The sequence below is a fragment of the Danio rerio genome, chromosome 5, assembly GCF_052040795.2.
Source record: "Danio rerio strain M-AB ecotype USA chromosome 5, GRCz13ab, whole genome shotgun sequence".
In the NCBI taxonomy this organism is placed as follows: domain Eukaryota; kingdom Metazoa; phylum Chordata; class Actinopteri; order Cypriniformes; family Danionidae; genus Danio; species Danio rerio.
The window spans coordinates 21,809,397-21,881,485 of record NC_141025.1 but is presented as its reverse complement, the minus strand read 5'-3'; the positions used below and the strand labels follow the sequence as shown (position 1 = coordinate 21,881,485).

Here is a 72,089-nt window from a genome sequence, read left to right as displayed (position 1 = left end):
TTACAGATTCCAAAACAACTGTCTGCATATATACAGTACAAATAAACAATAGGCATTTATAAACCTTTCACATTACGTTACTGTTGTAGTATACAGTGCTCAGCATATGAGTACACCCCTTACAAATTTCTCATTTAAATTAATATTTTCTTTAAGATGCTTTAAATTATATTTGTGCATATCCATTACACTCTCAGAAATAAAGGTATGCGAGCTGTCACTGGGGTGGTACCTTTTCAATAGGAACAAATTAGGGGTGTAACGATACACTTAGCTCACGATACAATGTGTATCACGATATAATGTTCATGATTCGATATGTATCACAATATTTGGAATAAAAATTGAAAATTAAACTGAAATACAAATTATATTTAAAAAAAAATTAATTACCAAGTAAACTATTTTTTATGTATTTCTTTTGTTTTAACTTGTTAAACTGAACCTTCTTTAAGAAAATAAATTAAACAGGACTGTCTCTGGAAAATAAAACAATTAAAAAACTTCTTATAAAATATTATTGAAATTATTCAATTCAATTGAATTGAACAGAGCTTAAGGCTTTGCTTGGTCACTTGCGGTTTTTGTGTGTGCAATCTACATTTCCAGGTAATCAGCAGTTCTATAAAATAATCCTGAACTTATGTGTATCTGTCTAAGAGGATTTTATGAATGGCTGTCTTCATGTTGGGCATGATGAGTGACAGGGTGGCCGTCTTTTCATTACACAGGACAGTCGTGGCTCTTTTCAGCAGTTTAGGCAGGTTTACTATTTCTTCGGCGTTGCTGATGTCAGCGCTATTAAGTGTATCATGTTGACGTGCATTTTTGTGTACCTCTGTACTCAAAAGAGTTCATACTCGTTGTAACCATAACTCTAAAATGCGATATGATTATTTAAATAATGTGCACGCTTTCGGTTTCATTTCCACTGCTGTTCATACTTCCCACGCGGTTCCTGAACGCTCCACTCTGTTCCACAAACTGAATGTTGTTTACTACTTTATTACCTGTTAGTCACAACCTGCAGGTTCTGTTCACTAAAGCAGACGCGCGCGCGTCTATCATATTCCGCCCTCTGTAGTAACAGCTCACGGTCAGCTCACGTCATGTGTGATTTTGCGGCCGCCAATACATCATTATATGAAGACAGAATGATATTTTAGGGTGAATTGTACCTTATAAATACAGTATGTGACTCTTTCAACACCATTAGGAGGTATCCATGTCGCTGTGCAAAGTATGTGAATCACTGTGAAGACTTTAAAACTTCAGCTATGTTTGACCCAGTATGCGTGTCAAAAAGCGGACGAGTCTAAAGCAATGACTGTACAACCGAAATGTTGCCAGACGTCTGATGTAGAGAGGATGGGCCATCCTCTATTTCTACTCCACTCATCTTAGTCTGCTAACATTACTGCTGCTGTAATCTGAACTCACGTGCGACAGCAGGTAGAACGTAGCTCACGTGCAAAAAGCTCAACTAATAAGAGAAAACGGACGTCATATCGTAATCAAATCGTTATAACGCCACGATGCATATTGTGACATTTTTTAATCGCAATAAATCGTACAACTATAAATCGTTACACCCCTAGTACAAATACATGATTTTAGATATTACAAAAGCCAAGAATTAAAAGTAAAATGTCTTTGCCATTTGTTGCTGGGGCAAAACTGTGAAATTAAACACTCAGACAATGATAAAACCAGTCAAGCTGTTTGGAAAACAGTTACCTAATTTTTATAAGACTCTGGTCAGGAAAGGAGGTAGACAGCCACCAAGTCTGAACCAAAGCAAAATCCAAGCATCCAAGCAGGAAATCATCTCCAGGCCATGTTCCAGCAGTACAATGAGCTTCATACCCACAATGAGGAAAACACGAATGCTCTCCAGTGCTGAACGGATTAACAATTAATCTTCTCAAATGCCCTATTAAAATTGATTTGGCACACGACATGAATGGCTTGGCCTCCGGAATGCGTGGATGGTTTACTAACTTCTAGTAACTTTTTTTCTACGACTTTAGAACTCTTTAAGAGCTAAGAACTTACAGAGATTTAACAGTTAAATCAAGGCTTGCATGCTGAAGGCCAACCATCACTTGAAACCAACTCGACAAAGTGCCAAAGGGAAGCGTCTGGCATGCAATGTTCTGTTGAAGGCCTCTCTCTTTGGTACACCGTGTGCCAGAAAAAGGGAAATAGAGGGAAAAATGGGGAAAAATAAAAAATAAAAAAAACACTCAATGGAATGAACGTGGGGAGGATGTGGAAAAGCAACATAGTGCTGAGACGTTCTGATAATGATCACATTAGTGTGAGAAGGCCACCAAAGCCTCAAGCCTGTCGACAGAACGGCTGGATTTTGGCCATGTGCCCGGCTGTTGCCTTTGTTTGGAGGAATGTTGACAAGCTCTGTTTCTAGATAGAGACACAGTAAGCAGAGTGGGCAGAACCGCGACATCCAATCTAGGGACACCATTATGTTTGCCCGTTGGGTGAAACCTGCTCACTAGTTGGGCAACCTGTGTTTCGACAATGACATCATAGCAGATGAAAAGGCATGTGAATCACCCTCTAGTAAACATGGTGAACTGGAACATCTGTGAGGACATGAGCAGGTGTGCACGCATGACATAACTTTCACCTGTGCGCCAGATGCAAACTAGGCATGGGCCAGTATAAGACTCTGATGGTATGATAACCTTGGATAAAAATGACACGGTTTCACAGTATTGTGATTACTGCTTTATAATGTTGTTTTTTTAAATGTCTGGGTAAAAAACTAAATTTTTCTCCATTGAACACAATAGATTTTATTTTAAGAAACATTTAAAATATTTTCGACTAGTAGCTTTTAATGTGGAGGGTCCTTTTCAGCTGGAGACACAGATGCCCTAAAAACTAAATAAAACAATTGTAAATTACAAAAAAAAAAATCATACATATAACGTAGTAATGGTATAACGATAGGAAGGTTTCACCAATCTTAGCCCTGGAGGGGGCTGTATTGAAAGAGTAAACAGTCATAAAAATTTGATCACATGGCTTGATGAACGGTTAAGTTTTAAAATTCATGTTTAAAATCTCCTAAAGAAGCTCAGGCCTAAATTGGCTTTTCTTTTGAAAGGAGTGCCTTTCTTTTGAAGCAAGAAACAGAATTATCCAAAGCCGTTTTCATTCAGTTATAGATTGAGATGTAGTCCTTATGCATACAAACCTGTCGCCATTTAAAAAACTACACAGTATATATAATGCAGCATTACGATTTGTGATGAATGCATCTTCACTCACCCATTATTGTATTTTGTTCAAAATGGTTGGTTGGTTTTCCCTGCACCAAAGGAGAAAAATGCATATGCTTCTATTCACCGCTAGGGCATTGGTTAAATTGCCATTTTATATTTGTAACCTTTTATCATATTATGAATTACATGTAATTGCTCCTCCGTATGTACGGAGTTTGGTAAAACAGCGTTTTCCTCCATAGGCCATACATTATTGTGAATGTTTTGTGTAAATTTTAATTAGTGATGTGTATTTTTGTATCTGAAACATTTTGTGCTGCCATTTTGGCCAGGACCCCTGGTAGAAGAGAATGTATTTTTTATTTAATGCCATGTCAGCAACCAAGACTATTTTTAATGGCAGGAACATTTCAATAATAAATATACAAAACAAAAATCAACAAACAAATAAACACATGAATTAAATGAGATTTTTAGTGTTATAAAAATTCTAAAATCTTTTGTGGTGTCACTCTGCTAAAAATGTCCTTAAGAGAGTTCATTTCATAAAGTCTTCTGGAATCATTAAAAGCAGGACAGTCCAGTAAATTGTGTTTTTTGGTAAGTAGAATTGTGCAGTACAAACACTGAGTAGGGTTTTCACTATGGAGCAAAAACAAACCTGGGTTATTCTTGTATGTATTATTCATCAAAGGCAGCAACACCAAAGCTCCAAAAATACAAATTGTAATAAATTAAAAGGCTGATGCAAAGTGTGTAACGTTTTGGCTACACAACTCTTTATCAGACTTAATCAGCCTTTAATGAATAATATTTAATTTGCACCTTTTGTGGTTTTTTGGCTGAGCACCCAGTTAAGAGGGATGTGCGTGCTTTTGTACATTTTTTTATTCTTGTATGTCCAATACGACATCTAGTAAAAAACACTTGATCAAATCTAGTCTTAAAATTCTGTGTGAGATTTCAGGTTAAATTTCTTGTAATTTATTATTTTATTATTATTATTACATTCCTCTTGCCGAAGAATTCCTGGTAAAATAAAGTAAAAAAAGTTGACAGTTTTCAAACCTTGACTTTTTCTTAACTGCGGCAAACCTAATTTTAAAATACGTATGACCATTTGAATTGTTCAAATAGCTAATCAGGGATGGGCAAAAATCTTTATGCATTTTTATGATGTCATCATGTAGACTTAATACAAAGTATTTTACAGTATTTTGAAACTACAAAAATACAAGACACTAAATCCCTGCTAATACCTATGGATCTAAATGTTCTAAAAGAATTTAGACACTGCAATACTGTAATGTGAATAAATAAACAGCTTTAAAACATAATAATCTTGATGTGTGCTTAACATACATTTAATGATTTTTTTAAATGTTCGTAAAGATTAACTTTAAACAAACGTTGGGTGTGGCAAAGATTCAGCATTGCTATAAGAGTAATAAATGATTTTATTTTCAAAATACTTTTTAAATCATAAATTCTAATATTTCACAATCATTACTTTTCTTCTTTATTTTCATTTGATTTAACAAATGCAGCTTTAGTAAGCATAAAATACATCTTTCAAAAGCAGAATCAAATCTTACTGAATCCAAAGGTAGGCATGAGTATGTGACTGGGGTATTTAAATAACAACCACAATGACCTAAAATACTAGCATTATAAACTATCTTTACATCTCCATTGACTCAGAGGACACAACAGCTATTCTATTTCCTGTTCCAGTTCACACCAAGGCAGAAAAACCGGCATCAGGTGAAATAAAAGAAATTAGCCAAACCTTGACATGCACTCCAAGAAAAACAAGACAGATAAAGAACAAACACTCCTCACTTCCTTCATTCCACTAGCATTCACATTAACAAAAACACATTCAGCAACCTGCTCTTGTCCCTGTCACGTCTATTAGCTCAGATCTACCTCATTCACAACTACCTGTTAAAATAAAGAAAGAAAGGAGCAAACGTAGAAACTCAAATAGCCATGTTCAAAAGTCTTAAATATAAAAGAACTCATGCCAACAAAATGCAAAATGATTAAAGTCCTTGTGTCTAAAGAGGTTACCTTAATCTTAAATCTGTATTTTACTTTTGGATACCCAAGTTCATTTAATACTTAAAAGCAATACAATACAAATAAATACAATTTTATTTAGTTGAGAAATGTCAACAAATAATTATGCAACAGTTAAGATGGGTTTCACATTTTGGGGTTAGATACTAAAGGCAAAAAGTAAAAGTAAAGAGGGAAATTCAGAACCAGGATGCATTTGGAAGACATTCCAGCCCCTCCCATAATTATAGTCAGACCAGTCATTAAAGCATAAAAAGTTCAGGCTGTCCCTCTAATCACAAAAGGGGCATTAGTTGGACATTTGACAGAAACAGCTCTACAGAAAAGGAAAAAATATAGTATTGTATGTCTAGAGGAGCTATGAGCCGATGTCTGGGAATGTGATGGCTAACCAGCGGAGACCCTACCTGCACCACTTACAGGAAAACAGGGAATGACTGCCATGACATAAAAAGGATTCCAGAGGTACAAAGAGTCATAACCAATTAAACTAATAATAAATAAACACCTAAAAGAAGTAAATCACTAAATGTATTACTTGTGTGTAATCAATCACTAAGACCGTGGCAATGGACCTTGTGATGGTTTTAAGCCAGAGACAACAAGCTAATATATACGATTCAGCTGGGAAAACTCCTAATTTATCCAACTAAGTTAGAACCGATGAAAAAGGTCTAGCCTGTACACTTGTTCCAGATATGCTCAAACTATTATTTTCCCTGGAGCATTTTCTGCCCTCATTAGGGAACACAGCATCTGAGAACCCCCAGAGCCTCATTTTAGTCCAAAGTCTCCCAGCACATGACTGACTCAATCACAATGTCAAAACGGTTCCATAAACTTTGACTATACACTGTAAACGATTTCTGTTGTTTTCACGGTATTATACTGCATTTCTCAACAGTTGTTTACTGTATAAGCTGTGCACAGTATGTTACTGTAGATATTGCTGTTTTCACAGCATGATAATGTATTCTCAACATTTCCATACTGTGAACATGATTAACAGTATGCTACTGCAGATTTTACAATGAATTTTGGGAAAAAATCAGTTACTGTGCATCTAAATACAGTACTGCAAATGACCATGAAAAACTCTACACACACTTTATATTATTATTATTATGTTTATTTTATTTTTTAACAAAGTATTTTGTGAAGAAAAATAAAATAACCAGTTTCTTCAGACTGTTCAGTGCATAAAGCTGTCCCCTGGTTTTCCATATTTGGGTGTACTGCACCTTAATTTTATAAGGTTAACATGAAAATATAAAATCATTTTTAATCAACATAACTTTGTGCTTAACCAAAACGTAAACTGGAACAAAAGTAATTGATTCATGAAACCAAAGTCAGCTTAAATGTCATAATGACCAGCCTGCTTTAGAGGATTCATGAGGTTAGGGCACCCGTCATCATCATGGAGGTCACATTATCTCCGCATTTTCAAAACAATATTTTAAAATACCCACCATCTCAATAAATAAACCACAGACTTGAGTTTAAAACAACTACATTCCCGCATGAAAAACGGTTAAAACTAAATTTCATAACACATTCATTATAGAGCCATCTAAGACCGGGGCAAGTCTCACATGTCTAGCCGATTATAACCTCGTTTCGCCGGATACATGAGTGATGATGGACACCCTGGAGGTCAGAATCTCCGCTATCGGCAAAGCACGCTTAAAATTTACACATGATATCTATAAATAAACATCAGATTTGAGTTTGTAAGAACTACATTCTCGCATAAAACACTGTTAAAATTTCATTTCGTGACATATTAAACGCAATATTTATAATATTAGCTGGGCTTTCTCATCCGCCATTACCATTTGCTTGTTGATGTGAAATGAATTCTGGGAGAAAAAAATATATATATTTATATATAATTCTCAAAACACTTCAAACGAACTTTATTCTTATTGTCAAGGTCAGATATATGTAATAATTTCGCTGGTAAAGTGAATAAAAAACAAAGTTACTATATTGTAATCAATATCACGTTTGCACTGGTTCGGTTCAGCACTCGAGCAACTCTGAATCGTATTGAACCGAATTGAATTGCTCGGGAATTATTTGATCACACGTGTTCACAAGCACATTCAGCAATATGCAATTAGTGTATAATTAGTGTATAAATGCGTGTGGCCAAGCAGTATAACGAAATAGTAAAGAATCATATACAAAAAGGAATCGGTTTTAGGCGGATTCGATTCTTTACTGTTCACTAAGGAGCCGATTCATAGAACCGAACGGACACGACTCGACATGCAGGCAACGGCTCTCCTAATTTGAAATTCACCTGTCGTCTTTCATCCAGCGAATTCATCCTCGGTAAGTGTTTTAAAGTCAAATTCTGTCCGTTAAAGGATTGTTTTATAAGTATTTCTGTGTATTGTGTGTGTATTTTAAAAGAATTAACCAAGTGACATTAGTTGTAGGTTCTTATGTTATGTCACGCTATCCGTTAACAAACGGTAACGTTATTTTAAACAAGAAATAACAAACGCCAGGCGGTCATTGTAGTGTTTGCGAGGTATTAGATACAGTGAGTTTATCTTGAGTGAGTTTTTGACCATACGTTAAGTTACCTGAAAAAAACATAACTTTAACTTATTGTAAGTTAACTGCATTAATGAATTCTCTATTTCAGCACAACACTGAGATGAAGGCGAAGTCACCATGAAAAGTTACGTTAAACGTTTACCGTTAAGGTAAGCTCTGGTCTTCACATAGTCATTATGACTAAGCTATCATTATGGTAATATTTTTCAACTGTAAGTTATTTATTTAAACTAAACTCATAATGAAATGAGTCTTAACTGTTTTATTAAATGGAGCTGAAAATTAAATGCAGTTGAATTATTTTAAGCTAACGTTAATATTAACAAAATACATATTAATTGTCTATTTCTCAATAATGTTAATGAGCTTGATGTATAGTGTGTCATTAATTGTACATTTAATTTTTGGTGTTCAGGTGTACCTGAGGTGAGTGTACGTTCTGAGTACACAGATATAACCCATCATTATCATTACCAAGTCATTATCACTATATATATATATATCCATCCTAATCTTAGAGAAATTGATGGGGTCAGGGAATGATTTGTGTACAAATGTATTTGAACCCCATACAGATTGGTATGGTTGTACCATAGATTTAGATTAATTAATGTTAAGTCTTATTTTACTCTTATTATATTTATCTGTTTTTCAGCTACAGTAATTGATGTTGAAAAACTGATGCAACAAATCACTCCTCACTTGATTATTCAAGGTAATGTTGATGTCTTCCTCATTTTGATTAGATTTTTAAATGTCAAGTTGTTCACAGATTTGTTGTGAGGAGTTTCATGTACAACCTCTTTTTCTTCTTCCAGCAGTTCCTAAAATAAAATATCTGGTGTTAAAACAGCCACGGCTATGCTATTCGCCTACCAAGTGCTGAGTAAATATTAGACAAACATTTTTTTCTATAACTGTTGTCTTTGTGTTTATTAGCAATTTTACTGGGCGTATGTGTTTTTTTTTTTTCCAAACAGCCTGGAAACTGTAAGTTTAGTTCAATATGTTATTTTATGCTATTCATTTTTTTGTTAACATGGATTGCATGTTGAAGCTATCGTTTTATAGTGGGAAAATGTAAAAGAGAATCACTGAATACAATGGCATAATGATTCTGCTTGTTCAAAGAAGGTACTTGATTTAGTTTTCCTCAAGCGACACATCAGTTTTTATGACTATTGCTTGACACTTGAATTGAAGGGACAGTTCACCCAAAAATGAAAATAATAGCATCTTTGGCATCCTCCACTTGTTTCAAAATAGTTATATATTTAATTTGTTCCGTTGAACACAAACTCGTATTTTTTTAAAGAAATTTGGTTCAAATATGGATGTCAATAGATACTGGTTACTAACATTCTTCAAAATATCTGCTTTAGTGTTTAACAGAAATTTAAATGGATTTAAAACACGTGGAGTAAATAGTGGCAAAATAGTAAACTATTCCTTTAAATATTTTAATCTGAGACTTATTTATATGTGTCTTGTCTTTTTTATTCATATTGTCCTTCTAGCCCAGATTGTGATGTACCTGGAATGCGACACCAGTTACTCTTAAGACAAGAACCGAATAAAGCACAGATGTGGAGGGATTTGCAGCCAAACTAACTGGAGGGAAGGAACCTTTAGGTAAAAGCACCTGCTTTATTTAGATCTGAAGTATTTTATTTGACATAGAGATTTATTGTTTTAATTCTAATTTAAAGCAAACAAGGTTGAGCACCCCTGGTCTAAAAGCTCAAAAATGCTGTTTCCGTGATGAGGTTAAATGTAGTTGAGAAATAGATTCATTAGGATCAATGCCTAAAGTAAACATTTTCTTCTCTCTGTAGACCAAACATGTTTACTATCCCTCACATTTTAATAAATTGTTTTTGTTTCTTACAGTGTGGGTGAACATACTACCTGGATGTCCAACAAAGGCTGCACAAGAGCTCATTTGATAGCACATATTCTGTCCTGTCTACATCTCTGATGACCTGGAAGTGCTTCGACATCAGTGAGTAATACATCTTTATATTGTCATGCATACAGGATTTCTGTAAGCTTAGCTTTAATGTTAGTTTCTAATCAGCAGTGCCTGTTTTAAAAAATTAAGTATTTAAATTATTCTCAACGTTTTACTGATGCTGTGCACAGTAACGTCATGATGATTTAGTTTGAGGAAATGTCACTAGAGGGTTTGTATAAAAAAAAATAAATAAATAAATTGTATGAAATGACTCAATAAAATGTTTATTTGTCTCGCTGACATGCCATCATTGCTGCATATTGAAATACAGTAATCATATTGACCGCAGAATATTACCACAAACATTTCATGAAGTAGGCTAGACTGCTCTTTAGTTCTCTACTCAACTTTACCACATTTCCTCGTGTCGCTGAGCCTCTCTGCAGATTTTGCCAAAAATGAATGCTTAGTAATTACTTTGTTTTATGCAAACCAAATATCAGTAACTCATCATTAGTATTATTTTAAAAAATCACCCACGGCTTTCATGTTCTCTAACGCAATCTTATCTGTAAGTTAGAAGTGGATTTATACGTGTTAAAAGCCTAAAAGTATTTAATTAACATTAGTCACGTTAAATTAGAATATTTTTGTTTATTTAATTTTAAATATGTAGCCTCTTAAAGTGAGAATGAACTGTGTTCACCCCTCTTAAATCCGTGGAAGCACTAGTAGTGTGATCATGGAATCAGATATTCGAGCTATACAGAGTCGGACATTAAGTTAAGACGAGACTTTATTTTTTACACACCTGTGTGGACACCTGACTAGCTATCTTCAAGAACAATGCCCGCTGATCTTTTCCCCATTAACGTTAGTGTAATTTCGAATTGACAACAAACTGTATTTCACCAACAAAAACAATTAAAAAAACTGTTATATATATTAGAACTGTTATATATATTTATATATATATATATATATAAACAACAGTGCAGTGTTTCGTTTCTGAATGAATTAAATGGTTTGAGGGATGATTCGTTTTTACTCCAGTGATTGATTTTGCGTGTCATTTTTGCAGGATCATCAGAAGTGCTGCTGCCCTTTTTCACTGTCCCTTTCCACATCATTTGGCCTTCATCATTTCCTGTCTTGTAGCAGTATTTTCACCTGTTTTTAAAATTGTAATAATTTTTGATGCATTAATTGTTGACTGGTTTTAATGATCAATTGTTTATTAGTGTTCTGTTGCTTTGTTATATTGAATTATTGCTACTGTTTTAGCATGGTTTACACAATAAACCTTTATTGTGAAGTTAAAGTTTCAGTTTCTTTATTTTTCTTGTATTTCTTGAACAGTTAAAATAACACTTGTGCAATTTTTGAACATTTTTACCCATTATAAAGTAGCACTATTAAATAAAATAAAATAACATTTAATAACTGTAAAATACTATACAGTAATAATGAAAGTAACGTTAAAATACCGTAGTTCTTCATGGTAAAAATGTACAATAAAATACTGTTTTCAGTTTTGCAGTACGTGTATCACTACTGTAATTGGTGTTACAGTAAAAATCAACAACAGTAAAATGATGTATTACATTTTACAGTAAATGTAACACTAATGTAATTAGTATTACAGTAATGTTACTGTTTTATGAAATACAGCAGCTACTGGATAATTGTTGCCAGTAACTTACTGTTAATTTAACAAGAAATCGTTTACAGTGTAGACTTTTGGATTTTTATTTATTTATTTTTTACCTCTAAGGGAGCATTAAGGCTATTGGGTTTACATCTACAGACATCATTCTCAAAAAATATATATAAACCGGGACCTCAAATACACTTTAATTCCCTGACATGCTTTATAAGGAACAACGCTTAAAAATAATTGACGACAAACCACAACTAAGAATAGTGCTCATACAAAATGAGTTTCCTGAGGTCAGTTGTTAACTGATGTCCTTTAAGCAACAATGGTCAATGGTACAAGAAAAATAAATTATTTGCTGCCCTTAGAAATATAGACAACACGGCAGATTTTTAACTCGAGATGCAAGCGTTTAGATAACATATTAATCTAGCTAAGAATTGCCAACAAAGACCTTCAAAGATCATTAGCTTTTTCCTAAAAAGCGACCTTTAGACTGGCTGGCACATGGCTTTTAGTAGTTAACCACTAATCAGCAGCCTTAAAAGAACAGTTCTTCTAAAATTAAAGCGATAGTTCAGCCAAAAATGTCATCAAATTATCATTTTGATTTGACTTGACATTGACTTGTTCCAAAGTCCAAACCAGATAGTTTTTCTTGTTTGTTCTGTTCACAAAAACAAAATCAGAATGCTTAAAAGCTGTAACCAGCGTGCAAACATAACGTCAAAACATATGTATGGGGGTCTGCCCTTTAATAGTTAACAAATAGTTTGCTCTAACAGGGTCTCTGCCGGTTTTAAGACTTTTAAGACCTCTTTTAGACCACAAAGAATTAAACTTCAGACTTATTTAGGGCTAAATGCTAAAGATCTTTTAATGGCCCAGCAAAAAAAGAAATGTACTTGCCCTATCAAAAAACTAATTTTAATTTCTAAGCCACAAATTTTAAATAATGTGTCAAAACAAGCAGACCCTAGTTGTATACATAAATATTTTTCAACATAACTTTAAAAAAACTCTTTAAACTCCTTTAACTTAAAAAAAAAACACTCTTTAAAATATAAATGCAAGGACAACAGCCTGTTATAAACAAAACTGCCTATTATAACTATATACAGTTGAAGTCAGAATTATTAGCCCCCTTTTTTTATTTTAATTTTATATATATATATATATATATATATATATATATATATATATATATATATATATATATATATATATATATATATATATATATCCCAAATTGTTTAACAGAGCAAGGAAATTTTCACAGTATCTGATCATATTTTTTTTTTTCTTCAAGAGAAAGTGTTTTGTTTTGTTTCAGCTAGATTAAAAGCAGTTTTTAATTTTTTAAAACCCATTTTAAGGTCTTAATTATTAGCTCCTTTAAGCTATTTTTTATTTCAATAGTCTACAGAACAAACCATCGTTATACAATAACTTGCCTAATTACCCTAACCTACCTAGTTAACCTAATTAACCTAGTTAAGCCTTTAAATGTCACTTTAAGCTGTATAGAAGTGCCTTGAAATATACAGTATATAGTAAAATATTATTTACTGTCATCATGGCAAAGATAAAATAAATCAGTTATAAGAAATGAGTTATTAAAACTATTATGTTCTGAAATGTGTTTAAAAAATCTTCTCTCCGTTAAACAGAAATTAGGAGGGAAAAATAAACAGGGGGGCTAATAATTCAGGGGGCTAATAATTCTGACTTCAACTGTAAATAGTTTTGCTAAAACTTATTGATGTATTGTTGGCATTTTGATGCCTGTTGGAACGATTGGGTAGCTTTATAAACAAGGGAAAATGAAGACCCGTTTAAAATTATTTAAGACATACAAGATAATTTTTCAGTGAATTTAATACTACTTAAGGCCTAACATTTTGTTTTTGAAATTTAAGACATTTAAGACCCTGCAGATACCCTGTCTGATCTGTATCTTAAATAAATTCTACTAATTAAAAATAGATAATGTAAATATACATTTGAACACCCCTATAATGGGGCTAAAAATATGAATTTAGCGGTTTGAAACCGGCAACTCTAGAGCACCAACAGACAGTGTAAGTGTTCACTAAACATGTTTCTTGTAAAATAGACGTTTGTACAGTAGGTGTTCATAAAACTTGATGCATGGTGTGTATTTTATTAACGCTTGCTTGCATGGAAATTAAATAGTAAAATAAAAAATATGTGCAGTCTTTCATGGTCATCCATTAATAGGAGCAGGAAAGCAAACCAGTCACTGTTTATTTAATATCACAAATGTCATTGAGAACCACTCAATATGCCTTAAACACTGAAAACAGAAGTTTGATTAATAAGTTAGATGAAATTGAAATAATAGATAACTTTGGTTCACTCAAGCATATTACTGAACATTATGAAAACTTCACCTACCCACCGATCGTTTATGTATAATTCGCACCTTTGCCTATAACCACTGACTTCCAATGTATTTGTTTTTCCTATGTTTGTCAATGGTTTACAACATTCTTTAAATGATCTTCTTTTGTGTTCAACAGAACAAAAAAACTGCTGGTTTGGGCCATAAAGTCAAGTGTATAAGTAAATAATTTTCATTCAGACTTTTTCATTTTTGGATGAACTATCCCACTTGTTTGTTTACTCACTCTCAGGTTATCCAATTTTGCGTTCGGTTTGTTGTGCAGACCAATGGTTTTACTTTAAAATAACTTATGGGCAACAATTATTAATTCTGTTTGGCTAGATGTGTTTTTTGTTTTGTGTTTTACTCAGTCTCAAAGTGTCAGTGGTCAGTGACCTGCACTGTATGAATCACCAAATACCACCTTTCAGCTATGAATATTTTTACTTTTATTGTGTAGAAAATAAAAACATCACCAACGCTTTGTATGGCTAAAGTACATTTTAAGCAATTCTTCATTTGTTGGTGAACTATTACTTTTAGGAGAGCTAGGAAACAAGAGATAACAAATCCTTTCATTGCCCCATTTACACATTATGATTTCAATGTTTATATTTACACAAACATTTCTCTTGTGTATTTACATAATCAGGACATCTAAGCATAGAGATGAAGTTGGTTTTATATTCACACATTCGTTCATTAAAAACGAATATATTTACCATGTTATTTTGAATATTCGATCGGACTTAGCATGCAAGTAGGACTTGAAAACAACATCAACACTGTTTATTTGACTGTGAACAATGTTGTACTTTGATAATCATTGGCTGCTAATATGATTTCACTGTTTGGAGTTTGCAAATAATACTTTTAAGAAATGATATTACTAAGGGGAAAGTTTGAATGTGTGAATATAAAACCAACTTTACCTCTATCATCTAAGCTGAGGGTTTTAGAATTGAACACCTGCTTTGTGTAGAAGTCAAAGACAAAATGCAGATTGCTGTCATCTCAATGCAATAGTCTGCGTATTTTCTCAGAAAGAAAAGCTAAAAATAATTCATCTTTGTCTCACTTGCTTATCTGAAATCATTTCACATGGTTGAGCTTCGAGTAACTGAAACAGTTCAGTGGCTGAAAACATAAAATGTAAAGACTAGCTGGTTTAGGCAGCCTCAGACAGCTAGAACATCCAGCTTCAAAATCTAACCTACAGACAAGACTAGAAGACAAACCACCTGAAGACTTTGTTTTTTATGCTTTTTCTAACTTGGTAAGTATTTAAGAATAGTTGGCAACACCAGTAACATCACTTGAACACATTTTATCTTGGCTAATTCCAACCAGTCTGGTTCAGTTTAAATAGAGTAGATGTTAAGACCCACTGAAAGCATGAGTTGTGCCAGGCGTCTTGAAGAACCTTCACATGAAAAGCGTCCTGAATCCTCCCGCCACAGCCCGTGCACGCGCGCTCCGTCACATCTGTCAATCAAACATCAGAGCAACATTCAGAGTTGATGCCTCATACACAGAACATGCTTTATTTATAGAAAAACCGCACATATTACTTTCAATTCCAGGTAGTACATTCGGTGTTTTAAAACACTAACTTAAGTTTTGCATTATGTAATTTCGCATTGTTGATCCATTTAAGTGACTGCTGTATCTTGTTTTATTTTTTCAACATTTTACCATTATTAATACATATAAATACACCAGATCGATTACTATCATCATCATTACTTCTACTACGACAAAACAGGTTAAAACTGGAACCCATATTAGCTAACGTTATCAGTTTACAATCGAGAACAAAAACAACATACAAAATGGTTCTACACGATTACTAAGACAAATCTTTAATGCTTAGAAACGACGCGATGTATATTTTTATTAATTCTTCTGACATCTATTCTAACATTGTTTATCAACAAACGTCAACAACACACGAAAAACACGCGATCGCACCACCAAATTCCTACACGTTGCGTCGGATCTGTGACAAACCCAACAGAAAGAGTCAAAGAGCAAGCTATAAAAGAAGGTCAAGCGAGTATTTTCTGTGCACAAAAACAAAGCTTGTTCACGGAATCCTCACCTTCTCGTTCATCCATGTCCTCCCCGATCTGATTTAATTATATTTGTTCAAGCTCACATGCTGGTCCTGAAAAGCCTGACGTTCACACGGTGCACATCAACGATGCTCCGTTTCTGATCCATGTGTAAGAACCGCAGCCTAAATCCAGCTCTGATTTAACGGAGAAACAGGGTTTCGTCAATTTTCCAGGCAAGTTCAAAGTTTCTGGCTCTCTCTCTCTCTCTTGTCCGACCAAATGACGTCATGAGATAGAAATGTACGGAGACCGGAAGGGATCAAACAGAATCACCTGAAACAGGAGCGTTTACAACCAGACTGCGCGACAAAACCGGTTCCCGTCCAGTGATACCGCAGCGACACCTATCGCCGATAGAGCGAAACTTGTGCAGCGATTTTCTTTGTTTCATCATGTGGTCAAGCTTATTGTTAGTGCATTGTTCATAGCACAAACACAAAAGCACTGATCTCTCTCTCTCTCTCTCTCTCTCTCTCTCTCTCTCTCTCTCTCTCTCTCTCTCTCTCTCTCTCTCTCTCTCTCTCAATTGAATGCAATACTTGCTTTATTGGCATGACAAATGTTACAAATGTATTGCCAAAGCATTTATAAACTTTACATAAAAAGGTAACATACACTAAAAATCACAGTAAACAGAGTAGGGTAGAGCAGGGCACAAAGTCACACTTTTTGGTTTTGGTCAAATAATGAACAAAGTAAAAGGGTTAGACAAACCATTTTTTTTAACCCGCAACACATAAGCCTCTTCTACAAATGAGCACTGGTTGTATGGTCGCCGGACCTGTGGTTTCTGTGCAATATTGCCAAAAGTGCCAGGAGTAAAAATGTTACTATTTAGTTAGTTGTTGTTGTAGCACATGCATTTAAAGGCAAATTTCACACAATTAATTTTAATTCAGTTTACTTTAAATAGTAGCTATATTTCCTCAGTAAATTGCTCATTTCTTTTTCATCCTGAATAGCACATTTATTTATTTATTTATTTGTTTATCCGATAAATAAATTTGAATCTATTTGCAATATTATCCATTTATCCATTATGATGCTGTGAATTTATTTGCATTATTAACAATAACATATTTTTTCTTAAATATTTTCTATTAAAAGCATTTTTATTTAAAAAGTTCTCAATATTTCACTCAAAATTCAAAAAAAAAATATTTAGTTTAATTGGTGTCCAACAGTGTGTGGCTTAATTGTAACACCCTGTTACAACAAACCCCACTGTGTCATGTTTTCCTCAAAACTGGCTAGCAGTCACTGTGTGTTTTTTACATCTTTCAAAACAATAATATAAGATTTTACACATATACTTTCACAGATTTTTTTAAAATAAAAAAATAACTTTATAAATAACTTAAATAAAAATTACTTTGTGCCCATGCAGCGCTCCCCTGAATAGTAGCAGTAGCGAAAAATAAATAAATAAAAAAACAATATTATATTTATTTATAATAATTAAAAATATATAAATAATATACCATATTATTCAATAAATCATATTATTATTCAACAAATAATATTATTTATACAAATCAATAAAAAGAAATAATAGATCAGAAAAAAAACTGTACATTTAACAATCAAAATTTTTGGATAAAACAGTAACAAAAAATAAAAATAATTTGTACAATGATTCTATTATAATAATCTAGATGTGTATGTGTGTGTGTGAGTGGTGTATGCATGCGTGTGTGTGTGTGTGTGTGTGTGTGTGTGTGTGTGTGTGCGTGTGCGTGTGCGTGTGTTTGCAAGTGCATTACTGATGTTTTTATTAGTCTCCTCTCTCTTTTTGTGACAGACATTAACGTATTATGCCATTAGAAGGAAAGAATCGGCTCCCTACCATCCCCATATATAAATAAATAAACATATGCTGAATTACTTGGCGGTTCATTCTGCTGTGGTGACCCCTGATGAATAAAGGGACCAACCTAAAGGGAAATGAATGAATATACATCCTTTTCCATTCCAATATGACAAAGTTCCTTGTTCAAAAAGACTTTAAGCGAAATTTTAGTGCTGGGCAAAATATAATCCTGTTTAATCACATTTAAAATAAAAGTTTATACATATATACACAGAATATAAATACACTGTGGCCCAGTGGTTAGCACTGTCGCCTCACAGCAAGAAGGTTGCTGGTTTGACTGTTTGAGTCCCGGCTGGGACAGTTGGTATTTCTGTGTAAAATATTTGCATGTTTTCGTGGGTTTCCTCTGGTTTCCCCCACAGTGCAAAGACAAGCGGTATTGAATAAGTGGTATTGAATGAGTGTATATGGGTTTTTCCCAGTAAGGGCATCTGCTGCAGAAAACATATGCCAGAGGCGGTTTATTCTGCTGTGACCCCTGATCAGGGACTGAGCCAAAGGAAAATGAATGAATATTTAGACATAAAATATATTTAACAAATTCTATAATATTTTCCTGTATTTTGTTTTAAACAAAGCACTTCTTACATTCTTTAAGATGAATCGCATGTTGTATTTCTCATTTATATGTTGCAATGGATTAAACTGTGGGAACTGGTGGGACCTAAAACTATTAGTTTTGTGTGTGGGCACTGGTTCGAGCCCCGGCTAGGTCAGTTGGCGTTTCTGTGTGGAGTTTGCATGTTCTCCCCGTGTTTGCGTGGGTTTCCTCCGAGTGCTCCGGTTTCCCCCACAGTCCAAAGACATGCGGTACAGGTGAATTGAGTAAGCTAAATTGGCCGTAGTGTATGTGTGTGTGTGAATGAGTGTGTATGTATGGGTGTTTCCCAGTGATGGGTTGCAGCTGGAAGGGCATCCGCTGCATAAAACATATGATGGTCAAGTTGGTGGTTCATTCCGCTGTGGCGACCACAGATTAATAAAGGGTCGAAGAGAATATAAATGAATAATATCACGTTTAAACACATTAAATGAAAGAAAAAAACAACTAAAAGTATTATAATAAATTTGTAAATCTGTAAGATTCGAATAAATGATGCAAAATTTGATATAAATAAATAAATAAATAAATTCAAATTAGATTAAAATGAAAAATATTTTTTTTAGCTGTAATTTAAAAAATAAACAAAATATGACACAAATTCTATATGTTTACTATCTATGTAATAAAATTGTTTTGTATAGTTTTGTTTATATACTGTGTGTGTGTGTGTTTGTGTATGTTTGTGTGTACGTAATAATATACATAATAAATATATATATAATACACACACATATGTCAAAACAAAGTTAAATTTGAATGCAATTAATCACGATTACTCTTTGCCCAGCACTACTAAATAAATAGTTCTAAATGGCTGGTGTGGACTTGTGCTGGCAAGTCATGTTCTTTCACAACATGTTATGTAGTTTTAAGGTATGTGTAGTGTTAAAACCTATTTAATGGATTTACAGTAATACCTGATCCTGCTGGTTAGAAAAGGCTGTCCACATATTTTTTCCCACATGCATATTTTGCAGATTGTAGCAGTGAGGGTAATCTTTTCACCTAATGCAAACTAGTTGTGGGAACATGCAAACACACTCATACACAACAGCCAATTGAGTTAATCCAATTCACTTATACTGCATGTCTTTGGACTGTGGGAGAAACCGGAGCACCCAGAGGAAACCCAAGCGAATGTAACCCTGCCGGTCCTACACCACCCAACCCGCTCCGAGCTGGGATCGAACTGGCAACCCTCTCCAAGGGAGTCTGTTGCTCTTAAATGGAGGCTAAAGGCCATGGCCTCTAGCGTCTGTCGCTAGAGCACCTTTAGAGGTCAGAGGAGTGAGGTTTACCTACACAGCACTTACTAGCTGGCCTCCGTTACACTCACCCCCCTAAACCTTACTCCCATCCGGGTCACAGCACCAATGTAACCCCGCCGGTCCGACACCACCCAACCCGCTCCGAGTTGTGATTGAACCGGCAACCTTCCTCATAGGAGTCGGTTGCTCTAACAAGGAGGCTAAAGACCATGGCCTCTAGCATCTGTCGCTAGAGCAGGTTTTTATAGGTCAGAGGAGTGAGGTTTACCTGCACAGCACTACTAGCTGGCCTCCGTTACACAAACACAGGAAGAATATGGCTCAACTGGCCAAACCGGGACTCAAAGTTGTGCAAATACATTTGATCACACCTTTGACATTACTTGCCTTTCATCCTAAATAAATAGCTTCTCAAATCCACCCAACAATCTTCAAACCAAATTGATTTTTTTTTGCATCTGCCATCGCAATATCACATAGCTACTCAGTCACTTTATTTGAAATTAAAGTTTTGGTTATGGAATCTAGTTAAATATGTGGAAAGTCTGCTGATTTTATGCATTTAAAATGAAAGTTAATAGTGAAGTTTTTTACTTTTATTGATTTGTTGGTATCCTATATTCTAGTCAGAGCTCAGAGAAGCATCCAGCTGAGCAGTATAGGGCGCTCATGTGTTAATAAATCCACGGCGGAAATTTAGATAAATAATTTTTTCAAGTGATTGGATGGATCACATTAATGATGGAGGTCTCTACCACACCTTTTTACATTGTTCAACTTAGGATCTGAGAAGCATAATTCTAGTCGTCTCATATTACACACCGAACCCTTTCCAGCGTATTTGACTAGATGTAAAAAATGTAAATCTAAACAATGTGTCTGAAAGGTCAGGACATGAGGCTTTTCTAGTTTGCCTCCTTCTGCTCTCAGACGGAATGTCAGAATGAGACTGGTGAAATGGTGACTGTGATTTTTCATATGTTCACACATGAAAGAGTTTGGAAACAGGACAAAGGATGCTTTCTCAGGGCTTTGGTGCTGTAGGATCATAGCAGGAAAGAATACAGATCATTTTTCCCTCTGCACTTTAAAACCAAGACAAAGGAGTTGACATGACTGTTTGAGTAATGAAAGACAAATGTCCATATACATTAAAAGGGGATGGAGTCCTTCAGATGTGCTACATGTTGTGGCCAGTTGAACACGTGGATACTAACATACACGTGTGTACGGTGGGTACATTAATTTAGGATGCTTTCAGTTAGGTCCCATAGGTTCAAAATAAAATCACAATCTGCACATAAGTAGGGGAACTGCATAGGTCCTTTTCAGAATTTTGTGTATGTTTTAACTCTTAACAGCTAGATACATTTCAAATGAGCAATAATTGCTGTTCTAAAAGGAAACAATGCAGTAACTTAGAAATCATTATGCTTTCTAGGAATCAGAAAACTGACAGAAATCTAACTTGTCTAACTTTGTCCCAAATTATATCACAAGCACTTTCTTACATTCTTAATAGGATGAATCCCTTGTTTTCTTCATTTTTGTGTTGGATAAAATTGTTAAATAAATACATTTCTGTGTAAATTTAATTTGCACTTAAGTCAGATACAGTTCAGTCAGCAGAACTGCAGTCCTAAAGTGAACATGCGATTTCATGGTTTTTTATTTTTGTTATTTGTCTAAAAACTTTCTGTATCAGCATGAAAAAGGTCCTACAGCTATATAGAGCTACTGAAAGTAAAATAAAATGAAAAAATTGCACAGATAGCGTTTTTTTAGCCAATGATAAACTTCCGGTGAAAGGTTTATGTGACTACTTTCGATTTCTTAAGGTTTCTTTTACAGCCTTGATGTTGTAATTTAATTCAAATATAATCAGTTAAATAGACTTAAGCATCCATTTGGCTGTTCAAGCATAAAAAAAGGCTAAAAACTCAATTAAAAATACAGGGTAAAATTAATTTTGTTGGAGAAATAGATTTTATTTTTTAATACTTATATTATAGTAATATTTAGACCAACAACAGATTAATCAATCTTTCTCTTTTGTATTACATTACATATTGACCAGACAAACTTCCTCTTTTTTTACTGTGCTGCATACTTTTCAGACGAGTGGAAAAGCAGAATAAGAATAAATTGAGGGTGGGGCCTTTGTTCAACTATAGTCTAGACATGTCACAAGTTGTCATGATGCTTGTAGAAGTTGTGAAATATATTAAAGATGCACGTAATTGTTCAGTTCTGGTATGCAGAGAAAGGTTGCAGAAAGAGGAAGTAATGTCCAGGGGTTACAAAGAGCCAAGGGACTGCAGAATGACTGATCAATGACGTTAAACCAAAACTCCACCTGTTAATATCAGTTGTGTATATATGCTGGAGTCAGGAAATGTATGTTAGTTGCAAACCTCCTGAATGTAATTCTTGTATTGCATTGGGGTAATGTAACCCAGAGCTCTGTCATCGAATTATTCATTTGTATCTAATAAATTACTATTTTGGCATTGAAAACACTCTCCAGACCTTTTCTTATTAAACATGCATGGAATTGGCTTGATATTCCAACAACTCATTGCTCGGAAAAATTGTATTTAATGCAGTGCTTCTTGTTTGGTCTGAGACCCACTTTATATCATATCTCAGCCAGGCAATGAAGATGTTTTTTTTGTTGTTGTTTTTTTTTTTAAGAAATCAGATCTTAAAAGCAGTGATTAAATATAGGATGACAATTCACGGGAAGCCCTTGGGCTGGCTGACTGAAATAAAAAAACTTAATGTGCATATACCCCATTCTCCTTACAGTTTAAATATACTGATAAAATCCCTAAAAATAAAGGTTCCAAATGGGTGTTTTTGAAAACCATTTTATGCCCCAGAGAATAAAATTGTTACTAAATCATTTCTAGACTCGTGTTTAAAGGTTCTGGTGGTTCATAGGTTCTTTGTCGAGTCTTAGATTCTAATAAATAAGGCTTTTTTTTTTTTTAATTGTGTGTCGTGATGTAGTATGCATTTACTGTGCACTCTCAGAGAGGTATGTGAGCTGTCACTGGGGTGGTACCTTTTCGAAAGGTACAGATTTGTCCCTAAAAGGTCTATATCAATACCCCAAGGGACCCTTTTAGTGCAAATGTGTACATTTTGAAATGGTACCACCCCAGTGACAGCTCCTGTACCTTTATTTCTGAGAGTGTGTGCATATAATAAAATTTAAAACTCTCTCCTTCAAACACAGTGTAAGGTGACCCAACTGATCTAAACAAAAAGCACAATGAGCCTGCCTGACAACTTCCCTGAACTATTGGAGTAACTGGCATCATTTTATGTTTTAGCTTGTGGTGTGTATTTAAATGGACAGAATCATACAGTTTATTTATAAGCATTGAGCCTGTTTAGTAATAAATAAAATAGAAATAAGATTAAATTATGAAATCAATAATTATTGTTGAATTAAAAATCAATAATATCAAGATGAAACACATTTACAGACAAGAAACAAAACAAATGAACAAAAGTATTCTAATAATTCTAAAAATATATAATAAATAATAATAAATTATGCAACATTTTATATAAATTATACATTAATAGAAAACCTTTTCATTATAATAGGCAAATATATGTATAAATAAATACATACAGTATTATAATGAGTAGAAAGTAATATTGTAGGCCTGTAGACCCACCCCTTATAGAGATAGGTCCAGTATTTATCCCATACATGAGCTCATTTATCCTATTTTGACTGCTATGCCATCATAAATAGTGAAAATAACCCATCAGATCAGTATATATTCATTCATTCATTCATTTTTTTTTTAGCTTAGTCTCTTTATTAGGTCGCCACAGCGGAATGAAGACAAGTTTTTATGAAGCAGATGCCCTTCCAGCCGCAACCATCTCTGGGAAACATCCACACAAACATTCACACACACACTAGGACAATTTAGCCTACCCAGTTCACCTGTACCGCATGTCTTTGGACTTTGGTGGAAACCGTAGCACCCGGAGGAAACCCACGCGAAGGCAGGGAGAACATGCAAACTCCACACAGAAACGCCAGCTGAGCCAAGGTTCGAACCAGCGATCCAGCGACCTTCTTGCTGTGAGGCGACAGCACTACCTACTGCACCACTGAAAAAAATGTGATGCTCTATATTATTGTTATATATATATATATATATATATATATATATATATATATATATATATATATATATATATATATATATATATATATATAATTATTTTTATTATTGTTATTATTATTCAAATGGCCACATTATTACTGATGAAAGTTGAATGTGCTGGCCAGTTTCTTATTTTTAAGTTGTCTAATAAATGACAATGGCCTTGTTTTTAACTCAAAACGGATTCTTGTTTTTCTAATTGTATACGATGTAATAAACTTGCATTTCAAAAATATATATTTTTTAAATATATATATTTTTAGTCTAAATCTAGAAAATATTTTTGGTACATTAAAAAGACCATCCGACAAGCACCAGGCTGGCTACGGGTCTGCAGTGTACTTTTGTAATTTATTCTCCCATTTTTAATACAACCTACAAACCCATTTGCAACGTATAAAAAAATAACACTTATGCTTTCACATTTTAGGATGGAGATACTTTGCACTAGGATATCTTGAAAGAAAATTCAGTTATGGGCAGGTTTCCTTTTTAGAATCCGCCTTTCCCCTATCATTTGCTTAAAGCACCGCCTCTCCCAACTCGATTTCTGCAAACTCATCATGAATGGGCTGTGCATTCACTCCATGCATTTACCAACTGCCTTTAATACATGCGAGAAAAAGGCAAATATATTACATGTAAACTTAAACTATTAGATAGCTAAATTTAAATTGAATTACTGAGACGCTGGTTTACAACATGGCCAATATTTTATTCAATGTTATGCAATATATTCAGTTATAGTCAAACATCAACATCTAACAAACTCTATCACGTTTAAACCACTTTATCGTTTGTAGTATAAAGTGTTTGTTTTCGTTTATTCTGTAATATGGGATGCATTAGTTTTTTACAAGCAGCAAACAAACCACTACATGTGCATTGAATTATATGACTCGGTTTTTTAATTCGCACGTGAGGAATGAATACAGATGGCGCTGGCCGACTGACGTCACTCAGTGGGCGGAACCGACGAACGCCAGAATGGTGACAGCTATGTAACGAAGGAAACTATAGTTTGGGGGGCTGGTCTTAAAAATTGTGTAACTGAGCTATATAAGCAGATAACAACTTAGACAACTTACGCGTAGTATGCACTCGGAACTGTTAGAAAACGACGCGGTAACGTGTTGTTTAATAGATTCAAGTGGCCGAAGATATTCGGCTTTAATACAGTGCCGTGTCGTTTGGCAACATTATACCGGCAAATTGCAACAGTATCGAGCTAATTCGCTTTGAGAAGTACCGCAGCCTTCTTTGTCCATTAAACAGCTGTCTTTAAAATTGTGCTGTTCGGTTATAACGGTATAATTATCTAGGCACCGTACGCTTATTCCGCTGTAAAAAGCTGGTAATGATGGGTTTGGGATCCGAGAACAAGACAGTAAGCACATCTAGCAAATTTGCATTGCAGCAGCTTGGAGAGGGAAAAGAAGAGGAAGAGCTCGCCAGGACGACAACAGACAGAGCTGAAGCCACGAGGCTGGCAAATGTCGAGCAGCAGGCAGCGGAGCCCAGAGAGACGTGGGGTCGCCGGCTGGAGTTCGTGCTCGCCACCATCGGTTATGCGGTTGGTTTGGGAAACGTGTGGCGCTTCCCCTACCTGTGTTACAGAAGCGGAGGAGGTGAGTGACCAACCCATACACCTCTCATCCTCCTGCTGCTCTCTCAGTGGGGTAAAGTTGGTTTTATATTCGAACATTCTACTTAACAATATAATTTCAGAAAGTATTCTTTGCAAATTGTAAACAGGGAAATCACATTACCAGCCAATGGTCATCAAAGTAGCCTGCCTACTGCATTATTCACAGTCAATTAAATAGAGCTAATTAATGTGATAGGATTTCAGACCGAATATTCAAAATAATAATGGTAAATAATATAGGGACCGTGTCACTGCTCAGAAAAGAACGAATGTGCAACAAAACCAACTTTACCTCAGTTGCTCTTTCATAGAGAATCAATAAAGGCTGATGCCATGCTTTTGTAACCATAACAATAGCTTAACTAAAATATTCATTTTAATTTAGGGAACAGTAACAAAGTGTCCAGGATAGTGTCTATTGATTGTCAATATTGGCAATAAATTGAAATTATATTGCTGATTTAAAAATGGGAACAAAGTTTTCAAATATTTTTAAAAGTTTAATGAGTGTGTTCAACCTGTAGGAAGCCATTTTGTGGTCACGTGACTATAAAACCGAAAGGAGTCCTTTATGCATAACTGTACTTCAAAGTCATAAATTAAAAGTTATATACCACATAACACAGATTTTTTTTATTTATGAAAAAGCACTTTTGTCTTCATTGCAAATAGAGTGATGCTTATGAAATTTTAAAACAGAAAAGGCATTTTTAAAACACCATTCACTTTTAAATTGTGTATACTAAATTTGCAGGGAAAGTTATGTATCTGAGAGTTCACTAAAATGTAAAACTCTGTCATAATTTTTCCTCATACACTTGTTCCAAAACTTTGACTTTAATCTTTTAAGGGAAGATATAGTAAAGAATATTTGAAAGCAAGGTCGCTGGTTTGAGTCCTGGCTGGACCAGTTGGCATTTCTGTGTGGAGTTTGCAAGTTCTCTCCGTGTTGGCGTAGGTCTCCGCTCCAGTTTCCCCCCACAGTTCAAAGACATATAGGTAAATTGAATAAACTAAATTGGCCGTAGTCTGTGTGTAAATGTATGAGTGTGTGGGTGTTTCCTATAGTACTGGGTTGCGGCTGGAAGGGCATCCGTTGTGTAAAATGTATGCTAGATAAATTGGCAGTTTATTCCGCTGTAGCAACCCCAGATTAATAAAGGCACTAAGCCAAAGGAAAATGAATGAGTGTTTGAAAGCAGCAGAATTTATTAATTTTTTTTATTTTTTGTCCCTACTATGGATATCAATGACTTCTGATTTTTGACATTCCTCAGAATATCTTGTTTTGTTTTTAACAAAAGGAAGAAATTCATGAAAGTTGAACATTTTCGTGTGAGTAAATGTTGAGAATTTTTAAATGTTGTAATGAAATGTCCTTTTTAATAAAAATAGTAATAAAAAAATGGTTAAAAAGATTTTTTTTGTCAGTTGCAATGCTTTTTTTATCTGAGGCTAATTTTGTAGCAGTTGTGTAACTACAAGATGTAACAGTAAATCCAGGAGTTTCTACCATTGGATATTTCTTTAGTTTTCTCAAACCAGCCTTTGTTTCATGTTTGCAGTGCATTGGTTCTGCCTTTTTTTCTTTTGAACATATTTCCATTGTTAATCATTTACTTAAACTATATTCATTATCTTGGAATTAGTTGCTGTTTCCATGAATATTTATAAATCATAAAATTTCCTCATTGGTTTGGCAAAATGTTATATGTAAGATTTCATCATGTTTCAGCAAAAAACCTGCAAAGATTATTTAAATTGTTAAAAAACAATTCTTGTAAATCCTCTATTTTGCACCGTACCAAGCGTTACATTATAACAAATAAAGCACTCAGTGACCTGTGATAATTAGGTAAACACATTTTATAGGTTACTTGTCACAAAGGTCACAGCAGATAAATTTGCCTCCCTTTGCTCTGTGCTCTATATAGCACCGTAGTGTTTTGTCCATCTTATATCCGTATTGTCCATGTGAATGTTTGCTTTCCTCAACTGTGTTAACACAGACCATAAAAACATTTGAATTTTAGTTTTATATCTATCTTTTTTAAATCAGTAAGAGCTGATTTGTGGCAAAATTGAATATGTAATAGGGATGCACAATATTGCTTTTTTCCAATTTACAAAACATATGAGCAATTCCAGCGTTACGGATGTGACATTTGTAGTAAAAACTCAAAACATAAATCCACATAGAAAGTATACGTTAACATTATATTGACAACTAACCACAAATTTATGGGATTAGAAAGATATCAATCTGTTAACATTTTTATACTTTAATGAGGAAAATAAACATGCGTTATGGATGTGACAAAGTTTGCGAGTTTACAGTCTACAACATACTTTGTTGAAATTCTGTCAATTAAACAGCACAACCTAAAAGTAAAACAATGTTAATCAAACAGATATGAGTTGGCTCACTATAGAACAACAATGATTGATTTTATTTTATTTGACATTTTTGAATTTATGAGGAAAAAGTGCCGTTATGGATGTGACACTTTTCCGTTATGGATGTGCAATTTCCACTTGTGTGATTTTGGCAAATTAAATATAACACTTTAAAACACTGAAAGATACATTTATGAGTATTTTTAAAGTACTGTAAAATACTTGCTTACTCAAAAAATGTAGAAACAGTTTCTCTATTTTGGTGAAAACGTAATTTTTGTTTTTTTATGGCAAGGTTGACATTTGCATGGAATTGCTCACATAATAAACAAATTTGCAAACATACTGTGAATAAATACAGTTGTGCAAAGATACAAATGAAATAAAAAATGCTTTTATGGTGTTCTTAGGAGTCATACAGTATTCAGACTAGGGCTGCATGAAAATTTTGACATAGCTTAAAGGGGCTTATAATTTTGATCTTAAAATGGTTAAAAAAAGAAAAGAAAAACTGTGTTTATTCTAGCCGAAATAAAACAAATCAATCTTTCTCCAGAAGAAAAAATATTATTGGACATACTGTGAAAATTTCCTTGCTCTGTTAAACATTGTTTGAAAAATATTTAAAAAAGAAAACAAAATTCAAAGGGGGGCTAATAATTCTGAATTTAACTATATATATATATATATATATATATATATATATATATATATATATATATATATATATATATATATATATATATATATATATATATACATATATATTGTGATATGAATGAATACAATTTCAGCACATGGCTTAAATAGCTCTATTTAGAAAGTTATTACTTTAGATTGGCATGATTTGTATGGGAGTGAAATATAAATATATGTAATTTATTATATACATATAATAAACAAACTAAAGTCATAAACACAATGGAGCAAATGTTAAAATAAAGTAAACAGTAATTTCTGGATTTCTGGGGAATGTCTAACAGTATCCAGGGACAAAAAGTTAGTAATCAAACATAAAAGAGAATTGTATAGTCTTCATCAAATAAATTATTCAAGAATTTATTTAAAAAAACTTTTTTATGCTCTTCATGTTCTCTTAAAGTCCTTTAAACTCCTAAAATGAACACATAGGCCTTTAAAACACATGGAAATTTAAAGCTTTCACTAACGGTTCAATTCTGCAGTGTCTCCACAAATCTCATGTGTTTTGGCATGTGAATTCTGGTCATCCATATTCACAACTCAGCATTGCATATCTTGCAATGTGACTATTGTTGACACACACGTTGGGTTATCGATGCTCAAGCGATATATATTGCGCAGCCCTAATTCAGAGACAGAGCTTGAATAATTGAATGTGCAACATCACTGTATATTCTTCATCGAGTAAATGATAAAATATAAATAATCTTTGTTAAAGCTTCAAACGTTATAGTTTCATGCTATTAACCTGTCTTGAAATGCTTACAAATAGTTACAGGTCTTAAAAACACATGCAATTGATAAACTCACTACATTATGCTTAAACTTTCTAATGAAAACTTTTCAACCAGATAAACTACAATTCTGACCGGACATTGCACATGCTACCATGCTATTGCGAATGTGTACATTGCGTTATCGATGATGAAACGTAATATTGTGCAGCCCTTATCTGTTAACACCATGTCAATAAATCATCTTGACCTCCTGAAAAACCACTTCCGTCTTCATAGTAAAATTACATTCTTGTGAATCGCAAGCAAACAGCTTTTACCTCACAATTCAAAATAATGAAATTAAAATTAATACATTAAATTACTAACTAAGCTGTCTAGTTGTTAACATCCAACACATTTATCCCTGTCAAATTAAACCTTTGTGATCATTACCAAAAATACTGTAAGTTTTGTTTTAATAGTAATTATTATTCATGTTTGTTTTATCATTTTGATATGTTGCAGGTGCTTTCTTGATTCCCTACATGATCATGTTGTTTCTCTGTGGTATCCCACTGCTGTTCATGGAGTTCACTGTTGGTCAGTACACCCGTTTGGGCCCAGTCCACGCTCTGGCTCAAATATGTCCACTTTTCAAAGGTGAGTGGTCCGTGTGCCTCGGCATCTCATATTTCTGTGTTCAATTCTACCATGCAAACACAGTCCAGCAAATGACCAGTTATATGGGACATACCAGTAGTTCAGTCACACAAATCAAGTTCAAGTTTCAACATGATTGATGATGATTTGGCATAAAATCAGTTTAAGAGAACTTAACTTTTTTAGGTTATGATATTGTTATATATTCCTTGTAAAACATTTTAGACTGTTTTGCCAACCTCCTGTATTAATTGCTTTATCAGAGATTAGCTTTTTTTGCTGGTAACGTTTGTCAACAGTGTGAATGCTGCTCAACATGTAACACTGAGTTAGCATTTTGCTTGACTGTGTTTATTAAATCCACCCATCTCTCTGCATTGATCAAACATGGATACTGAGTGCAAAGCTTATTTTCTTAACTTTATGTTGGATCTTCTTTTTGTAATGTCTGGACGTGTTTCTGTGTCTCTTGATTTCTGATGATCTGGTGACGACTGATCTCTTGTACTTGATTACTGGACCACTTTTCTAGACTTGATTCAGCTTAAATCAACAGTATTTCTTTTAGAATCCCTGCAGAAAATCTACTTTGGCATTAATTGCGGGTTTTATAAACATGTACAGACATCACCTATATACTATATAACTGCAGGTTAACTATGATTATATATAATAACTGTTAAAAGTTATTAGTAATTAGTTACTAGATAATTAAAATTAACTGTAACTAACAACCTTAATTTTTCTGATTTTGATTGTAATTTAATAATTTGCACCTTTTGTAAAGCTGCTTTGAAACTATAATTATCGTGAAAAGCGCTGTACAATTAAACCTGAATTGAATTAAATTGAATAAACATTTATCTCATGTGTCATGGAATAAAAGGTTTAAATAAGGCATATGAACGTCACATCCTTATGATTCTCCTGGCAAAAAGTTCCAATTCTTTACAAAGAAATCAGTCTTTATGCTTTCATAAACAACTTAAACAAGTTGGTAAATAAGGTTTATTACACATCTTTCAGCATTGAATACATAAGAATAGTTTATGTATGTAGCCCCTTTAAGTAACAATGTAGAAGATTAAAAATTATTTTATTTTGAAATTAATCAGTCAAATCAAGTATTTCATTTTAACCACTAATTAAATACATTTATTTAGCTATTAATTAATCAATTTTAATTGTATAATTATTATTGTTTTTTATTTATTTATTTCAGCTTGTGTTTTCTTATTGTGATGTGATAAAATATTAGAGAAAAACAGACATAAAATATGTATGCAATAAATGTAATTCCATTTTTATGGAAATAGATTGCAACCAAAGTGGACCAAATGTGAATAGTCACCATCAATGAGTTCAGCCATCGCCGTTCATTGTTTGGGTTTCTTTACCTTTTTCATTTTGACATTTTTTCTCCTGCTAACTTAAGACTTCTCTCCTCTAAGACAGAGATAGTCTACCCGGTCAAATCTTTTGGGTCCGTCCTTTGATATAGCGCTCATTTCAGCCGATTACGGCACCTTGCTAGCAGAGGGACTGGAGCAGGTAGTTCTTTCTGTATATTCTTTTGACTGAAATGTACTCTAGTGTCAAATTCTTTGTGATTTTTCTGACGACCCTCCAGCAAAAGTGAGTAATGGACCATTCTGTTGCTCTACTATTTACTCTAATGTTGATTTACTGTCCATCTTGTAAAAATATTTGGAATGGATTGGAATGACTGATTGTGCACTCTTCCATAACAGGAAAAAGAGAGAGTGATTTGTGCATGTGTTTATGTTTAGTCATACAGCACTAATGTGTTTATACTTGATCTAGGACTGCATGTGGTTCCAAAGGGAAGATGAATTTAATGTTAATATTTTCTGTACAAGAAATCAGATGGATCACAAAGTAGACAAGGTCTTCTTAGAATTAAATTATATTTATTTCTTAAAAACAAATAAGATGATTTAAGAAATGAACAGGTGCTTTTCAGTATCTGCTTAAATCAGCTGTCTATAATACAGTATTTTCCATCTAAATTAGATCATAATTTACAAAGCCAGTCTTCCTGCCAATTCCTAGCTTTAAGTTATAACCAAAAAATACAATATATTATAACATAAAATATATTATAACCTACAATACATTTTTATTGAAATAATAAAAATTGACATGACATAATGCCTCCTTTATAGTAATATGTGATGCTCTCAATTAGAAAAGCATACAAACAATTTAATGACTTAAAGTTTATGTAATGTAACATGTGCTAGATTTGACCATTGTCATAGCCGTAATAATGTTCACAATTACTGTTGATTTTGGATTTCCAGTTGGGTAATCAATGATCCTGTAATGGCCATGGCATTAAATATTACTAAAGCAGTGGAATTTTTAAGGCTTAAAATCTGGACCAACCACTGTGTCTGACCTTAAAGGGCACCTCAGAACGTGCCAACAACAACATTCCTGTTTTCAGAGCTTGCTGCTATTCAGGGCTAAAACGACTAGTGAACATTCCATGTAGACAGTGAAAAAAGTCACACAATACCAAGATCCACAGAGAGTGATGATAACTAATCCAAGGACTTAAAGCTGGCATCAAAACAGGGCAAAAACAAAATCTATGGGTTGTTGTCCTTCTAAAGTGTTGCTTTGGGTCACAAAATAACTGGGTCACATTAAAAAGACTTGCATCTGGATCCGTAACTATAAGAACTAAATGGCTTGGCAAGTAAATCATTATTGGACTACTAAGAATAGCTTCAGCAGTTTTCTGTTTTTTTTTGCTTTTTTAATGGAAAAACCCTGGTGGCTGAATGGGTCTTGTTATAAATGTTTATTTTTTTCTTTGTGTTCATATTAAATGTCTAAATCAAATTATCTTCCACTCCTGGCTTCTTTAGTCTTGATTGCAGCATGACAATAGTGAGTCAAAATTACTGGAAGCAAAGCTGCTGTCTTAGATTCCTGTTTGTTTGTTCTTTTCAGGATGTGATAATGAATCACTGAGAAAAAGAAATACTATTGTGCTAGCCAGTAGTTCTCCTTAAAAAGTTAGTCAAACGCAGTTACCAACATTAACAGGTTGCACAAACCATTTTTCTAACCCAGGCTCATTCTGAAAACGTACTGCTATATACGTTTCTGGAGACCACCAAATACATGGCAGGAACTCCGTTTTTTGCAGTTTTTGTTTTCACAAATGCACGAGAGGCCGCTGTATATGTATTTTGAGATCTCAAATTTCCCTCGCGAGTGCCATTCATGCCTGCTGTTCTCACGTAAATCCACCAGAGGCTGCTGTTGACTGAATGACTGACTGCCTGACAGACTGACTGATCGAATGACCCACTGTCCTTCTTCCCTAAACCCAACCAACAGTATTTTAAAAAACACAGACTGACCCGCCCACCCACTTTTCTAAATCCAACTGACAAAATTGAAAAAGCAATAAAAAAAAAAAAAGAAACGCGGAAAGGAACGCCGTCATACTGCCCCATGGCGTTTGGTATAAAAATTAAAAGTGAAACGTAAATAGGGCTACGCTTTCAGAATGAGCATGTGTTGCATTTTTCATAACTTTTTCATATAAATAAAAGCTTATCCCATGGACCATTTAATACCCTGCAATTTTAGCCCAAGGATAAATCAGAATCGCATGATAGCGGAGAAGCTCTACAAATCGTCTTTAGCTCTTCAAAATTGTGTTTTTGAAATCTAAGCTAAGTATAAGATCGAAGAGCCTTACTGGATTCATTCATGCAATCCTCAATAAAAAACTAGCCTTTCTAATTCAGATCTCTCAGAAACCTCTTGCATAAGGTCTCTGGAGGCATAAGAAGCCCTGCTGTTTTGGACGACCATCAAAAATATTCACTAAGAAGGGATAACAAAAGGACCCTGAGAAACTGAGGAGAAGTTTTCTTTTGTTGGTGCATGTTTGGAAATGCTGTCAAATAGAGCTCTCTTAATATAACTTGACCTAACTTAAAACAAAAACAGCTGTTTTGAAGATTTGTTTTCTTCTGTTCTTGTGGAACTCAACAGAAACTGGAACTTTAACCTACTTTTTTAAAGGTGCAAAGTTTAAAAACTAAACATCTCAAAGCCTCTCAGGAGCCCTAGGTGCTGTGGACGTGGTGGTAGAAAAGGGTGGCATCCTCTTACTCTTTGTTTGTCTGTCCTTAGGTGTGGGACTCGCCACAGTGGTGATTTCTTATGTGCTCTGCACCTACTACAACGTGCTCATGACCTGGGCTCTGTACTACTTACTTCATTCATTCAGTCCTTCATTACCATGGCAGTCCTGCAACAACACTTGGAACACAGTTGCCAACTGCTCCACTGGTTTTCCAGGCAATGCTACACATCTGCAATCAGCCAGTCAACAGTTCTTTGAGTGAGTGCAAACTTTTTTTACTGAAGAGTAGGCTTGTATGCTGGTATCACATATTATCCTTATATTGACCTAAGCTATTAAAAAGGTTATTTTAACATAGGGCTGGGCGATTAATCAAAGTAATTGAAATTCAGATCCTATAATTGATCAATTTTCAAGGTCAATTTTTTCCCAAGTTCTTTCCGTACTGTGTGGAGTCCTGTGACACCGATCTGTTAAGGCTAATTTATACTTATTATATTATGATTTATACCTATTATATTATTCTGATATTATACTTCTGACAAGCTCACGTGTACGGTCCGGCACAGCCATCGCATACCCGGGCACCTCTCAAAAAAGTGTAACTACATATCACAACGAACGACACGTATCACAAGCAATGGGATTGGTAACGAGAGTGGGTTGTGCGGAGAGCCACATTTAAGGCAATGTGTTTTTTAATTTCAGTTGTTCAGCATTTATGTTCAATATATAATAATAGATTGTGTGTGTTTACTTCATTTTAAAATCAAATAATGCACCCTTCATTTAAAAATCTCTCACTTGTAATATGTGAGCATATTTACTGTACAAAACTTGTGAGTGAACTGTGAGGGCTAAAACATAAAATAAATAAAAAATAATCCTTCATTAATCGTAGTCTAGTTATAATGTTCAATTATTTGAGATTTTGATTTTAGGCCAAATCACCCAACCTTACTTTAACAGAAAAAAATCCCACAAAAATAGTGTATTAGTTTATTGTATATACATGTTTAGACTCAAATGCTTCAATAATTTAAAGTGTGAAAGGATGATAAACCATTTTGAGAGACGTAAACAATAACAATGGTCCTAACCTATTTCCTGTTTTACGTTTTTATTTTAAATAGCTTCCAAGAACCCAAGAAGGTCCACATATCGATAATGTTATGATAGCTGTTTTAATGTTAAGTCATGATTGAATTAGCTCTTGTTATAGTTATGAAATAGTTTATCAGCAAGCAAGTAATGTTCATGGAGCAATGACATCACCACAGTTAGTTAATGCATTGAAATAAACAGTAAGAAATAATCACGTTTATTTTAGTTACTATATTAAAGTTAGTTCCCGCATTTAATAAAACGATTACAACTTTTAGACATTCTATGGGTTTTTATTAGGCCTTAACTTATAAATTGACATCACTTAAAATAAATAAAAAGCATTTGTATTTAAATAAAAGCATTTTTTTAGTTTAGTTAAATAAATGAATGTTAATAAAAGTCTTACTGTACAGTGTGAACAAACAATATGCCTATAAATAATTCAGTCAACATTTTACTACAACATGTTGTAGGCCAGATTAAAAGGTGAAAATGATTATGTTTAAAAATAAACAGCCTGTTATGTCTTCAGGCATTTGTTGCTGTAATGAAAAGACACTGACAAAACAATAATCTAAGTGTTCTGAGAGTAAGCACTCTAACAGTTGAAATAATAGTTTTTTATTCATGGTGTTTTAAAGTCCCCACAATGTCAATATTTTGCATGTTTATTATTACGATATATTAAATTACTGAATACAGTGGTCCCTCGTCATTCACGGGAGTTCCATTTAAAAAATAACCTGCAATAGGCGAAATCTGCCAAGTTATGTAGTTATATCCGCAAAGTTATTCTAGATGTTTTAAGGCTGTAAAACCCCTCACTACACACTTTATACACTTTTCTCGGGCAGGCATTAACATTTTCACACTTTTCTCTTGTTTAAACGCTCTCAAAATTTAAACCTTCGTAGAAAAATAAGTCCAGTATTGTTGAATGAAACCAAAGATCAAAACCATTTGATCTTTAACTATTTATTCCGTAATGGCGCAATACGTCCGCGTAACTTCTACCTTCCTTTGTCCAGAAGTTTTTGTGCGACGGTTAACATCTTCCTCTGCCTTTTGGGTGCTACCACAGGTGTCTTTGAGGGTGCAGATCGTTTCATCGACATTGTGGGGAGAAAACTTGAAAACGTACATTACAGCACTTCAGAGTCACACTGCTAGTGATTTAAAGCTTTATGTAAATTTGGCAAGATGAACGCGTTCTGTACTGTACAGGAGACACGGCATGAATGAGATTAATTGACAATGGTCTACAGCCAGTCAGGACACAGTATGCAGAAGTATGCAGAACACGCATCCGCATTTCCGCAGTGTAGAAAAAAAGCATGACGAATTGCACAAAAAAAATTTGCGAAACTGCGAGGCCATGAAAAGTGAACCGTATTATAGCGAGGGATCACTGTATTGTGACATGTCTAGTTTGACATCTTTGCCAGAGCTTGATTATAGCTGTGTACTGTATGTATTGTCTTTCGGTATTGGGGACAATTCATTTATTGTAATCGGTGTTAATGGAACATTTCAAAAAGTTACTTTTCAGTGTTTGCATAAATAGAGTTTGTGTGTGTGTGTGTGTGTGTGTGTATATGTATGTATATATATATACATACATACACACACACAGTATAGGCTGATAGGTTCTTTATATGACTTCTGTAAGCAGCAACATTATGTTGTGTATAGTGTGTTCATCGATGACGTGCTTGTGCTTTTTAAAGTTGTAATGTTTGTTTGTGTATGTGTGTGTTTTTCAGTCATAAGGTGCTAGAAATGACCTCTGGGATTGAGCGTGCTGGAGGGGTTCGCTGGGAACTCTTTGGCCTTCTAGTCCTGGCCTGGGGCATTGTTTATTTCTGTATCTTTAAAGGGGTCAAATCCACCGGAAAGGTCCGAGTTTAGAGTTCACATCAATTCTAAATGACAGATGATAAAATGTGTGGAATAATTTAAATTAAACCCCCAATATTGGTTATCATTGAATTAATGAATTTCAGTCTAGTAGTTAAGATCTATTTAAATTAAATAATCGTTTTTGTCCTTTTTTATCACTAATTTCAATCTTTTTGTTGACTATAGGTTGTGTACTTCACTGCAACATTCCCTTATTTTATATTGTTTGCATTGCTGGTTAATAATGTCCAGCTGCCTGGAGCAAAAAATGGGATCCTCTTCTTTCTCATGCCAAACTGGAGTAAACTGCTGGAAGTGCAGGTGAGATCATTTGAGTAAACACTCATGAGTCACAGAGGAGTTGCTGCTCAAGATTAGATTAGAGCTTATATGAGGTACTACCATATCATTACTACAGCACCACTCATAAACAACTACATTGTTGTGGAAATTGTGGCTGTTTACTATTTGACATATAATTGACACTTGGTGCAGTTAATCAGCAGGTCCGGAGCCGGTGTAATATAATAACTTTAAAACCTCCAAATCTTCGCAACACATATTATAAATAGGACATTATATGAATTGAATAGTTTTCCTATTTGTGGTGCATGTACAAATTCTCATACAACATGTGGAACTCTGTAATTACACATTATTGTTATTTAAGGAGATCTGATTACTATAAGATCAGAGGAATTTTGAACGTTAACTACAAAAAATGTGATTAAACTGCTTGTAGACCTTCTGGCTTACAAGGACTTAAAAAGCAATTATGGTATACAAATTCTGCTTCAATTACACTTTTAAAACATGTTTGTATATAATACAAAATATGGACACAAATACAAACTTGTATGTTTTTGTTAATCTTATGTTGTAGGTGTGGGTCAATGCAGCTGCTCAGATCTTTAACTCCATTGGCATCTCCTTTGGTTCCATGATATCTATGGCCAGTTACAACAAATACAACAACAACATCCTTAGGTAAGAGATATAGCTATGGTGCTTTTTTCAATAATACAACAGAGGCGTAGGTGCTGATTTTTAACAATTTTAAAAACTATTTTTACTTCAAATAATTTCCATGAAATGTAAAATTAAAGTAAGGTTGCCTACTTTTGCTTTTATATTTATTGCACTGAAAGGGTTTGTTATATTCCTGAAGGCCACGAGTCTCTCATCAGTATTCATTCTGATTTTACAGGGACACATTTATTGTCTCTTTGGCTAATTCAGCCACAAGCATTGTGGCCGGCTTTGTTATTTTCTCTGCCATCGGGTACATGGCCCACATTCACAACCTACCTGTAGATGATATCGCCACAGATGGTAAGAGGTTTTTTTTTATTATTATTTTTTTTTCCTGTATTGTCAGTTTCTAGTCCTTCATTCTTCTTGTGTGTTTGCACACAATTCTTTGAATCTAGACTATTTACTGTCAGATTTTTACAAATCACAGCTCAGCACTTTGATTTTTCCTATAGTTTAGTATTTTGCTAGTAGTTATTCCCTATACAGTAGCTGCAAGGACTGTTTCTAAACTATTTTAAATGCCTCTGTTTAATTGCAAAGTTTTCATTTAGATTTAGATTAAATAACTAAAACTTAAACATAACTAAAAAAAAAACTGGGCAACACGGTATTGCAGTGGGTAGAACAGTCGTCTCAAAGCAAGAAGGTCGCTGGTTTGAGCCCCAGCTGGGTCAGTTGGCATTTCTTTGTGGAGTTTGCATGTTCTCCCGGTGTTTGTGTGGGTTTCCTCCACAAGTCCAAAGACATGCGGTATAGGTGAATTGGGTAGGTTAAGTTGTCTGTAGTGCATGTGCGTGAATGAGTGTGTATGGGTGTTTCCCAGTGATGGGTTGCAGCTGGAAGGGCATCCGCTGCATAAAACATATACTGGATGAGTTGGCGGTTCATTCCGCTGTGGCGACCCCAGATTAATAAAAAACCTAAGCGGAAAAGAAAATGATGAATGAAAAAAATATCTGTATAGGCATTTAAAAACGACAGTCACAAAAGCAGCAAGTTATTGTGATATTAAATGTAAAATAAAATGTAAACTTAAAATGATCAGTAATACTTAAATAACCCGGCTGTACACAAGGAGGTCTATCATAGCTAAATTATAACATTTACCATGTCATGGATGGACATATATAAGTAAACAGGAATTTTTGCAGTCTCCAGAATTTCCTTAATATGTACAATATATCCTATGCACATTGCTCTCTTTAATGGTGCTCTGACACACTGAATATCAGTCATTACATTATTATTATTAAATGGTTATATTAAATTGTCAATGATTCTTTTTACAAAATACAGCTATCTTTTTATTTACAGTTAAAACATTTTCATTTGGCTGTGGATGCTCGCATTTTAAGTGTCTACAGCTTGATGGGATGTGCAAAAATTATTGTGTCACTGAAGTAGGTATGCCTAGTTTTATTTAGGTTAACAATAAATCCATTAATTGATAATTAATTTAAATCATGATCAATTTATGGGAATTTGTGGATATTGACTTTTTATTGATTTAAATTAAAATCCTAATCCATGGTAATCTGCACAGATCAGGACATTGGCAGTGCGAATTCTGTTGTAAGATATTAGTAAAAGTTAAAAGGATAATTCATCCCAACATTAAAATGAACTCACCATTTACTCACTCTCATGTTAATTTATACCTTTATGAGTTTCTTTCTTCTGCTGAAAACAAAATATGTATTGAAAAAAAGCTGAAAACCTGTAATCAATGACTTCCATTGTAGGAAAAACAAATACTATGAACGTCGATGTCGTTTCCAGCGTTCTTTTATATATCTTCTTTTGTGTTCAAAGGAATAAAGTCAAACAGGTTTTGAAATAAGTGAAGAGTAAATCATGACAGAATTTATACTTGTGTATGAACTATCCCTTTTATGCACATAACAAAGACAGAGAAAGACCTTGCAAGCTAATGAAATAAGATTGTTGTGAGAATTTCAGTTTCATTCATGAAGCAGGATAAAAAAATAAAAAAGGTCTTGTTCTGTAACACCAGAGAGAGAATAAGTATGAGAGGAGGTGAAGGGTGGATTGGGTTGTGCCAGAGAACAAGAATAAAAGAGACTATTCATGGAAGAAACAGAATCAGGAGGAAACACAGAAAGGTGGGCAGAGATGAACGGCATGAATACAAAAAAACAATGATAAACAATGTCCTTGAGTTGTGAGCTGCCCTCAGGATATATCAGGAAAGCTACACAGTGCATTACAAAATCATTCATTTTGCCTTTATATTACAGTACTGTTTATTAAAACGTTATTCGAGATCAGCTGTTTATACCAGTATAAATCAGTTTTAATTTAAAACAGAATGCTGCTTCCCTCAGAAAGCTTATCATCTGATGAACACTGTTCTACTTGAGAATAAAACTGATTAGCTTGCACTACTGTTTTTTTGTAATTATGTATTTTGCCGCAATACCTTCTATGTCTCCTCAGAGAAAACATCTCTGCCTCATTTACGTTCAAATTTTCAACATGATTTCACACAGCAGTCAACCTTCATCTCAGAACAGCAGGAAGATCTTTTCATCTGAGAAATGCACACTGTTAACCCTTACTGTAGATTATGCAGTACATAACTGTAAAATAGCCAGTGTTTTGCTGTAATGAAAAGAAACAGTATTTTACTGTAAAAGGAGTAGTATTCGTATGACATTGTGTAGTGCAAATGATAAATTACAGTAATTTACTTTACGTACACATTACAGGTAGTAACTGTGACAATAAATGGCAAATTACTGTTCAACCTGTACTGTCCCATCTACTCTGATGCTTTATGTTGCTAATTATAGAGACGTGCATTTTAAAGGCAGAAAATAATGATTTAGGCATCACCAGACACTACCACAGGCTGTCTTATTCTTAACAAAAAAGTTTTAGAAGTTTTAGTTTTCAGAAAATGCTGGCCCTTTAAGGGAGTCTGGTGTTTGACTTGTTTACTGCTGAATGTGCTCTATTCTCTATCAATTCAGATGCAGAGTCTGATATGTTTTAGGCTTTAAATAAGAATCTACAATGAGTAAGTAAAATGTGTTCAAATTAATTTTGAGGGTTTCTAAAATAAGGCTGTGTTTTAAGTTATATTGTTGTTATCTTGAACAGTGTACTTGAAAGCTACATTGTTAGCTAGTTAGCCTCTCCTCATATAACTTCTTACATTACTTTTGTTTAAGTATATTTATTTATTGGATATTGCATATTGTCAAAATGTACAGATGCTAACAGTTTCATGTATCTTTCTGGCAAATAAGCAGATTTTATGCACATAAAAACCATTAAATTCCATCATCTCAGTAAGGTAACATGTGCACAGAAATCATCACAGGGAATCACAAAAATATGATACACATAACCATCCACACACAAAAGCTCCACTGTCAGGTCCCAGGTTGCGAGTTTGTTGCTAAGTATTTTTCAGAGCTGTGTATCCACCTATAAATTTATATTAGAAACAATAGAAAAGTTCGTTGTCATGAGATTTTTAAAGTAAAAAAATAATAATTATAACAATAAAAGATTGGATCCTTTGGATTTTCGGTGTTGCCGACTTTATTTTTGTTTTTTTATAATTATTTAAAACTTTTTATTGAGATTTGACAGTATGTGCCTGTGTTTGACAAATATGTTTTTATCTATATCTCTATCTATGTGTTCCTTTCATATGCTTATGTTTTAATTATTTAAAAAATAAAATAATTATTTTGTGTTTTTTGCTGTTCAGTTTTTTATGCATGTTTTGCATTGAGGAGAGAGTAACACATTTCACTGCAGCACTTTCTGTGTGTGTGTGTGTGTGTGTGTGTGTGTGTGTGTGTGTGTGTGTGTGTGTGTGTGTGTGTGTGTGTGTGTGTGTGTGTGTGTGTGTGTGTGTGTGTGTGTGTGTAAATGTTGAAAGTTGCTTTAAAAGTATGCTATGTACCAGGGGTGCTCAATTCTGTACCTGGAGATCTAAATTCCTGCAGATTTCAGTTGCTACCCATATTAAACACACCTAAACCAATTAATTAGGACCTGAACACCACTTGATAATTACAGGCAGGTGTGTACCATATACCTATACTATATACCATGGGGGTCAAACTCCAAGTTGCTGGAGAACTGCAGCGCAGCAGAATTTAGTTCCCACCCTGCTTCAACATTACCTGTAGATTTCTAACGAGCCTTAATTAGTTTTATCAGGTGTGTTCAATTAGAGTTACAGCTTAAAGTCCTGGTCACACTGCACTTTTCTCCCTATAGACTTTCATTCATACGCATGTGAATGCTGCAGACTGGAATGATAGCTCATGCGACAAATTTTACAGTTTGCAGCATTGGAAAGTTCAAGCTTGGAGAACTCTGACCTGCGAAATCACATCATGTGATTGCTTGAGACTAATCAAAGATCAAACCATGACCTCTCTGAACAAACATTATGGACCAGTCGCTTGCTTTTTCAATCTCTAATTATTTTGTTTAAACCCACTCCTTTTCGCAGTGCCATATGACAGAATTTCGCATGCTCAAACGTTAGTGTGACCACAGCCTTACTGTGCAGACCTGTGGCTCTCAGTAATATGTAAGACAATATTTATATCTGCTGATTTCTTAATTTTTATACATTTTCTGTTGTATATTTGTTTGCTGCCAAAACAATAAAATAAATTTGTCAGATTTTTTATGCCTTCTATTTTTAATAACAGGTTAGAATACTAATTAATTTTAGTAACACCTTGACATACTATTAATGTGTATGCAGTATAATGCTGTGAGTTGTAACACTACAGTACAGTAATTAACTGTACACAGTTTCCAGTTAGTTACCACTACTGCTCTATTACAGTAATTAACTGGCAACACTGTTGCCAGCTACTCACTGTAATGGTTCGGTTACAGTAAATAACTGGCAACACTGTTGCCAGCCACTCACTGTAATGGTTCAGTTACAGTAATTAATTGGCAACACTGTTGCCAGTTACTTACTGTAACCAAAGTTTTACAGTGAGTAGCTGGCAACAGTGTTGCCAGTGTTCTACTGTAAAAAAGCCTGGTAAGGTCTAGCAGTGCAGATATAATTGCAGTGTTGCTCAGTGTTTTTCATCATATGAAAAGGTTTATTGTCTCCTTCACTTTCATTCTTTCACTCTTTGTCCCTTGAAGAAAAAGACAGCAGCACAGCATTCTTCCCTTAACACTGCGTTACATTAAACTATTGGTACCACACACTACTTGGCAATTGAAAACATCGATTACTGTAGATTTGCCAAAAGTGAAAGATTTTTTCCCTTTGTTGGCTATGAACTTTGTAAGCAGTGCTTATGTTGGCATAACAAAGAGGATTATCAAAAAATTGAACAAAAAGCAGGTTATGTGGCATACTGAGTACTGCATGTATATATATAACCATCAACTCTCAGTAATGTGAGTGGCTATAGCAAGTGGATTGTCTCAACCATAGAGATGATAGTTTAAGGGTTAATTTATGTGTATGAATTTCAAATTTATGATACTCCAGTTGGCATAACAGATTTCATACATATAGTAATGTATTTTAGTAATAAAGCACTGTCATAACATAAAGCAATGTTTATTTTATTCAAATAGATATATAATAGCCATATATATATATATATATTTTTTTTTTGTTCTATATTTTTTTGGATCTGCATTTATAAGGCTGAATGTGATTTCACTTTCATGCATGGGACATTTTACAAATAATGTATTTCTATAATTACTAAGAATGCAGACTAATTTACACCATACATTCACTGTAGAAACAATGTCTAAAAATGTAGATAGTCAAGTATCTTTGCAAGCACAGACCATTTATATTTAGTCAATCGGTCTGTCTTCTTTATTTGGATATTTAACATCAAACAATACACAGTAGTAAATATAAAAAATAAGTTGCTACTCATATTTATGGAATATAGTAGTAAATAACAATGTTTAACCATTCTCATTTTTAATATTTTTTTATTTAAATGTCCTTATCTTGAAGTAAAGTGAGATCTCTTCTTTGATTGTGCGACAGCCTGTCACTCATGTGAAACCGACCACCAAACTACAGCAATGGAATCAATTTTTGGCAGGATGGTACTGTAATGAACGATGTGACAAGTTGAACGCTCCAAATGCAGCTTTATTAAAACAAAGGGATGTTTTAATAAGAGGTAAAAGGGCTAATCCAATAGAGAAATCCAAAAAGACAGGCAATGGTAAGGACAGACAGAAAGCACTTCGAAAGCAGTCCAAAATCAAAACACGGGAAATACAACAACAGGGAGAACCATTTGGTGTTGCACATTAAAGCTGCAGTCACACTGAATTTCTCTCCCCATAAACTTTTATTCATAAGCACACAAATGCATCAGACCAGAAATGCAAGCTTGTACGAAAAGTTTTACAGTTCGCTGCATTGCAAAGTTCAAGCTTGGTGAACTCTGACCTGCGAAATCACATCACTTGACTGCGTAAGACCAATCAAGGATCAAAACATGACCTTTCTGGACAGAAATTTAAAATATGGACCAATCACTCGCTTTTTTAAAATGTCTAGTCATTTTGTTTAATCCTGCCCCTTTTCACAGTGCCATACTACAGAATTTTGCATGCTCAAACTGTAGTGCGAATGCAGTTTACAGTATTACAAGACTGAGCAGAGAATGTGTGTGAAAGAGGTGCTTATCTTGTGTGTGTAATCAGTGTAAATTAACTGCAGGTGTGTGTAATTAAAGTTCATGAACATCAGGTGTGAGGTGTTAAAGATTCTAGGATCTGGTTTAGTGGCAAATGTGGTGTAGAGCGCCCTCTAGTGTGTCTGGTTGCCACTCAACTTGATGACAAAGGATGACAGATATTGTCAGAATTAGGGATAAACAACGTGAAAACATAGATCCATCCTGTCTTGCTGGTGGTGTAATGGTGTAGAGGTTGTTTTATTTACACCCTTGTGCTCAGCAGTATCAATTAAGAATCATTTAAAGGCCATCAATTTCTACCTGAATATTATTGCTTTCTACAATCATCCTTTTGAATGCATCTTGTAATGGTTACTTCTTGCAGTATAATCCACTATGTTACAAGGCTCAAATCAACTGAAACTGAATTCTCTAAACGTGAAAGTGAGTTTATAATCACTAGATCTGTTTACTATCACTAGATAATCACAGAGAACCTTTAGAATCTGCTGGAACTGGAAATTCACATACTGTAATGGATGTGCAGTCAACAAATCTGCAGGAATGACGTGATGCCAGCATGTTAGTATAGAGAAAAAACATTCTGGGGAATGCTTACAATACCTTGTTGAATCCATCTCATGAAGAATTACAGCATTTCTAATGGCAAAAGGCCCAACCCATTACTTGCAAGAATAAAATAGCTAGTGAGTGTCAATAGGGAAGAAAAGGCTATTTCCATTTCATGCCAACTTTAAAGATTAGAAGAGATAATAATAAAAATGATCACTGCATGCTTCTTGTGTTTGTTTCCATGGTGACACTTGGATTCACTGCACTGCAGAGAATGAAAACATACATCTTTTAGCAATAAAGGTTTTGGTTAAAACGTTGTGTGTGTGGAAGCTTGTTAAAACTGTTTTCTGGAACACTCCCTGTGGTCATGTCTTTCTTGATCAGTGATTTTTGGTTTGTTTGTTTGTTTGTTTTCTGCAGGGCCTGGTCTGGTGTTTGTGGTGTATCCTGAGGTGTTCTCCACCATGCCAGTTTCTCAGCTCTGGGCTCCTCTGTTTTTCATCATGTTGCTGTGCCTCGGACTGGACAGTCAGGTAAAATAGGCCTCAAAAACGTGCATGCTCTAATAAGCAGCCTTTGTGTGGTACATTCAAAAAAGCATGTAGCTACCTTCAAACAAACCATTCACATAAGACATGCTTTTGTTTTTAACTGTTCCTGGGCCTCACTTTTTCAACATTCATTCCTTTTTTCATTTTCAATCGGCTTAGTTCTGGATTTTTCAGGAGTTGCCACTTTGGAATGAACCGCCAACTTCTCTTGCATATGTTTAACCCAGGAGATCTTTTTCAACATTCATTCATTCATTTTCCTTCGGCTTAGTCCATGTATTTATCAGGGGTCACCACAGCGGAATGAATGGCCAACTTATCCAACATGTATTTTACGCAGCAGATGCCCATTCAGCCTCAATTCAGTACTAGGAAACACCCATACACTTGCATTCACACACATACACTACATACACAATTTAGCTTATTCAATTCGCTTATACTGCATGTCATTGGACTGTGGGGGAAAAACGGATCTGGACTGTGGCCTGTGTAGCGGTGACATGCGGTGTAGGTGAATTGAAAAAGCTGAATTGGCTGTAGTGTATGTGTGTGAATGAGAGTGTATGGGTGTTTCCCAGTGATGGGTTGCAGCTGGAAAGGCATCCACAGCATGAAACATATGCTGGATAAGTTGGCGGTTCATTCCGCTGTGGCGACCCCTGAATAATAAAGAGACTAAGCCGAAAATAAAATGAATGAATGAACATCGCGTTCTGCAGTTTTCTTCCCTGCAGAGTACATGTGATGCTGCCTTGGTACATTTTAGCAAAAGCCACAGGTGGTGAATTGGCTTATTTTGTCTTCTTTCATTGGTGCTATCAGTTCCTGCAGCTGTAGGCCGAGTCCTCCCAATGACCTTGTACATTCTCAAGGTTTGTTGACAAGCAGGAAATTCGCTGAATCTGTTGGGCTAAAAAGGGATTATTTTTATCATCTGCTTTTATTCCTCTGATTATGAATGGCCAAAATCATAATTCACAGGACTACACATGCTTTTTCTAAAATTCTCTTTAAGCTGTGAAATATCTGATTCTTTATTGCAAATTTTTTTTTAAGAAGATTATAATTACCAGGTTTATTTACACTGTAAAAAAATTACATGATCAGTTAGTCCTGACAACATGTTTTTAGGTCATTGTAACCTATTAGACTAAGTTAATCATGTTTTAACTTTATTTTATAAGTTACGCAAGCTGTTTTAAGTCAATTTAACATAGTTCAAGTTCAATAGACTAATAAGGTTAAATTAATTCAGCTTAAAAATGTAAGTTTTTTTTACAGTGTAACTTATGTACAATGTATTACACGTATATGCATACTTTATATACTTTTGTTAATATACCTTTTTATAATTTGGCATTTTTGTACTTTTATGTGTGTGTATCTGTGCAGTTTGCCATGGTGGAAGTGGCTGTGACCTTCATCATGGATGGTTTTGGCAGGAAGGCTTTGAAAGTTTTTAAGAGGAAGGAACTGATCGTTCTGGCCGTTTGTAGCTTTGGCTTTCTGCTTGGGATTCCACACATTACAAGGGTAAATATACTCTAGTTTCACATGTTTGCAAGGCGAGAAGGTAGTTTGAGCTCAGGTAGATCTCGAGAACACCCCTGCTGTAGTAGCTAATGAACAGATAGTGATTGCTCTTAAGTGATACTTAGGTGCATGTCTAAGGTGGCGATTTGGATTAGTCAATTAACTTAGATTGTATGTTTCTGGACGGTGATAGGAAATCGGGGGAAACCCACTGAGCACGGGGAGAATGGGTTAATTCTGCACATAAACGTCAGCTGGCTTAGTAAGGACTAGAACCAGTGGCGTTCTGGCTGTGAGGCAACAGTGTTAACCACTGGGCCACCGTGCCATCCTTCTAGGAAGGAGAAGGAGTAGGGGGGAAGGGGGGAATTCTTCAAAACAAAGATGGCTGCCATATGGAACTTATACCTTCATATCTCACTTAGGGTATTTATAGTGGCTTAGGAATCATCTGATTGGTTAATTAAAAATTGGATAATGCGAGACTAGCCTCAAGCAATTATAAGCACCTGATCCTCTAGAAATTAGTTTATAAATAAACTTTACCAAGTAATAAATAACAACATTTGTCTTCATATTTTTTAAGCATTTTAATGTGTGTAAAATGCTGTGTTTACTGTGTGAATGAGCATTTTTGAGGAATGATTCTTTTTTTTTAACTGAACAGTTTGAAGTGATTTTTCTTGATTTTTTACATATATATTATGAACTATAAACAATAAATAATATTGTGTGTGTAGGGTGGGATATATGTGTTTCAGCTGATGGATCACTACACAGCTGTGGTGTCTCTGATGTTTCTGGCCTTCTTCGAGGTGCTCGCCGTCACTCTCATATTTGGTGAATGTCACATCCTTTTGTTTGTTCTTGAGATCATAGAAAGATCAGATCAGATCAGATCTGGCCGTTGTATTGCTGCTAACACTGAGATACGAAGATATGAAGGTTCACGTTTTTTCATTTTGCTTTCTCTCGCACGTGCAGGAGTGAAGCGGCTCAGTGTAATGGTGGAGAACATGCTGGGAAAGAAACCTAACCTCTTTTTCCGAATCTGCTGGCAGTACTTGTCACCTATGCTTGTGCTGGTAAATGAAAACAAATCTGATAAAATTGTCATGCTAGGTTGATCTGTGGTTCAGAGTAAATGGCTAGTTCTGATATATTGATTCTGTCTTTTAAATTAGTCCACGTTTTCCCAAAAAATACATCTATTTTTTTGTTAGGTATCAGTGATTCATTATTTTCCTGCTGTGGTGGGAAAATAATCGTCTGAGAAATCAATTCTGCCTCAAATTGCATTGCTATTCTCTCTTGAATCGATTCTCAGTGTAGTTTTTACCAGCAGATGGCACTGTGTCCTTTACAAAAAAAAAAATACTCCGCTTGAATTCAAATTCTCACAAAAACCACTTAAGTCTATTCATTCCTTTTCTTTTCCGTTTTGTCCTTTTATTAATCAGTGGTCGCCACAGTGGAATGAACCGCCAACTTATCCAGCATGTTTTCACAGCGAATTCCCTTCCAGCCCCAACCCAACACTGGGAAATACCTATACACACTCATACGCTACAGCCAATTTAGCTTGTTCAATTCACTCATAGCACATGTGTTTGGACCTGGACAAAACCTTTGAGAACGCAGGGAGAGCATGCAGCCTTCACACAGAACTGCCAACTGACCCAGCCTGGGCGCGAACCAGCGACCTTCTTGCTGTGAGGCAATCATGCTACCCACTGCGCTACAGTGACACCCACTTGAATCTATAATAAGTATTAATAAAATTGGGATGGGTTTAGGAAAATACAATAGTCTTTGTGTTTACATTACAATCTTGTGACAAGCTAATTTTTAAAATTTGATGTGAGCATTTGCGTGTGGTTGAAAACTAGTCTAGAGCGCCATCTGCTGTTAAAAACTAGCTGATCCATGCAGAATCGATTTCTCAAAACATTTTTTTTTGCCATAGCTTTAAAGTATTCTATTAAGTATCAATAACAAAACAAACAAACAAACAAAAAATCTATGACAAAACATGCTTTTTTCAAAACCTTGAGTGCACATCTTTACCCAGGACGCAGGGACCCTAAATTCCCTAAATAAAACAGAGAGACAATTTCAGCACATATAAAGGTCTTTAAAATCTTGAAGGAACTTAAATAGACTTAATTTTATAAATCTCCTAGAGTTTGCTATTTTTGAATCCATTCAGTCGATCTCTGGGTCTGGTAAGAGGACTTTTAGCTTACAATAAAATCACATAGTCTTTTGAATCGGATTAGAACTTTTAATAACTAGAAGAGGGTTAACAATTTTCCTATTTAAAGCTTGACTCTTCTGTAACTACATTGTATACTAAATAAAAAAGTTGCTATTTTCTTGAGCAATATGGCGAGGAACTATCATGTCATATGACAATAATCAACTATGCAACCATGGAGACATTAGTGAGAGACTATTTAAAATTATTTTCAGGCACTGCATATTATCTTCCATGGCTGCAGCCATGGAAAGGCAGCAAAGTTTCCTGATTATTACACCAATGTTATAGTTCCTACTGCACAATATACAACGTAACTACAGGAGAGTCAAGCTTTAAATAGGAAAAGTGTTGAATAGATTCAAATATGGTTAAACGCAACAGTTTAACTGAAAAAATGAGTCCATTTCCAAACAAGGTTTAGTGTTCCTTTAAGCAACATTAAAAGCATCTGACGTGTTGATGATAGTAGATATTTAGATATTTTAAAAGTCCTGTTCAGTGTTTTAAAACAGTAGTAAACAAGTAATCAAAAATGCAACCTTCAAATATGAGACAAATTCTGCAGTAAATCAGCTCTACAGAACATTATAATTTCATTATTCAGCTCAAGTGGCTTTAATGATGATTCAGTTCAGTTTAGTTTCAGGAAAGATCACTAATTGTGAAACCAGTTGAGCTCTAAGCAGCTCAACAGAAAGCAATCATGAAGAATGGATCAGTGGAGGCCTGTTTAAGTGAACATCTAATGATAATGTGTCTCTGTCTGCAGGGTATTCTGATCTCCAGTATTGTCCAGTATACTCCGGCTCGATACGGCAAGTCCTACACGTACCCGCTGTGGGCAGAGTTGTTGGGCTGGTTCATCTCTCTGGTCTCTATCATATGGATTCCTCTAGGGGCTCTTCATGAGCTTTGGACCACCGAAGGCTCTCTGCTGCAGGTAAGAGCAGTCCACAAACATCACTTTATCAAATATTTGCTTTGTTTCTCTATGTCAAAATGAACCCGGCTCCTCTTTCTATCTCTGTCACAGAGGTTGAAAAAATCCATAACTCCGACTGTAGATCTGGAGTCCGTTTCAGAGAAACCATCTACTGAGTCCATCGCACTGTTTAATGCTCCATAGAAACTAGTGTGTGTATGTGTGTGTTTCTGTGTGTCTATGTGTTTCTAAAATGTTCATTCATAAGAAGTACAAAGATAATCTGCTTAAACGGTAAAAACTGTTTTTACTAGTGTATGTATATTTCAGATTATTGCTCGAGAGAACTCAATGCTCAAAATGGTCCCAGAATTACAAATGGCATGAATAATAATGCCATCTTTTTTATAACTGAGTTTTTTAATATGTATTTATTATTTGATTGTGACAGCTGTCTAGAGTAAAAAAACAGAAAAACTTAATGTCAAACATTAAAGATATTATGCATATTTTTCTTCAAGTTAAGAAATGTAAAATATATCACAACCTAAAGACAGAGAAATATGATTTTTGTTGTTTTTTCCACTGTGTTTTCATATGCTCCGTTAAGCTTTTAAATGATCACGTTTTGAGCTTTAGCTTTGCTGAAATATTTCCTTTGATACACTGATTTAAAGACTGACAGAACCCTAAGATTAAGTTGATTATTAGGGACAAACTTGATTTTACAAAAGATTATTTAAGAAGTCAGAATCTGATGCCACTGCACTGTCAAACACCTGCGCAAACAAAAAACAAGCAAAGAAATTTATTATGTTTAATTTTATTATGTTAATTTTATTATGTTAGTTTATTATGGCACAGCAACATCCACATTAACAAGCTTAAGAAAATGTAGATTTTATAGATCATGGAAAAAAGAAAGAAATGCAGTGTTTTCTGACGCCTTCGTGTTCACGATCACAACAGAACAATATTTTACAGCTGCTTTAAACTCCTGCAGGTTTTGCCCTCTACTTTGTTACTTGAACTGTGGCACATATTCTATATAGTGTAAACATATTCAGATTGTTTATCGATGAAAAAAAAAACTGCACAAGTTTACAAAAAAATTGAGTAAAATAAAAATTGTTGTACTGTAAGTAAAAATGTGTGTGCCCTTTTTAGCAAGCACTTTGTTGTCACCTTAAAGGCCTAAGCATTCTGATAAATAGGGGTTGTTAATAAATAAACATGTTTACTGTTTTTACTATTTTCTTTTTTAATAAACAGTTTTGCAGATTAGAAATTGCTTTCACAATGGTGAGCCAAAGTTTATATCAGAATAGCTTTGAGATTAAAATGAGAGGAATGCATATTTAAAACTTAAAATATTTAGTTTTAAATGAACAATTAGCAAGTTACCAGAGAAAATGGTGTACACTGAATGATTAAAATTTGAGACTGTTTTAGTAAGGAGACAGAACAAAGCAATATAGATGTTGTAGAATTAATCTAATGAGAAAACATTTCCAGCAAGCATTTTTTGTTTTTAAAAGATGTCTAATAGACGTCTAAACATAGTCGCCTTGGCTAAAACAAGGCTAAATTTGGGCTGTCAGTGAAAAACTAATAGACATCTAAGAATAGACCAAAACTAGACTAGTCATCAAATAAACAGAAATGAATGACTACACATATGAAGTCTGTCTGATCTGATCTAATCTAATTTGACGACTAGTCTAGTTTTGGGCTATTATACGATCTTTATTAGCTTTTCACTGACAGCCTAAGTTTAACCTTGTTTTAGCCAAGCTGTCTACATTTAGATGTCTATTAGACATCCATTTAACACAAAATAGTTTGCTGGGTTATTACTGCTGTCATTTCTTAATGCATACGATATGCACATGTCATATTTTTGTGTTTGTTTTGTGTTAAACCTAGTTTTGTTTTGTTAAAACCAAAAGTATCTGAGAAGGATAATTATTCATAATCACTGTTGTTTTCTATTTTGTCATGGATTGTGTATGAAAATTATGTTTTTTTTTTAAGTTTTTTTCATATATATTTAAACATTTTCTTTTTTTTGTCCTATGACTGGCAGTTTTATATGCAAGTTGTCTTATTAAAATAAAAGGCATTGTTTTGTTGTCAGTTTCTCATTTGTTTTGATTGTGTATGTGATATAATGAGTAGATTAATATGAGCATTCCCACTTCACCACAAGATGTCACTCCAGCACAACTACACTACTGATGTCAAAAGCTTTCATTTGTCTCAAACACAGGCTGTCCATTCATTCATTCATACATTCATTTCTCAGTCGTTTTATTAATCAGTGGTTGCCACAGCAGAATAAACCGCCAATTTTTCCAGCATATGTTTTACACAGTGGATGCCTTTCCAGCTGCAACCCAACACTGGGAAACCTATACACTCTTGCATTCACACAGATACACTATGGACAACTTTAGCTAATTCAATTCATCTATAGCACATATCTTTGGACTTGTGGGAAAGACTGGAGCACCCAGAGGAAACCCATGCCAACACAGGTAGAAAATGCAAACTCCACGAAACTATTTTATTTTTCATTTAAATGGGTAATTTTTTAGATAATTTTTGCAGATGTATTGTCACTAGTAAATCATTTGTTCTGACCAATTTCACAGAAAGATTTTATAAGTAGTTTTGCATTTAAATATAATACAGGTTTCCACACAATCCATTTATGTTTTCCCAACACAAGTTGATTAGTTTTAACAAATTTAAGTGGACTAAACATAAAACAATTTGTCTGAAAAAATCTCAAAAATTATGTTTGCGTTCATTCTAAGTAGTTTAAACAAGCAACAACAAACAATCCTAATTTTCAAAGTTAATGTAAAGTTTTAAATGAAGTTTATGAAGTAATTTCGAGAGGATCACATGCTTATTGTTCTCAGCTGTTTCAGCATTAGCTTATGATTGAGTATTCAATCAGATGATTCCTATTTCACTATAAATAGTAGGAGGGGCTCAAACTCATAAGCTCAGGGCTCTCTCCTAGGAAAACATGCCAAAAAAGCTTTATTATCAATCATCTCCTAAGTGTGAACTTTTGAAAGGTTATTTCATAATCTATCTAGGGCAGGGGTACCCAAACCTTTTTTAAATGAAGGGCCAAAATCCAAGCTTGATTGAGAGCTGTGAGCCAAAGGTAAATATAGCAAACTGTATAATATTAAAGTTGCTATGGGTAATTTTCTAACTTATTTCATATTAATTAAAAATAAAAAGCAAAAATTACCTGAACCATATTTACTAATGCATTCTAATTTTTTGAAAATGTATATTATTTTAACAAACTTTGCCTTGATTTGCACACTGATGTCTTCTGCTTTGTCTCATTTTCAGTGACACTGTACATTTAAAAAAATTGTTTCATTTACAACATTTAATTGAAACATTTCTGTTTGTTTTTCGTAGCTCAAATAATAAAACAAACTGACAAAAAGTTACATTAAAATAGAAATTAGAATCTTTTCAACCCTTCCCAATCCATTTCCCTCTGGCGGTCCAAATCAAAGGATACAAAGGGCCAACTTTGTCCTATGGGCCCTAGTTTGGGCATCTCTGGTCTAGGGAAATAAAAATATGTAGTATTTGACATTGTATTTTCATACTGTAAAATTTACTAAACATTGACATTGTGTTCCTTTCAATGTATTATTCAATACAGCATTTTTAATGTAATTACAAATTTGTCTTCATGAAACAAAAATGTTTGTTATAAATGAATATTTTTTCAGTACTGGTCTTGGAGATTTAGGCCCAATTCAACAATTCTGCCACCCAAATACGTAAGTAGCACACATTTAGCACCACTCCACTTCTGAATGAGCACTTATTGTTTGTCACATCCAATGCACACTAGAGGTTATATAATCTGAACGACTTGATTTGTTGCATTTCCAGTGTCTGTTCTCTGTATAACTAAAGAGCAGAAGCACTAATAATAGTCGGTTGAGGCTGCAGTTTGGATGGCAGATCAATATACCCCGGCTCAATGCAACATCAGGCTGGATGCCACCACAGCGGCTCATTTACAGCTAGCAGCAGATCAATACACTGCAGCCTGAAACACTGCGCAGTCAGAGGACAAGGACATTCGAGAGTGTTTGTTTCACCTGTAACCGCCTTTTTCCTATGTCCCATGATGCGTTGCGCCAAATATAAGCCTAACTTCCGTCAAATTGTAAACATTCGGTAAAATGTTTTTAAAAAGTTTGTACAGTGAGGTGGAATTATTCAGCTATCCAGTGTTAAAAGGCAACTAAGTCGAATTAAAGGGATAGTGTGTATATTCTGTCAACATTCAGCCTACTCCTCATTCACTTGTTTCAAAACTGTTTTAGTTTCTTATTTCTGTCGAACACAAAAGATACACTCACCGGCCACTTTAATAGGTATACCTTATTAGTACCGGACTGGACCCCCTTTTGCCTTGAATCCATGAATCTCCCATTCCACCACATCCCAAAGCTGCTCTATTGGATTGAGATCTGGTGATTGTGGAGGCCATTTGAGTTTAGCGAACTTATTGTCATGTTCAAGAAACCAGTCTGAGCAGCCTGATCACATGAGGAAACATACATATTTTACAATTTGTCAGTTTAGTGGCTAATTTGAGATTCACGCTTTATGACATGGCACGTTATCCTGCTGGAAGTAACCATCAGAAGGTGGGTACATTGTGGTCATAAAGGGATGGACATGGTCAGCAACAATGCTCAAGTGATAATGGGCCCAAAATGTGCCCAGAAAATATCCCCCACACTAATACAATCACCACCACCAGCCTAGACTGTTGATACAAGGGAGGATTGATCCATGCTTGGTTGATACCCAAATCTGACCCTACTATCCGAATGTTGTAGCAGTAAGTGAGACTCATCAGACCAGGCAACGTTTTTCTCATATTTTGTCTAATTTTGGTGAGCCTGTGCGAATTGTTGCCTTAGTTTCCTGTTCTTAGCTGACAAGAGTGGAAGATAGTGTAGTCTTCTGCTGCTGTATCCCATCTGCCTCAAGGTTGGATGTGTTGTGCATTCAGAGATGCTCTTCTGCTTATCTTATTTGTAACGAGTGGTTGCTTGAGTTACTGTTGCCTTTCTATCACCTCAAAGCAGACAGGCCATTCTCCTCTGACCTATTTTCTCTTTTTCAGACCATTCTCTGTAAACCCTAGCAGTTTCTGAAATACTCAGACCAACCCGTCAGGCACCATGCCAAGTTCAAAGTCACTTAAATCCCATTTCTTCCTCATTCTGATGCTCGGTTTGAACTGCAGCAGATCGTCTTGACCATGTCTACATGCCTAAATGCATTGAGTTGCTGCCATGTGATTGGCTGATTAGAAATTTTCGTTAACAAGCAGTTGGACAGGTGTACTTAATAAAGTGGCCGGTGAGTGTGTTTTGAAGATAGTTGCAAGCCTGTAACCACTGACTTCAATAGTGTTTGTTTTTCCTCCTAAGGGTGTCAAAAGGTTTTCAGCTTTTTTAAAGTAAAACAGAAAGACAGAGACCATGAATATCCCCCAAAAATCTAAGCAAGTCGTTCCTTTGCAATAGACATATATTAAATATTACTGCATACCATGAGGAATTCAAACAGAAAAGAAATATCTGGAGGAACAAAACAGAGAACTCGAAAAATCTTAGGCCACAGATACGATTGTGATAGATACTAATGTCATGTTAAAAATGAAGTATGACACATTTTCATGATCAATAATTATTATCACTACATATGTGGATTGTTTTAAGCACAGTTTTAATATTTGAAATGTTTTGTTTCAGTTATTTTGAATAAAAGCTCCTCAAACCCGAAGTACAACCCTTAATTTGAAACACAGGGGTCATGTGTGAATAAAAAGGTGGGTAATTGAGAGTAGGATATGTAGGCTTTGGATGTGTGTGTTGTTGGGAATTGATATCTCTGTGACCTGACAGGACTGAATGCAATGAGAGAGGAGCTCGGGGAAGAGCACAGGTCTTTGGAGAACTGCCCTATGGCTTGGCTGATCTTTCCATGACCTCCAGCTGACCTGTGGGATCCCTTTACAAATGAAGCCAGGGCAGATCGGCCTTCTCTTGTTCTTGTCTGGCGTGGGAGAGCGCAGGTGTGTCGTATCACAGTCAGTGTCGCTGCAGGCGAGAGTTCACATCCAGACGAAGGGGAAATCAGGCATAAAGGGAAATGAAGACACATGTCGCTCTTTTTCCTTCCACACACACATTCGCACACACTCAGGCTGTACTGATGGGGAAAAACATCTGAGCATTGGTTCACATTTTCTATTCTGCCTTTGGTTCAGTGTCTATCAATGAAATATCAACTGGAGCTTCTTGACTGTTGTCTAGTTTTAGAGTTGATTTAGTGAAAGGTGGTTTTAGAGCTGTATTGCCCATAACAATTTTAGGTTCTGAAAACAATCCCTTCACCTGAACATTAAGTTATATGATAATATTATGTTTAAAAATATTAAAAAATGCACAAACATCAATTTATTAACATAAGTTCTTTGTTTATAATTACTCATTCATTCATTTTTCTTCGGCTTACTAACTTTATTAATCAGGAGTCGGCACAGCGAAATAAACCACCAACTTAACCAGCATATGTTTTACACAGTGGATGCCCTTCCATGCTGCCACCCAGCACTGGGAAACACCCATACACTCATTCACACACATACACTATGGCCAATTTAGTTTATTCAATTAATCTATTCCGCATGTCTTTTGACTGTGGGGGAAACCTGAGCACCAGAGGAAACCCACGCGAACACGGGGAGAACATGCAAACTCAGAAACACAGAAATGCCAACAGACCCAGTCGGGAGTCAAACCAGCAACCTTCTTGATGTGAGGTGACAGTGCACATATTATGGGTCATATTAATGTTTTGTAACACCTTCTATCACATCCAAAAACATTAATTATATTATTGTTTACTTTGCCTCCTCACCAGAAGTAACTATTCCAGCTTGTTTCTATAAATCTCTAACCAAAACCTTTTCATTCAGTGTTCCACTCTGGTGGAATGATCTTCCCATTCCCGCTTGGATTGTGGATACACTGGTATCCTTCAAATGACAACTAGAAACCCATCTCTTCCAAGAACACATGAACCACAGTGAATAATTCCAAAACTACCTATTGAACTACTCTCTCTCTCTCTCTCTCTCTCTCTCTCTCTCTCAAAAAACAAAACTCCTACTCTAGCACTAAATTCTCTGAGCACAAACAAGTTATTTTAAACAAATAGCACTTCTTGTATGTATTGCCTCTTCTTGTTGAATCGCTGAATACCTCCTCAATTGTAAGTCACTTTGAACAAAAGCATGTGCTAAATGTAAATGCTTACAAATAGGTCAAAATTGACATTGGTTCACAGTCATCCACCAAAATCTCTCCATATTAGATACTTTCAGTCATCCATCTGGATGGATAAACAACAGCGCTGCAGTTCTATTGTAGCTTTGTATTTCATCATTTAGATCAAGAATTAAGGCTTTTTAAGGCTTTTTTTGTTCTGAAGTATGTTCCTCTGACCAGATTGACCAAATCTTTATACTAGATTAATTAATTAAAGAAACATGTGTAATAACTAGGACCACACAGAATCTGCACATGCAGAAATCTGCAGATTTTTACAGAATTTTAGCCCTTCATTTTCATCTGTGTATTTACTTGTGTAAATGTGTGTAATTTTATATTCATTCAGTCATTTTCTTGTCGGCTTAGTCCCTTTATTACTCCGGGGTCGCCACAGCGGAACGAACCACCAACTTATCCAGCAAGTTTTTACGCAACAGATGCCCTTCCAGCCACAACCCATCTCTGGGAAACATCCACACACACACATTTACACACACACTCATACACTATGGACAATTTAGCCTACCCAATTCACCTGAACGGCATGTCTTTGGACTGTGGGGGAAACCGGAGCACCCGGAGGAAACCCACGCGAAGGCAGGGAGAACATGCAAACTCCACACAGAAACGTAAACTGAGCAGAGGTTCGAACCAGCGACCCAGCGACCTTCTTGCTGTGAGGCGACAGCACTACCTACTGCGCCACTGCCTTGCCGTAATTTTATATTTATTCAGTTTTAAAATTAATTTCACTAATATTATTGAGATATAATAATAGTAATATATTTTTTGTCTTTTAGTAGATATATTATATGAGAGACTTGCTTTGTTTACCAAAAGAAGTGAATCTAACTGGATTTGCATTGTAAAGCTAAAGTTAAAGTTAAAAATGTATAATTTTTATTTCATTTATTAGGATTTTTGTTATCATACTTCTCAAATCATTCCGCATAAATCCACAGATTTTTAACAAAATTCTCTGGAGAAATAGCAAATAAATGTCCACAGATTCTGTCTGGCCTTAGTAGTAACTCATATGTGATAAAGCCTGGTTTGCTGGTCTGTTGGGTTAAAATACTTTCTCACCATAAATGAACCTCAATCAGGAGATTGTTGTTTTAGCATGAATAAGACAAATTGATCCAAGTTAAGCGTGAAAACAGCACTCTAGAAAGTGTATTTGGCTCAGTTTACACATTGTATGTGTTTTTGTTGTGTGAAAAATAGGTGAAACACATTCCTGGCTACCTGGTGTTTTAGTTTGTTTCTCTTGTCAGTGTCTATGTGCAAGTATATGTGTGGGCCTTTTTTGTTTTCTTCTCTCTAATATAGCAAAATGAGCAACTAGCCAGTTAAAATTAGCCAACTGAAAACAAAAGCAGCAGCTGTCATTTCATCATAGATGGCTGCAAAGCTACCCAGAATGCTGTGTATTTTATTTTTATTTATTTTTTGATTCTGGAATAGACAGTATGCAAAATGTTGTCAGCGTAAAATGTTTTAGCGCATTTTTAACATTCGCAGTTTTCTCAAATGTGTGCTCTTTTGGAAAACTGAGATAAAGTTTATACTCAAAACTGAGAATGAGGTCAGCCTCTGCACAATAAATATTTCCTCTGCGATGCTAATCAAGAAAGACAGCAGTCAAACAAATGATCCAGCGAGTGAGATAAGAGCTGAAGCTACTGTGTATTTGCATCAGGAATGAAGGGCAGCTGTGTTGATGTTCACAGCTGAGTGTTCACTATTGCCAATCTCTGTGTTTGTGCCTTCCTCAGAGTTTACTGAAGGGGAAGATCTGGATGTTTGTGTAGCAAAGCAGTGTGTCTGAAAACAGTGATAAGGACAAATCAGAGCAGCTCAGAGGACACGGAGAAAGAAATAAAGCACGGCTGAAAATACTCCCTCGGTCACCTTTCGTCTTTCCTTTCAGTCTGTCTTTCTCCCATCCGTCACCACAGTAGATTCTCTGTCTTCAGTCTTTCTGACAGGCTGCTGATGCTGAGGAAGGAGTCTCTGTAGGAACACAGATCAAATTCAAAGGGAAAACAAGGACATTTTGGACATTATTAATGTCTGGAAAGTCTATTTATCTGGCACTCGGATTGAAGAAAGTTTACAAAGAGTAAGTGTGTTGTCCTACGACTACAGTTGGTCCAAAATGCAGCCGCCAGATTAATAACAGGAACTAAGAAAAGAGATCATATCTCCCCTGTCCTCGCCTCATTGCACTGGCTACCTATAAAATACAGAGTTGATTTTAAAATTCTTCTTTTCACTTATAAAGCTTTGCACAATTCTGCCCCGGCCTATGTCAGCGAGCTTATTAGGCCATATACAGCTTGTAGACTCTTAAGATCCCATGACCAGTTTCTTCTGTCTGTCCCTCGGTCTCGCTGCAAGTCAAAAGGGGATCGAGCTTTCAGTGTTGCGGCCCCAAGGCTCTGGAACAGTCTCCCTCTGAACATCAGAATCTCTCCTTCTTTGGATGCTTTTAAATCTAACTTAAAGACTTATTTTTACTCTCTTGCCTTTGACTGATGCATGCATGTTATTTTTTATTATTTATATTTTATTATTACTTTTAAATATTTCATTGTATTTTTAATACCAGTTATTTTTAGTTTTATTGTCTAGTTTATTTTATTGTAAAGCACTTTGGATCAACTACGGTTGTGTAAAATTGTGCTCTATAAATAAAGTTTGCCTTGCCTTGTCTACGCTGGGCGTTGCATGTTTGTGCATACTCAGACCAACCCGTCTGGGACCAACAACCATGCCACGTTCAAGGTCACTTAAATCACCTTTCTGCTCCTTTCTGATGCTCGGTTTGAACGGCTGCAGATTGTCTTGACCATGTCTACATGCCTAAATGCATTGAGGTGCTGCCATATGACTGGCTGATAAGAAATATGCATTACCGGGCAGTTTGACAGGTGTATAAAGTGGCCGGTTAATGTAGAATAGCATATGCTGGGAAAAATGTGTGTGTGGCATATTAAATATAGATGTAATGGCAAATACAGGTCCCTGTTACATCGCTTGTCATTTCTGTTGCCTATATTTAGGCCCAACTGGAGAATGATGGATTATAGGTCAAGGTTTTGATCTGGTATCATCACTGCTTGGATGTACCAAACATTTCACCATCATCCCCATTCAGAGTCAGCTATATTTCTAGTCCTTTTTTGCCATGTTTTTTTTTTCTTCTCTCCATCTGCTGCATTGCACAACCCTCTGTGAAAGAGCATTTTGGGGAAAAAACAGGATATTTTGCAGATTTACATTTGTTGGCAGTTGAAATGTTGGTTTTGTGAGCAGTAAACATGCAGATGTGACCTTTGGATGAAAGAGTGCTATGATGCCTCTGCTTACTATGGTTATGAGTCTGCAAAGAACATTTGTGTTGGGTTTGTGTGTATGTGTGTGTGTGTGTGTGTGTGTGTGTGTGTGTGTACAGACTATAAACCAGGCTGTGCTCTCCTAAAATAGAGCTTGCCTAAAGTCTGCATATCTGTGTGTCTCCGCTGTTCACAGGATTTTAGCTGAGAGCAGATCTTTGAGTTTTCGCCTCTAGTCAGCTAATTGTATCTGTGTAATTTTTTGGATAGGTTTTTCCTCCCACTCTGCATAACAATGTTAGCGAGTTTATTGTTTGCCACAGCGTTATGAGAGAGAGAGAGAGAGTGAGGATCATTTTTTCTCTCTGCTTAGGAAGCAGCAACAATAGATTGTGCTGACCTCAGTGTTGACCTTTTTCTGGTTGCAGCAAATCAGCAAATGAATGCAATCCTTTATTACAGTATGTTCATAGCCTTAAGTCTGCAGGAGTAGAGCAAAGCACTTTCTCTGAACTGTGCATCTCAAAAATAGCTTTCTGCTTATCAGCTCTCAAACAGATAGTACTTTTAAAAATACTCTTGTGAATAAGGTGTTTGTTCAATGTCATGTGAGCTTTGTGTTTGGATGAGAAGTCGCAAAAGAAGGCATTTTTTGCAATTCATAATTAAAAGGATAGTTCACCCCCCCAAAAAAGTAATAATTTTAAAAATTCAATAAATTGTAGATGGGATATTGGACCAGGAAATTATTAAAAGCAATCCTGAACAGAAAAGTTTTTATCTGAGATTTAAAAGTCCACCTGACAAATATGCAATGTCTGGGAGTGCCATAACTTTGGTGCTATATGCAAGTAAAAGTCCTGCCACCAAATCACCTCATCTTAAAATTTGGACCAATAACAAGAAGATCACAGTGACCGCAAGGGAGTCTACCAATGAAGAAGATCAGAGAGGTGCCAGATTAACCTAACTGCTGAATTCTGAATTAACTGTAGTTTATGAAGTTGCTTATCAGGAATTTCAGATAGGAGAGAGTTACAATAATCAATCATTGATGTAACTAGTGCATTAACAAGCATTTCAGTACTTTGTTGAGATAATGAAGAGCGAAGTCTTGCAAATGAAAAAATGCAGAACGTAAGATATTAATAATACGGGAAACAAACGAGAGCATACCATCAAGTGTAACACCATGACTTTTCACATGGGTTGTAAAATTAACTGGGGAGTTATTAATAGTCTTAGCAATGACCAAAGACTGTAGAATACACAAGACATGTCACTCGAATAGTTTTGAATGGGGAAAAGTGTAACGGTCGAAATGGCGAATTAAGCCCTGCCCACTAGTACAGGAGACAATCATTGATCGCTATAGACTGATGTTTCTCTGGGGGAGAAACTCGGACCAGATGTGGGACTTTTTGACAGTTTGGTGGCCAACAAACACACTGGAATCTCAGCGAACACTTGCTTCATAGACATAAGAAATATATCCACATCAAATTCGAAATACTTTTAAATGAACCAAGTGCACTTGAAAACAAAAGTTTTTAGTTTTGTAATCTATATGAAATGAACACAAAGTACAGACAGTCCTGTCAAACGCACGCCACATGACAACAACAACTCATCGCCTGATACTCAATCTTGTAAACAAAGAGTCACTGTCATTTCTGGAGGAGATTCACCATCAAGACCAAGTTGTGAATTACTTTAGAAGACCAGCACGATCTGATGATCACTATCCAGTGAATGATAACGTGTAGAACAGCCATAAATGAGGTTGGTATCATGATCTCGTGTGTATGTGCAAAAGCTCGGGCAACCTAAAAATATGCAGATTTTGTTTGATTCGAACGGTTAGAAATTAAACTTATGAGACAGATGTTGCTTAATTTTATTGGTGATTCCAAATATGAAATGTAATCGTAAGCTTTGCAAACAGTTTTGGAGAATTTCACGTTTCTCCATTCAGAAAGAATGCCCATGCATACTGCCCATGAAGGCGTTTCAAAGATGGCCACAGAGTCAAATGACTTGCTTTAAAGGGACTTTGTCATGACTGTCCACAAACCAACAGCAGAGAGCTTCCTGTTTTCACCTGTTGAGTTGGTTAAAACAGCTTATTCCTATGAATCAGGGTAATTAGGATGCTTTAGAACAGCCTGGACTCTTTGGAAAGGTGCAAACATAGAATTTTCCCATAGAGTGTGACAGTTTGCAAAGGGCATGAATCATTTTGGACATGCAACTTTTTGTTCAATTGTAAAAAAATTGCTGGTTGAGTAATAGTAACTTTAAGTCAGAATTTGCCGGGGGTATGAAAACATTTGGGTTTGACTGGATAAACTAATTTTGCTGTATAGTGTGTGAATGTGTAACGGGGAGACTGACACGGAGGGATCCATTTGCAGTATTTATTAAGTCACACTTAATCAATATTCAATACGCACGGCTGTGCGAACATACAACATACACATCAATGAGAATGGGTTGTAGATGACAGACACAGAGTGATTACCAGGCATGGGTCAGAGGCAGGCAGCGTGATTCAGAGTCCGTGTAGGAGTCTGAGAGTCAGAGTCAGGCTTTGGTCGTGGGCAGGCAGAAGACAGAGCAGAGTCAGGAAACGGGCTGAAGTAGTAAACGGGAGATCAGGCAGGATAGAACGCTCAGAAATGCTGGCCGGGGCTAAACAAGACTTCGCACAGAAGAGTGAGTGTGAGCTGCTTATAAAGGGTACGTGGGTCATTAGCGGAATGGATATCAGGTGTGCTGGAATCAGAGTGGAGGGATGACGTAATGTTAGAAGTCCGGAGATGGTGGCCTCTGCTGGCCAGCGAGGGGAATGACTGGGACCGAGTCGGTGACAGAGCCCCCCCCCAACGAACGTCTCCTGAAGTGAGGCGAGTCTCTACGCCGGGGTCTTCCACGGGGGCGAGGGGCCGGCATATCCGGATGTTGTAAGTGGAACTCTTCCAGTAGTGTTGAGTCAAGAATGTCCTTGCGGTTAATCCATGATCTCTCCTCCGGGCCGTACCCCTCCCAATCGATGAGATATTGGAGTTGTCCGCCCCGGCGTCTGGATCTCAGGATTTCGTGGATCTGGTAGGCCTCCTCTCCATCGATCATAAGAGGCGGGGGACCCTGTTCACCGGCTGCCACCTCCCTATCCGCCTCGGCTGGACCAACAGCAGGCTTGAGCAGGGAGACATGGAAAGTGGGAGAAATACGGTACTGATTAGGGAGTGTCAGTCGGAACGAAACAGGAGATATTTGTTTATCTATTTGGAAAGGACCCACGTACCTGGGGCTGAGCTTCTTGCAGGGTAGTCTGAGGCGTAAGTCACGGGTGGAGAGCCATACCCATTTTCCTGGGGAATACGTGGGACCAGGACGTCGGTGTCGATCGGCTTGTTCCTTCAAACGCCGTACGGCGTGAGAGAGATGGGTGTGAGCTGCGTTCCATACTTCCTCGTAACTTTTGAACCAAGTATCTACAGCGGGGAGTTCAGTGGTCTCACCGGACCAGGGGAAGAGAGGAGGTTGGAAGCCCAGGACGCACTGAAATGGAGTCAAACCTGTTGATGCCTTTCTCAGAGAGTTTTGAGCGTATTCTGCCCACATAAGGAATTTAGCCCATTCAGCCTGATTGGAATGACAGTATGTGCGGAGGAATCTGCCGATCTTCTGGTTCAGGCGCTCTGTTTGACCATTGGATTGGGGATGGTAGCCAGATGTTAGGCTGACGTTTACTTGAAGGTTTTTAAAGAAGGTAGACCAGAGTCGGGAGGTAAACTGGGACCCTCGATCCGATACGATGTCTTCAGGGAGACCATAATATCGAAACACAAATTCGCAGAGCAGTTCGGCCGTTTCCATGGCTGTAGGCAGTTTGGCTATGGGAATGAGGCGACAGGATTTAGAAAATCGGTCCACAACAGTGAGGATGGTGGTCTTTCCCTGTGATACAGGTAAATCGGTGACGAAATCTATGGCAATGTGTGACCAGGGACGATGTGGCACCTCCAGGGGTTGGAGCAGTCCAGCTGGACGGTGACGGGAGTGTTTGGACATCTGACAGGGTGAGCATTTATTGATGAAATTGATGACGTCCTTGTTTATGGATGACCACCAGTATCGGGATTGGATTAATTGGGCTGTAGCAGTGCTGCCTGGATGGCCGGAGCTGGGGTGGTCATGTACCTCGGCGATGAGTCTCTCACGGAGTGACGGGGGAACAAAGATCTTGTTTTCCGGACAGGACTGTGGCGTGGGTCTGTGTTCAGAGGCTTGAAGAATTTCATGCTCGATATCCCACTGAATGGGAGCGATGATCAAGGGATCTTTGAGAATGGGCTCGTCACCGTTATCTAAAGTTTCTTCGTCTGAGAGGCGGGAGAGAGCATCTGCCTTAATGTTCTTCGAGCCAGGGATGTAGGTGACTTGAAAGTCGAAGCGTGTGAAGAACAAAGCCCATCTTGCCTGTCTAGGGTTCAGACGTTTACAGGATCTAATGTATTCCAGGTTTTTATGGTCTGTGATGACGGTGAACGGATGTTTGGCGCCTTAAAGCCAATGTCTCCACTCCTCTAAAGCAGCCTTCATGGCGAGGAGTTCACGGTTTCCCACATCATAGTTCCTCTCCGCGGAGTTGAGTTTGCGAGAGTAGAAAGCACAGGGATGGAGCTTCTTCGTAGATAAGGATCTCTGGGACAGAATGGCTCCAATACCAGTGTTTGATGCGTCGATTTCAACTACGAAAGGTTGCTCGGGATCAGGGTGACGCAGAATGGGTGCACTGGAGAAGCGGGTTTTGAGCTGGGTGAATGCTCGAGTAGCGTCTGGGTTCCACTTGAGGCGAGCATTATTTGCCTTCACCATGGCGGTAAGTGGAGCAGCAACTGAGCTAAAGTTTCTTATGAAGCGTCGATAGAAATTGGCAAAGCCCAGGAATCGTTGCAGTTGTCGGATAGTTTCTGGTTGTGGCCATTGTGTTACTGAATCGACCTTCTGTTGATCCATGGCCACGCCTTCGGGGCTGATGATGTAACCCAGGAATGATATACATGTTTGATGGAACTCGCACTTGGAAATTTTGGCGTATAACTGATTCTGGATGAGGCGTTTGAGCACCGCCCTGACGTGCTGAATGTGCTCTGATAAGGAATTGGAGTAGACCAAGATGTCGTCAATGTACACTATGACCCATTGGTTGAGCATGTCTCGAAATATCTCATTTACAAAAGCCTGGAACACGGAAGGACTGTTTGCTAGGCCGAAGGGCATAACGAGGTACTCGTAGTGGCCGTTGATTGTAGAGAACCCGGTTTTCCACTCGTCTCCCTGTCGGATGCGGATGAGGTTATATGCACTGCGGAGGTCCAATTTGGTGAAATACTGGGCTGAGCGGAGTTGTTCAAGGGCTGCTGGAACCAATGGTAAAGGATAGCGATATTTGACGGTGATTTCGTTCAATCCTCGGTAGTCAATGCAGGGGCATAAACTGCCATCCTTCTTCTTCACGAAGAAGAAGCCAGCTGAAGCGGGTGATGTAGATGGTCTGATAAAGCCCTTTTCTAGCCCCTCGGAGATGTAAGTCTTCATAGCTTCAGTCTCAGGTTGAGAGAGAGGGAAAATTCGACCACGAGGGGGCGTGGTGCCTGGCAGTAGTTCGATGGCACAGTCATTTTCACGATGAGGAGGGAGCTTGGTAGCTTTTTGCTTATTAAAAGCCTTGGTTAAGTCATGATAAGCCTCTGGAATTTGACAAAGTTCAGGGTCTTCGGTGCTGGTAATCGTGTTGATCTGGACTGGGGAAACAGAATGCAGACACTGGGTAAAGCACTGATCGCTCCATTTAATGATCTCACCAGTTCTCCAGGAAACTTGAGGGTCGTGTAGTTGTAACCATGGCAACTTGAGGATTACAGAGTGTCGAGGGGAGTCGATGGCAAGAAGGGAAATCTCCTCTTCAAGGAGAGAGCCTGTTTGAAGAGAGATTGGTTAAGTCTGGAATTTTATGTGTCCCTCTCCTAGTGGGCGCCCGTCTACAGCAGTGATGGCGAAAGGGTTTTAGGGGGAGGCTTGTTGGGACATAAAACCTTAGTATGACCTGGAAGTCCGCAATAGATGCACAGGTGATTTCTCCTCCTTCGTTCTCGTTCTTCAGGGTTCAGGCGGGTTCTGCCCAGTTGCATGGGTTCAGCGGAGGTTTCAGGGGATACAGGACTGGAAGCAATTGAGCACAGTGGGTTACGAGTGCGGAGGAGAGTGTCTAACCTTATGGATAGTTCAATCAGCTGGTCCAGTGTTTTTCCCTCGTCACGACATGCCATCTCTTTCTGCAGTTCTGTTTTCAGAGCCTTTCTGTAGAGCGTAGTAAGTGGATCATCAGCCCAGCCTGTTTGCGCTGCCAGAGTGCGGAAATGCAGTGCGAATTCAGCTGCAAAGCGATCTCCCTGTTGGATACACAATAGCTCCTCGCCAGCATTACGACCACCCTCAGGGTGATCGAACACAGTGCAAAAACGTTTGAGAAAGTCATTAAACGAGGGAAATATCGGGGTGCTGTCTGGCCAAACTGCAGTAGCCCAGTCTAATGCTTTCCCTGTGAGCAATGAGCACACAAAAGCAATTTTTCCATTCTCGTCCTTAAACAGATGGGGCTGTTGGGCGATAAACAGTTTACATTGCAACAGAAAGCCTTTACATTTTGCTGGGTTACCTGAGAATTTGTCAGGGAATGCCAATTGAGCTCCGGAGACCATCGGAGGTTGTGTCACAACAGGTGGACTCAGAGAGTAGTTGGCGGTGAGTTGCGCAGTGGGAGCAGCTTGCAGGTTTTGCAGTGATTTCACAAGTTCGTCTGTCAACTGAGTTAAGTGCGTTAGTTGTTGTTGATGAGTGGTCAATACCTAAGCTTGAGCTGTGACTTCGTGAGACAAAACCTGTATGGCTGCGGGATCCATGTTAGGCGAAGTCTTCTGTAACGGGGAGACTGACACAGAGGGATCCATTTGCAGTATTTATTAAGTCACACTTAATCAACATTCAATACGCACGGCTATGCGAACATACTGTACAACATACACATCAATGAGAATGGGTTGTAGATGACAGACACAGAGTGATTACCAGGCATGGGTCAGAGGCAGGCAGCGTGATTCAGAGTCCGTGTAACAGGCTTTAGTCAGGGGCAGGCAGCGAGTATCAGAGTCCGTGTACAGGCTTTGGTCGTGGGCCGGCAGAAGACAGAGCAGAGTCAGGAAACGGGCTGAAGTAGTAAATGGGAGATCAGGCAGGATAGAACGCTCAGAAATGCTGGCCGGGGCTAAACAAGACTTCGCACAGAAGAGTGAGTGTGAGCTGCTTATAAAGGGTACGTGGGTCATTAGCGGAATGGATATCAGGTGTGCTGGAATCAGAGTGGAGGGATGACGTAATGTTAGAAGTCCGGAGATGGTGGCCTCTGCTGGCCAGCGAGGGGAATGACTGGGACCGAGTCGGTGACAGAATGTAAGAGTGTGTGAGTGTTTCCCAACCCTGAGGATTGTACTTTCGGTGCTGGGTTGTGGCTGGAAGGGCAGCCACTTTGTAAAACTTATACCAAAGTAATTGGCGGTTCATTCCACAGTGGCTGAGTGAGTGATATACCAAAATGCACATAAAAATATTTTGATGGAAACATAGCTAACATGTGCAAGCAAAATAAATGAAGTTAACTTTGATTCCATGAAACACTTTAAATACTGCCATGGTATTTTTTTCTTACTGAAAGTTTCAATATTAAGATGGTCAAGATGTTGTGACAACAAACTACTCGTAAGATGAATTCCCTCAAATGTAAACACTGGAGCTCTGCAATGATTTCAGATCAATGGTGTTTTCTTATGTCACTTAATTTGAATAGGTTTTTTGTGAGGTTGCCTGCTCTGGTGTTTATTTGACTTTTTTTGTATGTGGTTTTCGCTTTCTGGTTGTGATGTAAACCTTATTTGGGTTTTTGATGTCCTACTAGCATTTTTATTGATTAAAGCTACCATCTGTTCATGTTAGATAGCAGGACTATGTTTTTTTGAGGGGGATTTTTTTTCAAGAGCCCACAGAGTTTTCTCATTTCCTCTGATGGTCTTTTCTTCTCTGTTGGTGCTTCTGTCTATGGGTGTCCCATATAGAGAGCTGAATGAGATTTAAGCCCTTATTTTCCCCAGTCTGCAATGCAGATAGTGGACTGCCCTCATCATCCCCTGAGCCCTGAGCCAATCACACACCCCAGCACAGTCACCGTGAGCTGCTTCATCCTGGCACTGCACTTCTGCAACTAGAAAATGATTTTTGCCTGCCACTGTGGAATAACACTGCCACTGTAACAAGTTCATGCTAATGAAATCTTAACAAAGTGAAAAACTGCTTGGGATCTTTCTGATTTGAGGCAGAAGTAACACACTCTTTTAAAACTTTCATTGAAGTGAAGATTTTACAGTTACATTTTGACATATCAGTTTAGTTTGAAATGGCATAAAGGTCAATGTATAAAGGGGGGGGGGGGGGGGGTTAGTTTAGTTTGAAATGGCATAAAGGTCAATGTATTTAAGCTGGTCAGCTTTTCGAACAACCAAATTCCATTTTTACAGTAGGTTCCAGGAGTTTTGGTTGGTTCAAGGTTCCTGCTAGGGTGATTTAGATGGTTTTAGCATGCTGCAATGATGTATGACATGGTTTTCTTTGGGTAGTTTTACAGTGTTCCTGTGGTATTTTGCATAGTTTGTTTTTTGTTTGGTTCTAGGGTGCTTCTTTGTAGTTCTTGGGTGCTGCTAAGGCATTTATGGGCTTTAAGGGTGCTGGGTGTTCTTCTCTTCTTGTCTTTAAATGGTTTAAGAGTTGTTCCCCAGTGTTTCTATGCTGTTTCTACACTGAAAAAAACATTATGACAAAAAGTCAGGACAACATTTTGCTTTGTTTTTATGTTACATTAACTTATTTTAATAAGTTATCCAGCGTTCAACTTATACAAAAGTTTATTACAAGTTACACAAAGTTCAACTTAACATGTTTAGTCAGTTTGATTGATGTATACATTAAGTTGAAATGACTAGAAGAGTTAAATTTATTCAACTAAAAAAAATTAAGCCAGCAACAATCTTTTCTTTTTTTTTTTTTTTTTTTACAGTGTAGTGTGTTACAGGTGTCTATGATTTTTGGATGATTTTTGAGTATAGTTCTATGTTGTTTTGGGTGGATGTAGTTTCATTCAGTTTGCTGCCAGGTTGTTTTAGGTGTTTGATATGGTGCTGCTAGGGTGCTTTGAGTAGTTTTTGCGATCTCGTAGGCTGTTTTGAATGTTTCTAGGGATCTTTTTTGTCTGTTCTATGGTGTTGCAAGGGTGTTTTTGGTGGTGTTTCTTTGGTGTTTTAGGTGCCGCTTGGATGACATGGTTCTCTTTGGGTGGTTTCAGGGTGTTCCTGGGGTGTTTTGCAAAGCTTGTTTTTGTTTGGTTCCAGGGTGCTTCTCTGTGATTCTAGAGTGCTGCTAGGGTATCTTTTAAGGGTTATTTGGTTTTGCTGAGGTGTTTTGTGTCAATCACTTTAGGTGGTTCAAGGGTGCTTCTCAGTGTTTCTTTGGTTATTTCCGGGTGTTTAAGGTTTCTATAATATTTTTTTTCTAACTCTAGTTAGAACTAGTAGTTAAAACTAGTTTGTTTTGGGTGGTTCTAGGGTGCTGTTAGTTTGTTAAGGCGCTGTTAGAGTGGTTTATTTGGGTGGTCCTATGTTGTTTACCTTTGGATGGTTCCTTTAATTGTGGTTCTAGAGCGCACATCATGATTTTGCCAAGTACGATGCGATCCTGGATTAACATCTATGTTGATCCTGGATTATCATTTTTTTTTGAAAATGTAATCCATAACTATTCCTTACCCCTAAGCTGTAAATTACCCTATAACTGTATATTATTCCCAAATATAGAGGGGAATAATAGTTGGATAACAATCATGCAGTTGATCAAGTCCATAAACCTAACTGTAAGCCTAAAGTTAACACAAACGTATTCCTTAATTCTGATTGGCTGATTTATAATGTTGTTCCAGGATCAACAGATGTTAATCCAAGAAAATGTCCTACTTGGTGAAATTAGTTTGGCATTCTAGACCAGGGGTTCTCAAACTTTCAGCCCGTGATCAATAAAATAACAACACCAGTGTCACTTGATCCCCTCTATGCTCGGAGGTGGTTATAAGCATACACATATTGCACACAATGGCGCACACACACCAATAGGAACTGTAAACAAGCTTATTGACGACACAAAAAAAGTGCAACAGTCTATTTTTTATAATCATTATTCTTTTGTTTAATTTTATAACAATTTTACTCAATTTATACCTTTTATAGCACAGGATTATTTGTGGTTTAATTTTGGAGACTTTGAAATTTTCCTCCTCGTTTAGTCGTGGCCTTTACTGTTAACATATGTGAGTGCCATAAAGGCGTCAAAGTTTAACATTGTACCTTAAAATCAATCTGCTGCAACTA

General features: G+C 36.2%; 2 protein-coding genes and 1 long non-coding RNA gene across 19 annotated transcripts in view; 2 read left to right on the top strand and 1 right to left on the bottom strand.

Annotated features, from left to right (window-relative positions):
- limk2 (LIM domain kinase 2) overlaps positions 1-16,248 on the bottom strand; it is a 45,500-nt gene extending 29,252 nt beyond the window's left edge. Inside the window, exons 1-2 of one of the 2 annotated variants that reach the window (XM_087251665.1) lie at positions 16,024-16,248; positions 15,311-15,407 (exon numbers count right to left, since the gene is read on the bottom strand). In XM_087251665.1, the coding sequence (XP_087107791.1) occupies positions 15,311-15,407; positions 16,024-16,039 (113 nt within the window). In that variant the 5' untranslated portion in view covers positions 16,040-16,248. 2 annotated transcript variants of the gene reach the window in all.
- LOC147843938 (uncharacterized) lies at positions 6,888-11,179 on the top strand. Of its 5 annotated transcripts, none has more exons than XR_015491072.1 (7): positions 6,888-7,673; positions 7,993-8,053; positions 8,560-8,619; positions 8,723-8,790; positions 9,422-9,536; positions 9,795-9,906; positions 10,940-11,179. It is a non-coding gene; the product is annotated as an uncharacterized LOC147843938 (long non-coding RNA). The 5 variants fall into 5 exon arrangements; XR_015491074.1 differs by having other exon boundaries at positions 7,117-7,673; positions 8,726-9,038; XR_015491073.1 differs by having other exon boundaries at positions 7,422-7,673; positions 8,726-8,790.
- Positions 16,249-24,974: 8,726 nt separating the features above from the next.
- On the top strand, positions 24,975-52,943 carry si:ch211-225b11.1. 12 transcript variants are annotated; one of them, XR_015490352.1, is made up of 15 exons: positions 25,067-25,608; positions 29,969-30,103; positions 31,559-31,654; positions 34,286-34,496; positions 37,109-37,241; positions 37,431-37,565; positions 38,128-38,231; positions 38,452-38,576; positions 45,959-46,071; positions 47,485-47,625; positions 48,366-48,465; positions 48,610-48,710; positions 50,655-50,825; positions 50,919-52,389; positions 52,528-52,943. XR_015490352.1 is itself a non-coding variant. In NM_001431123.1 (14 exon segments), coding segments are annotated over 11 exon segments (1,368 nt in total). In that variant the 5' UTR covers positions 24,975-25,608; positions 29,969-30,103; positions 31,559-31,654; positions 34,286-34,344; the 3' UTR covers positions 51,012-52,943.
- Positions 52,944-72,089: the final 19,146 nt, after the last annotated feature.

Bases quoted from the DNA above. Each gene is read 5' to 3' on its own strand.
- si:ch211-225b11.1 (XM_087252255.1), top strand. From the start codon at position 25,338: ATGATGGGTTTGGGATCCGAGAACAAGACAGTAAGCACATCTAGCAAA. The intron at 30,104-34,285 runs GTGAGTGGTCCG...GTCTGTCCTTAG, and splicing joins AATATGTCCACTTTTCAAAG to GTGTGGGACTCGCCACAGTG. The intron at 38,577-40,736 runs GTAAGAGGTTTT...ATGTCTCCTCAG, and splicing joins AGATGATATCGCCACAGATG to AGAAAACATCTCTGCCTCAT.